Raw genomic sequence first — 72,089 nt, forward strand, 5'->3', positions numbered from 1 at the left:
ATACCATTCATCAACCATACAAATGCAGTGATGGTACAGATGCGGCGAATTAGAAATTATTTCGTACGTAACGTTTGCTTAGGGCTTTCATAACGGATCTTGTAGCTGCAACTGAAAGTCCCTATATTCTCCTCCAACATTAAACCTCAGATAATTGTTATTGCTATGTATGTACTGTCGATCAACAAAGCGACATGCAATTGGCGTAGTAGTTATGCTGAGCGCTCAATTTAACCCAGCGAAACTCGTGTGTGTGTGTGTGTGGTGGGGGGGTATGTGGGTGTGGGGGTGTGGGTGTGGGTGTGGGTGTGTGGGGGTGTTTCTCAAATCTGTTTCTGCTATCCTGATTTAGGTTTCATGCATTTCCTACAAAAAGGCTTAAAGGGAACTCGGGCAGATCTGTAATGCTCCAACATTATTGTTTACTTTGTTTTATGGTTTTTTCGCCCAAATATAAAGCAATACTTGATTCTCTGTCTATGCGTATTTTATGGAAATTTATTTAAAAATATTTTTTGTTAATATTATGTTTTTATGTTTAACATTAAACGTCAAGAGAATAATTTTATGAATGAAGCAATCTGTAAACCATTTAAGTACAATTAAAATTAATCTTAAAAACGTTTTAGTTTGCAGAAGGGACAGGATTTCAGTCTACTATACCATTACATATAACCTATTAAAGATCATTTTAACCCCAAAGCAAACACCTGGCTCTATTCTCTTGTAAATATTTTATGTCTTTTTATTTTGCTTTGTAATTTTATCTCTTTCTCGCATGATATGCTTAATATCAGCGTTGGTTCATTATTTTTGTCTTGACATGTGTTTTCAAAGAATAACCTGAAAGAGCAAACTAATAACAACATCAAAAGCTCTAATTGTTTAAGGAAACATTAAATAAGTGAAGACGTATTCCAACATCGCGCGCAAACTCTTTAAAAGTTCAGTAATTACGGTATGCATTCTTGTACAATTGATTTACAAATTATTAGGCAACTTTATTCATTTTTTTTTTGGTCATCAGTCTACTGACTGGTTTGATGCGGCCCGCCACGAATTCCTTTCCTGTGCTAACCTCTTCATCTCAGAGTAGCACTTGCAACCTACGTCCTCAATTATTTGCTTGACGTATTCCAATCTCTGTCTTCCTCTACAATTTTTGCCCTCTACAGGTCCCTCTAGTACCATGGAAGTCATTCCCTCATGTCTTAGATGTCCTATCATCCTGTCACTTCTCCTTATCAGTGTTTTCCACATATTCCTTTCCTCTCCGATTCTGCATGGAACCTCCTCATTCCTAACCTTATCAGTCCACCTAATTTTCAACATTCGTCTGTAGCACCACATCTCAAATGCTTCGATTATCTTCTGTTCCGGTTTTCCCACAGTACATGTTTCACTACCATACAATGCTGTACTCCAGACGTACATCCTCAGAAATTTCTTCCTCAAATTAAGGCCGCTATTTGATATTAGTATACTTCCCTTGGCCAGAAATGCCTTTTTTGCCATAGCGAGTCTGCTTTTGATGTCCTCCTTGCTCCGTCCGTCATTGGTTATTTTACTGCCTAGGTAGCAGAATTCCTTAACTTCATTGACTTCGTGACCATCAATCCTGATGTCAAGTTTCTCGCTGTTCTCATTTCTACTACTTCTCATTACCTTCGTCTTTCTCCGATTGACTCTCAAACCATACTGTGTACTCATTAGACTGTTCATTCCGTTCAGCAGATCATTTAATTCTTCTTCACTTTCACTCAGGATAGCAATGTCATCAGCGAATCGTATCATTGATATCCTTTCACCTTGTATTTTAATTCCACTCCTGAACCTTTCTTTTATTTCCATCATTGCTTCCTCGATGTATAGATTGAAGAGTAGGGGCGAAAGGCAACAGCCTTGTCTTACACCCTTCTTATTACGAGCACTTCGTTCTTGATCGTCCACTCTTATTATTCCTTCTTGGTTGTTGTACATATTGTATATGACCCGTCTCTCCCTATAGCTTACCCCTACGTTTTTCAGAATCTCGAACAGCTTGCACCATTTTATATTGTCGAACGCTTTTTCCAGGTCGACAAATCCTATGAAAGTGTCTTGATTTTTCTTTAGCCTTGCTTCCATTATTAGCCGTAACGTCAGAATTGCCTCTCTCGTCCCTTTACTTTTCCTAAAGCCAAACTGATCGTCACCTAGCGCATTCTCAATTTTCTTTTCCATTCTTCTGTATATTATTCTTGTAAGCAGCTTCGATGCATGAGCTCTTAAGCTGATTGTGCGATAATTGTCGCACTTGTCAGCTCATGCCGTCTTCGAAATTGTGTGGATGATGCTTTTCCGAAAGTCAGATGGTATGTCGCCAGACTCATATATTCTACACACCAACGTGAATAGTCGTTTTGTTGCCACTTCCCCCATTGATTTTAGAAATTCTGATGGAATGTTATCTATCCCTTCTGCCTTATTTGACCGTAAGTCCTCCAAAGCTCTTTTAAATTCCGATTGTAATACTTGATCCCCTATCTCTTCTAAATCGACTCCTGTTTCTTCTTCTATCACATCAGACAAATCTTCACCCTCATAGAGGCTTTCAATGTATTCTTTCCACCTATCTGCTCTCTCCTCTGCATTTGACCGTGGAATTCCCGTTGCACTCTTAATGTTACCACCGTTGCTTTTAATGTCACCAAAGGTTGTTTTGACTTTCCTGTATGCTGAGTCTGTCCTTCCGACAATCATATCTTTTTCGATGTCTTCACATTTTTCCTGCAGCCATTTTGTCTTAGCTTCCCTGCACTTCCTATTTATTTCATTCCTCAGCGACTTGTATTTCTGTATTCCTGATTTTCCCGGAACATGTTTGTACTTCCTCCTTTCATCAATCAACTTAAGTATTTCTTCTGTTACCCATGGTTTCTTCGAAGCTCCCTTCTTTGTACCTATGTTTTCCTTCCCAACTTCTGTGATGGCCCTATTTAGAGATATCCATTCCTCTTCAACTGTACTGCCTACTGCGCTATTCCTTATTGCTGTATCTATAGCGTTAGAGAACTTCAAACGTATCTCGTCATTCCTTAGTACTTCCGTATCCCACTTCTCTGCGTATTGATTCTTCCTGACTAATGTCTTGAACTTCAGCCTACTCTTCATCACTACTATATTGTGATCTGAGTGTATATCTGCTCCTGGGTACGCCTTACAATCCAGTATCTGATTTCGGAATCTCTGTCTGACCATGATGTAATCTAATTGAAATCTTCCCGTGTCTCCCGGCTTTTTCCAAGTATACCTCCTCCTCTTGTGATTCTTGAACAGGGTATTCGCTATTACTAGCTGAAACTTGTTACAGAACTCGATTAGTCTTTCTCCTCTTTCATTCCTTGTCCCAAGCCCATATTCTCCTGTAACCTTTTCTTCTACTCCTTCCCCTACAATTGCATTCCAGTCGCCCATGACTATTAGATTTTCGTCCCCCTTTACATACTGCATTACCCTTTCAATATCCTCATACACTTTCTCTATCTGTTCATCTTTAGCTTGCGACGTCGGCATGTATACCTGAACTATCGTTGTCAGTGTCGGTCTGCTGTCGACTCTGATTAGAACAACCCGGTCACTGAACTGTTCACAGTAACACACCCTCTGCCCTACCTTCCTATTCATAACGAATCCTACACCTGTTATACCATTTTCTGCTGCTGTTGATATTACCCGATACTCATCTGACCAGAAATCCTTGTCTTCCTTCCACTTCACTTCACTGACCCCTACTATATCTAGATTGAGCCTTTGCATTTCCCTTTTCAGATTTTCTAGTTTCCCTACCACGTTCAAGCTTCTGACATTCCACGCCCCGACTCGGAGAACGTTATCCTTTCGTTGATTATTCAATCTTTTTCTCATTGTAACCTCCCCCTTGGCAGTCCCCTCCCGGAGATCCGAATCGGGGACTATTCCGGAATGTTTTGCCAATGGAGAGCTCATCATGACACTTCTTCAATTATAGGCCACATGTCCTGTGGATACACGTTACGTGTCTTTAATGCAGTGGTTTTCATTGCCTTCTGCATCCTCATGTCGTTGATCATTGCTGATTCTTCCACCTTTAGGGGAATTTCCACCACTAGGACAAGAGAGTGCCCTGAACCTCTATCCGGTCCTCCGCCCTCTTTGACAAGTCCGTTGGCAGAATGAGGCTGACTTCTTATGCCGGAAGTCTTCGGCCACCAATGCTGATTATTTATCAAAATTTAGGCAGTGGCGGGGATCGAACCCGGAATCGTTAGCAGTAAAATTGCAGTGTTTTTAGGGACTTGCGGAGTTATGTAATCACGGAGCACCTGTAATGATAGAATATGTATGCCATCACTATACCTACAAGTAATCTATTTTTAACTGAGACTTGTCCAGTTGGATTGGTTGCTGTTTTGTTTGAAAACTAGTAGTAATATTTGGAGCAAACAATCTTCTTTGTTAGCACTTTAATTCGCTATTTATTTCCAGCAGTATAAGTAACCAATGAAAACTTAATCTACTGGATAAGTTTTTAAAATTTCTGTATGTGAGTGTGCAGCTACAGTCATTCTTGGTAGTGGAGTCCACATGTTCCCCACTTCCATTCAGCTGTGCTCTGAACTGTTCACCTTATTCTTCAACTCCGTAGGCGCATGATCAGATGGTGAAGTGATCAAGCGATCACATTGTGCGGGCTTTATAATGCCTTTAAACCAGCGATTACTGATTTCCATTCTTGTACATGCTCACCGACTGGGTGAATTCTATATCGACTCGGAGTTCTACGAGGGGCGTTCAGTAAGCAGTGCAACACATTTTTTTTATCTGAAAGCAGTCTGATTTGATTCCATGTTATTCCCCACTCTTTTGGCTTCTAAACGCCATTTTTCAACATGATCTCCTTCCAGTACGATGGCCCTAGGGTAGCACACGTCTCTGAGTACCAGACTATTGGACGAGTGTGTCAGCGCTATCAACAGACGTTCTCTTGAGGAGCGAGGTGTCCGATTGTCATTCATCGATCACTTCGAATGAGAGTGTCCGCACGTTCCAACGCTGCAGGAGTCACAACTGTATGCTGGCGGCCGGCACGCGGGAGGTCGGACCTTATTGCGATGATGACAGACACCTCGCCCAACGACTCACTGCGCTTTTGTTCACTTCCAGATCTCCATAGGCATTCTGCAAGTACCTTTGAATATCTGAATATCTGGGATGCTCTGGTTTTCTACCAAAAGAAACTAAATGACTGCTCTCTGCCTGGAACGCCTCTCCATTACAGACGCCATTTTGAAGGCTACGTATAGTGCCGCCACCTATCGGAACATCGTGAAATTATGGAAGCTGAAGCAGGAGTATTCCACGATGATCCACGACAAATTCCGAATTTTTTCATCCGAAACTGGTTGATAAAAATATGTGTTGCATTACTTATTGAATGCCACTCGTACATCTTGTGAACAACTTCTTCAGTCTAGACGACTAAAGGCAACTCTAAGATTTACGGGTAATACAAGTTGTATGATGCTGTTCGAGTAGAGGTAACAGGCTGTTCGACTGTCACCCATTATGAATACGTAGTGCAAGAAGGAATTACTCATATTCGTATATGAAGATGGTATCTGTTCTTTCGGACATGTCGGAAAGAATAGATACCATCGGTGACCATGTAGCTCTCTTAGAATGAGGTTCTGGGCGCTTCAGTCTGGAACCGTGCGACCGCTACGGTCGCAGGTTCGAATCCTGCCTCGGGCATGGATGTGTGTGATGTCCTTAGTTTAGTTAGGTTTAAGTAGTTCTAAGTTCTAGTGGACTGATGACCTCAGATGTTGAGTCCCATAGTGCTCAGAGCCATTTGAACCATTTCTCTTAGAATGAAATGATAATTAAATCAAGACCCTAAGCTGTCGACAGTCGTTGATACACATCAACGGGGACAGTTGAAAATGTGTGCCCGACCGGGACTCGAACCCGGGATCTCCTACTTACATGGCAGACGCTCTATCCATCTGAGCTACCGAGGGCACAGAGGATAGTGCGAGTGCAGGGATTTATTCCTTTCACGCTCCCCGTGAGACCCACATTCCCAACTTAATGTCCACACACTACATTCGAAGTGCCCCTGACCATTACACTCATTACTCACGGCAGACAATCTTATCGGGTCCCATAAGAGTTCGGGCAATGCGTGTGCATACAGCACAAAAGAAGAAGGTCAATGGCCGGTTAGCCTTAACTATATGAAGATGGTATCTGTTCTTTCGGACACTGCCGAACTCCTATGGGACTCTGTAAGATTGTCTGCCGCGAGTAATGGGTGTAATGGGCAGGGGCACTACGAATGTAGTATGTGGACATTATGTTGGGAATGTAGGTCTCACGGGAGGCGTGCAAGTGATAAATCCTTGCAGTCGCATTATCCTCTGTTCCCTCGGTGGCTCAGATAGATGTAAGCAGGAGGTCCCGGGACACACACATTTTCAACCGTCCCCGTTGATATATATCAACGCCTGTTGACAGCTTAGGGTTTTGATTTAATTATCATTTGATTCACATTCGAGTGGTCTGCCTTTAACACGCTGACGCCACGCGGCCGGCGGCGGCCACTCGCTCCATTATGTTTAGCGCAATCAGGCCGCAGTGCTGTGTATTCATTCGTATTTCTTGATCGAGTTGACAACAGTGTACAGAAGATCAGGTACAATATCTAGATCAATGCTAGAAATTTTACTTTTTGCGACTTTACGTACTATCGAAATACATACTGTACTAAACAGAGTGGAGCGTCGGCCACCCGGCGTCATGCATGAAACTCTAACGCGTCCTGTGGCGGCATGTTGATACGAGGTGCGTTCATTGAAAAAAGCAAACGTTTTTTCTCTGCCAATTTCGGTTGAAAAAAGTGCGGAATATTTTGTGGATCATCTCTGAATATTCAAGCTTCAGTACCTATAGTTCCATGAAGTTCCGATAGTTGGCGGCTCTATTCGTAGCCTTCAAAATGGCGTCTGTAACGGAGGTGCGTTCCAAGCAGAGAGCTGTTACTGAGTTTCTTTTGGCGGAAAACCACAGCATCGTAGATATACCTCATAGATTTTCATAGGAGCTTGACGAATGTCTACGGACACTTGGCAGTGAACAAAAGCACGGTGAGTCGCTGGGCGAGGCGCCTGTCATCATCGCAGCTCAAACCTTCCGATCTCCCAATTTTCCTGACACTCATCCGATTTAATCGACGGATCACAGTCAAACAGATGCGCTGATTTAGAATTTCGTGGGAGATTCAAATTGTGTGTGTGGCCGAGACCCGAACCTCAGACCTTTGGAAGATGGAGATGAGTTGGGGTACTGGCAGAGATAAATCTGTGTGGGCGGGTTGTGAGTCGTGCTTGAATAGCTCAACAGGTAGAGCACTTGCGGATGAAAAGCATAGGTCCCTGGTTCGGGTCATGATCCGGCACATAGGTTTGGTCTGCTAGAAGTCTCCGTTTCTCGGTTCTTTGTCAACATTCCTACCTTTTGCGAAACTTGTCCGAGAAGTGGTGCGGGAAGATACACGTAGATTTTGGACAATTTCAGATTCCGCCTGTTGCGCACAGAAAAAAAGGTGTACACGCAGTTTCGAACTTTGCCGTTGTCTTTAGTATACTATGAAAGTACCGACAGCGGAAAAAGCTAGAAAAAGCAGCGACTGTGTTGCGCACAGACAGGCTAGAGCAGAGGACAGGCGGAAAAACGTGACATGCAATATAGTACTGTCATAAGATTTGGACTTCAGTGCTCGTCCATATGACTTAACTAGGTTCCAGTTTCAACTCATTTTCTTGAAAATATGACTAGTGTGTAAGCCCTTCAAAATGGTGCTATCTGCATGCCTACAGACGAAAATAAATGATACGACATATTGGTTGTTGACTAAACCCTTGTTACTTTAAAAAAAAAAAAGAAAAAGAAAAAAAAGAGCAACGGTACTCATAAAAAATTTGGCTGAAATTTTAAGGTACTATAAATGTCAATAGGTAATTCAACCAGAATTATCATAATAATTACGCTCAGTACAAACGAAAAATTACATGGGCTACAGCTGCTGTAGTAAAGAATATAGAATGTAGAAATCGTTCAACAGATTCATGTAAGATTCTTTCTCTGTGAAGCACGTGTCTTGTCGAAGAGACAGGTCAGCTTATTTCACATTACCTACCAAAATATATCTCTCTTTCTATCGAGGAAATTTCTGCCGATGTGAGTGACACAATGAAAGGAAATAATCGTATGGCATTGTTGGCGGGGAGGCCCCATCTGGGGAAGTTCGGCTGCCAAATGCAATTCTTATTTCAGCCGACGCCACATTGGACGACTTGCGTGCCGGTGATGAGGTTGAAATGATGATGGGGTCAACACAACACTCATTGCACGAGCAGAGAAAATCTCCAACACGGCCGGGAATCGAACCCGGGGCCGCTGCATGGGAGGCAAACACGTTACCACTGAGCTAAGCAGGCGGACACTGACACAGTATGTGTGCTATAATGAACAATTTGTTGTTAGAAGATTTATGATGTAGTAGTTTTCAGTGTTGACTGTAAGAAATGTTAATGATAGATACGAAAACTAAATCTGATATTCAACTATAGTATTAAGTTTCCTTACGAGTAGTATTCCGCAACAGCCCGTCGAATATTGTTGAAATCATTTTTATTGGTGGCGTTTAACTGCAGCTTTCTGTATTAATTTGTGTATGAGAACAGATAAGGAACTTCGCTGTCACTGATTAAGTGTGGTTAGGTGTAGTGGCAATAAGCGCACAGCGCACGAATCTAGCGCGCAGGTGACGGCAGCGCAGGAAACACTGGCAGAACGCGACAAGACGAGGAGAACGCACTTGCTCCTTCTCACTCAGTCCTTAACAACAAATCCTGACCTCTCATTCAAACAGCAGCCGAAGTGAATAAAACAATATTTCGATTACCATACCTGTCGTTTTCCTCAGGGGAAATTAATCGACGTAAACGTCATGAGTTATGTGATCTGTTCAGTTATATCATCACGCCATCGATGACAACGTTCCACATGCGGAAATAATGTCGAAAATTAGTATTTACACGAAATGAACTGCGCTACATAACGATGAGCCGGCTGGGGTGGCCGAGCGGTTCTAGGCGCTACAGCCTGGAACCGCGCGACCGCTACGTTCGCAGGTTCGAATCCTGCCTCGGACATGGATGTGTGTGATGTCCTTAGGTTAGTTAGGTTTCAGTACTTCTAAGTTCTAGAGGACTGATGGCCTCAGAAGTTAAGTCCCATAGTGCTCAGAGCCATTTGAACATAACGAGGAAGAGATTGAGCGTTGATTTGTAGATGAAGTGGGGATTTTTGGCAGTAACTTCTCATGAGAATGGAACACCTCTCTGCACGGAATGCGTATGGTTGTTCTAGAATCACGCGTGGCTTGGTATGAATAACTTAAGGCCAGGTTCTCATTCAAATGAGCAAGAAATAGGCAGAGTTTGGAAATTTTTTTGAGACAATGAAATGACATACAAAGAATCTGTTTGGGGATTTTGACAGGTCATACTTCGATCTTTTAGATTTTCAATACAATTCTGGTTTGCTGAAGGGCCTGCGAGATTGATGTAGTCCCTCAGGAGGTATCTGAAATAAAAAATGGATAATATCAGTCAATAGTACATTAAATTTAATGATATGATGCTAACTCGCACTTTTGAGTTCGATTTTTGACTGTTTTGGTCACTCTTTAGGGCATTACAAAAAACAGTTAATATCGTATATCACAAGTATAAGCTCCTAAGAAAAATGTTTATTTTTCGGGGACCAAAGGTAGAAGTTAATAGGTCGAACCGTTTTTATTTTATATTGTACGCAGTTCTGAAAAATCGTTTCTCGAGAAGTATCTGTTTATAGTTTAGGGAAGACCTTTGTATGTATTATTCAATTTGCATAAAAACTACATGTTGTTATATATTTTTGGTTTCACTGAAAACAAATCTAAAGTTAGCTTTTGAAAATAGAAAATGGCTACCCAATATGCGGACCAAAAATTATGTTTCGACCAATTTTGACCAGAAAATTACCAAAAAAGTGTTTTTGTATCTTACTCTGCAATTCCAGGGCCGTATATCAACTCCTTCTCCAACTGGAATTGTTGCTGGAGAGCAATTCCTTCGTTCTTCTTGCCAAAAAAAGCCGAGCTGGTTATGCTGCGTTCGGCAGCCTACACACGTTGTCCGTCAGCTTTTTTCGGCGAATATGTTTGCATGCATACTGCAACAGAAATCATTGCGTCACGGCGGGACAAGCCTTCTACCTGAGCCAGGCGTCTCCGGCTGAGAGCATACCACGGCGACCGTGGCATTGCTTCGAACAATGGGCTTTAGAAGCTCCTGTAACACATGGATTACAAAACCTTTTCGTCCCCATATTCTAAACACACATACCTTTCAAAAATACGATGAAAATCGTATTTTCAATAGTTTTGAATGAAAACCTGGTCTTAACTGTCGAATTACACAGTGTGTCCTTGTTCCGTTTGGACTATGGTTATGAAAAATAAAAATCGTGAATAGTTTTCACAAAATTACTGTGTTTATTCAATATAGTCTACCCCTGAATCAAAACAAATGTGAAATCATTTTAAAAGTGTTTTGAAACAGTCCTTTTTTGGAATCGTATTTAGTACTGCAGTACAGTCGTCTTGGATGTCCTTAACTGCGTCGTAACGGTGTCCTTTCATTGGCAGCCTCAACTCGGAGAACAACCAGAAGTCGACTAGGGCCAAATACGGCGGGTGATCCATTTGCTGGCCAAAAACTCGCGCACGGTTTACACTCTGTGGGTTGGGGCGTTGTTGTGGAGGAGCGGCCAGAAACCTGCCTCTCGGTATTCGGGTCGAACTCGACGAATTCTCGCCCACAAACACGAAACGTCACAAAAACTTACGTTGCCTCGCTGTTCCACGGCCATTTTTGGACAAGTGACAGACATGTACTATTACATTCGCAGCCATGACGCCTCCTGCAGCGATGCTAGCGCTTTGGCCTTCTACAAGGCTGTTGTTGAAACTTCAAGGATCGTAATGTTGGAACTCACCACGAGCTAACACTGCAGTTTGGATTTTCAGTCCAGCAGACCTAACGGAAGAACTGACATACACTGTGTTAACATAAAACTTATTCTTTAATGAACGTGTATACGCATTACCAGAGTTTTTTTTTAGTATAGGGTAGGGGGTGTGAGGTGCCTAACAGAAAAATACTTCGAACCGTAGTTCACGATATTTCGGGGCCAGGTCTCTTCGATTCCCTTCATGTGTACTCAGTTCTTCTCCACACTGTCTCTTCTCTCAACGATGCTTGTCACATAATTCTATTTTACCGTTTTTGTATGGTGCAGTGTAAAATGACGACAGAAGCTCCACCTTTTTAACACAACTGTAAAACTTACATGGCGTGGGACTACCTTATGAACAGATTTTATGAAACCATGGGAACGAAAATATAATTCACAAAGTCAGTTGAAATATTCACCGAAGAAAAATAGATAAAGGATTGTAATTTTTTACAGCAAATGGGTGGTACTAGATCAGATCTGCTGAAAAGTGACAAGTTCATACGAAACAGAATGGTCCAGGAAGAAAGGAAGATTAGGGTTTAACTTGCCTTCGACGATGAGGAGATTGCAGTGCGAGAAGCAGTTGAAATTGAGGAAGAATACTGTGATTTGCCTTAAGTATTTCACTGAAACCACAAAAAAATCTAAATCTGAGTAGCCCAACGGGGATTACAAACACGGATTTCCCCAGTGCAGTGTCGTATTCACTACGTTCCCATGCACTGTCGCAGAACGTCGAGACACAAACATCGATCCGAGATTAGCTCTAACACTCTTCCAGATCATGCAATAAGAAATGAAGCAAAGTGATATAGCGGGTGAAAACTAGTGATCCTGAACGAGAGAAAGTGTCGTCCATTTTATACTGTAAAAGACGTGGCCAGTATTTTCTGGAACGTAAAGGGATCCTACCTGCCCACTGCCTTCCAAAGAATAAAGTAGTCATTCGGTACTAGTCTCCACTCAAAGAAATTTAAGAATTAGGCGAGGAAAGGTCTGTATTCACACCATTTGGCACTCTCGGATTTCTAATTATTGCCATATCTAATGGAATTTGTAGCTGGGAAACTTTTGACTTCAGTGAGGTTACTGCAACTGTAGATGGACATTTTGCAGCTATATCACAACAGCACTGGAAGGGTGGGATCTTGTAACAGGGAAAGAGATGGACAAAATACAGCGACATATGGATTACGTTGAAAAATAAGTACCTACATTTAAAATCTACAAAACAATCATTCACTGCCAATACGACAGAAATTTCTCTCACCTGACAGAAGAGCCACTGAAAAAAAGTTATTACATTCAGAACATTACATTTTGTAATGTATTCCACAATGAAGGAACTCTCGGATGCAGACCAGTAAAGGACGGACATTTTTTTGAAACACAAACTTAGTTAAATTTGTGAAATATTATTGTATTACAGCACACTATTAATCACAAAGTAATCAGAAAAGTTTTTTAATATAGTCATGAATTCACCGTTTACCTACAATACATTTAACACGGTCTGACAGCCCCCCCCCCACCTCCTAGTGCCGCCTTGAGTAGAAAAGCTGCATTCCGCCTGCAGTCAGACCGATGGTCCAGTCATGGCCTTGCGTCGCAGACTTTACCTTTTGTAGTTGCGCGACCAACATGGAAATGAGACACTCATTCTCCTATGAAGACAGTAACTGTTCCCAAAGAACAGATACCATGATGACCGTGCAGCTTGCCTATAATAAATGATAATTAATTGAAACCTTTAGCTGCGGACAGGTGTTGTTGATATACCTCGACGGAGACAGCTGAAAACGTGTGCCCCGACCGGCACTCGAACCCGGGATCTCCTGCTTACATGGCAGACGCTCAATCCATCTGAGCCACCGATGGCACAGATGAATAACACGCCTGCTGGTAGTCGGCAGCTGAGGGTTTCAATTAATTACCATTTATTCTAGACAAGCTGCACGGTCATCAATGGTATCTGTTCTTTGGAAACAGCTACTATCTTCATATGTGATTAAAAAGGCTACCCGGCCATTGACCTTCGTCTGTGCGAATGCGCACAGGTTGCCCGAACTCATACGGGAATCGTCACCTTAGTTGGCGTGAGTAATGAGTGAATGGGCAAATATCTATTAGGAACATTTCGTATGTAGATTGTGGACATTTGGGAATGTGGGTCTCACTGGAAGCGTGCAAGGGATAAGTCCCTACATTCGCGCTATTCATTTGTGTCCTCGGTGGCTCAGATGTATGGAGCGTCTGCCATGTTAGCAGAAGATCCCGTGTCCGAGTCCCGGTCGGGGCACACGTTTTAATCTCTCCCCATCGAGGTATGTCACAACACCTGTCGGCAGCTGAAGTTTTCAGTGAGGTTACTGCAACTGTAGATGGACATTTTGCAGCTATATCACAACAGCTTGCCAGTAAGACAGAATCTACAGACGTTCTGTGACCTTTGTCCCTAAATTTGTTACTTTTGCATTAGTAGACCACATTATGTTTTAAATAATCAAAAGTCGTAGCCAAATCATAAAATATTTCCAACGGTGATAAATAGTGATTTATTGATTCTAGCATACCATCTGTTTTTAAAATCCAAACTGTTTGATACTTAGTGTTCATGAATTCTATTGTACATGGCCGCCACCAAAACATTGGAAAATCGCAGTAATAATAAAATAAATCGGTCGTTCTTTTCTAATGTCTATCTCCTGTTTTGTGAAATGGCTTTACAACGATATATTGAAATTTGTCTGGTAAAATTGCACTATTAATAGATTAAGTAACCAGTTTTATGTGTTTCGAAGTACCTCTCAACAACATTTAGTTATTATACTAATTATTTCATCATTACCAAATCAGCCTTTATTTTGAAGACAGGTGGTAACACAAAAAAATGTTTTGAACATGTGGAATAATGTAACTGAATTTTGTCCATCTTCTTTTCAAACGCTCTGCTTAAAACTTATATATATAACCCTCCTTGTGAACAAGCATGTATGAGGTATCAAATGTAGTCCTGTTCAGTAACACACAGATCCTTTATCCTTCAGAGAAATTACACAGAATCTTAATCACGATGCGGACGGAAATTTTATTTCCGCTCCTACTGAATAGACCTCTTAGCGATTCAATCAATGTGTCGCTTAGTTTGGTATTCGGTAAAAAGCCACGTAAAATACGTCTGTTGTTGTTGTTGTGGTCTTCAGTCCTGAGACTGGTTTGATGCAGCTCTCCATGCTACTCTATCCTGTGCAAGCTTTTTCATCTCCCAGTACCTACTGCAACCTATATCCTTCTGAATCTGCTTAGTGTATTCACCTCTTGGTCTCCATCTACGATTTTTACCCTCCATGCTGCCCTCCAATACTAAATTGGTGATCCCTTGATGCCTCAGAACATGCCCTATGAACCGATCCCTTCTTCTGGTCAAGTTGTGCCACAAACTTCTCTTCTCCCCAATGCTATTCAATACTTCCTCATTAGTTATGTGATCTACCCATCTAATCTTCAGCATTCTACTGTAGCATCACATTTCGAAAGCTTCTATTCGCTTCTTGTCCAAACTATTTATCGTCCATGTTTCACTCCCATACATAGCTACACTCCATACAAATACTTTCAGAAATGACTTCCTGACACTTAAATCTATACTCGATGTTAACAAATTTCTCTTCTTCAGAAATGCTTTCCTTGTCATTGCCAGTCTACATTTTATATCCTCTCTACTTCGACCATTATTTTGCTCCCCAAATAGCAAAACTCCTTTACTACTTTAAGTGTCTCATTTCCTAATCTAATTCCCTCAGCGTCACCCGACTTAATTAGACTACATTCCATTATCCTTGTTTTGCTTTTGTTGATGTTCATCTTATATCCTCCTTTCAAGACACTGTCCATTCCATTCAACTGCTCTTCCAAGTCCTTTGCTGTCTCTGACAGAATTACAATGTCATCGGCGAACCTCAAAGTTTTTATTTCTTCTCCATGAATTTTAATACCTACTCCGAATTTTTCTTTTGTTTCCTTTACTGCTTGCTCAATATACAGATTGAACAACATCGGGGACAGGCTACAACCCTGTCTTACTCCGTTCCCAACCACTGCTTCCCTTTCATGTACCTCGACTCTTATAACTGCCATCTGGTTTCTGTACAAATTGTAAATAGCCTTTCGCTCCCTGTATTTTACCCCTGCAACCTTTAGAATTTGAAAGAGATTATTCCAGTCAACATTGTCAAAAGCTTTCTCTAAGTCTACAAATGCTAGAAACGTAGGTTTGCCTTTCCTTAATCTTTCTTCTAAGATAAGTCGTAAGGTCAGTATTGCCTCACGTGTTCCAGTGTTTCTACGGAATCCAAACTGATCTTCCCCGAGGTTGGCTTCTACTAGTTTTTCCATTCGTCTGTAAAGAATTCGTGTTAGTATTTTGCAGCTGTGACTTATTAAACTGATAGTTCGGTAATTTTCACATCTCTCAACATCTGCTTTCTTTGGGATTGGAATTATTATATTCTTCTTGAAGTCTGAGGGTATTTCACCTGTTTCATACATCTTGCTCACCAGATGGTAGAGTTTTGTCAGGAATGGCTCTCCCAAGGCCGTCAGTAGTTCCAATGGAATGTTGTCTACTCCGGGGGCCTTGTTTCGACTCAGGTCTTTCAGTGCTCTGTCAAACTCTTCACGCAGTATCTTATCTCCCATTTCATCTTCATCTACATCCTCTTCCATTTCCATAATATTGTCCTCAAGTACATCGCCCTTGTATAGACCCTCTATATACTCCTTCCACCTTTCTGCTTTCCCTTCTTTGGTTAGAACTGGGTTTCCATCTGAGCTCTTGATATTCATACAAGTCGTTCTCTTATCTCCAAAGGTCTCTTTAATTTTTCTGTAGCAGTATCTATCTTACCCCTAGTCAGATAGGCCTCTACATCCTTACATTTGTCCTCTAGCCATCCCTGCTTAGCCATTTTGCACTTCCTGTCGATCTCATTTTTGAGACGTCTGTTTTTACATAAATATCCCAAACGTAATATAAGTACATCGAAAACGCCATTTCCAATTATCGTGGGGTATATTTCATTCTACTGAACTGACGCTGTCCGCTGGGATTCATCACTCAAAAATTCTTTGAGCAAGTCACATATCTGAGATGAATCTTCGAATTATAGCATCTTCGTGATTAGTCTGCGTCGTGTGTGGCGATTTCTGAGCAGGGAGTGTTCGCAACGGCTTTTCCTAGAAGCTAAGGGAGTTAAAGCTATTCGCACAGAGAAGGTGCTTTTCTCGAAGGTGCTATTCAGCGGGAGGAATTGATCCCCAATAGCAGATACACGATTGAATTTTCTCCACGGAATGTACATTAGTGTAATCTCTCAAACGAACACCTCGAGATGGTAGCAAACAGAAGAAAAAACTGGACGAGCGAGTTAATCAGTATTACAACCAGAGAGGACGTTCTGGAGGAGGGGAAGGTACTCCTCCTGGAGAACAGTGTACCTAGTAACAAACGATGTCTCCTGATCGATGTTTTATGATAGTGATTGATTTGAGAATCTCACTAGATCCCGCCATAAGCAGTTTGCGGCATTTCCTAGTGTTTTTGGTGTTGGGACACTTAAGGTTGTGTTTTGAACAGCGTTTGTAAATATTACGATTTCTACATATGTAAGTGCTGTGTAACACGAGTATATTGAAACTATTTTGAGAATATTGTTAATTCTTCAGTTGCAGAGTTTAATGGTGCGTAAAATTCTGTATGTTTTTAAAACTGGTAACGCAACGTGTGGACGGTTAAACCGTACTTCGTCAGTCTTGGACCATCTTATAAGTTGAAATGGGAGAAGCTCTACGATGCAACACGTGTCATTTGCAAATGAACTTGATTTTTTAACGCCTTAAAAATTTTCCATTTCTTGAAACTGGAAATTAATGTCAGTTGCCAATAGCTTCTATTTCAAGATATTTTACTTGTGACTGGTTTTTGGTAATGCTTCTTCTTGATTTGATTTCACTTACTGATTATTGGTGCCCAGAGGAGTAATAATGTAACACATGGACTATTAAATACTGTACTCAAAAGATTTTCTCGATTTTTGAATTTTAAATTTGAGTAGTAAATTCCTAGGCATTGTTCCTAGATACGACCATGTTTTATCTCGGAACGATTTTTCACGTTTAAAAAAACCTTAATGTTCTGGAGAAATTTTTCTAATTAAAAAAAAAAGATTGCAGTACGCATAAAGTGAGAAAATTTATTAAAAACTTCTATTACAGGGCTGGCTAGGGACAAAAGTTTAAAAAGTGTTTCAACGTACAAGGCTCTTCCTTACATGTGGATAGAAAATCTTCGCGCATATATTTACTGTATCTAGTGCATGGTGGTATAACACTCTTTAGTGAGAATGTTTTAAACAACGTCCTGAAAGGACTTCAGAGTAAACCGAAAACCTGTTGTTCAAGAAGTATGTCGCGAAAGATCTTCGCCATCAACCGGAAATTCCTTTGAAGCTAACAGTCAAGCACAGCTATAGGTGGTAGGCGACACTCAGTCGCTGAGTCACGTTGTAAGTAGGCTGTTTAGGTTTTCTTATTGGTAACGCCACGTAGCGCTCTGTGTGAGAATCACTGGCTGTGCTGTGTGCAGTCTGCGTCTAGTTTGCATTGTTGTCTGCCATTGTAGTGTTGGGCAGTGGCAGCTGGATGTGAACAGCGCGTAGCGTTGCGCAGTTGGAGGTGAGCCGGCAGCAGTGATGGATGTGGGGAGAGAGATGGCGGAGTTTTGAAATTTGTAAGACTGTCATGAACTGCTATATATATTATGACTATTAAGTTTGAATCTTTTATTTAGCTGGCAGTAGTGGCGCTCGCTTTACTGCAGTAGCTCGAGTAACCAAGATTTTTGTGAGGTAAGTGATTTGTGAAACGTATAGGTTAATGTTAGTCAGGGCCATTCTTTTGTAGCGATTTTTGAAAGTCAGATTGCGTTGCGCTAAAAATATTGGGTGTCAGTTTAAGCACAGTCATGTATAAATTGTTCAAAGGGGACGTTTCATATGTCGACCCTTAGCCAAGGATACCTCACTGGAATCTTCTGATTTATTTCTTGTAGTGGGAATTAGTGAAGTTCGGTGGCAGGAGGAACAAGACTTCTGGTCAGGTGACTACAGGGTTATAAACACAAAATCAAATAGGGCTAATGCAGGAGTAGGTTTAATAATGAATAGGAAAATAGGAATGCGAGTAAGCTACTACAAACAGCATAGTGAACGCATTATTGTGGCCAAGATAGATACGAAGCCCACACCTACTACAGTAGTACAAGTTTATATGCCAACTAGCTCTGCAGATGACGAAGAAATTGAAGAAATGTATGATGAAATAAAAGAAATTATTCAGATTGTGAAGGGAGACGAAAATTTAATAGTCATGGGTGACTGGAATTCGAGTGTAGGAAAAGGGAGAGAAGGAAACATAGTAGGTGAATATGGATTGGGGGACAGAAATGAAAGAGGAAGCCGCCTGGTAGAATTTTGCACAGAGCACAACATAATCATAACTAACACTTGGTTTAAGAATCATGAAAGAAGGTTGTATACATGGAAGAACCCTGGAGATACTAAAAGGTATCAGATAGATTATATAATGGTAAGACAGAGATTTAGGAACCAGGTTTTAAATTGTAAGACATTTCCAGGGGCAGATGTGGACTCTGACCACAATCTATTGGTTATGACCTGTAGATTAAAACTGAACAAACTGCAAAAAGATGGGAATTTAAGGAGATGGGACCTGGATAAACTAAAAGAACCAGAGGTTTTACAGAGATTCAGGGAGAGCATAAGGGAGCAATTGACAGGAATGGGGGAAATAAATACAGTAGAAGAAGAATGGGTAGCTTTGAGGGATGAAGTAGTGAAGGCAGCAGAGGATCAAGTAGGTAAAAAGACGAGGGCTAGTAGAAATCCTTGGGTAACAGAAGAAATATTGAATTTAATTGATGAAAGGAGAACATATAAAAATGCAGTAAGTGAAACAGGCAAAAAGGAATACAAACGTCTCAAAAATGAGATCGACAGGAAGTGCAAAATGGCTAAGCAGGGATGGCTAGAGGACAAATGTAAGGATGTAGAGGCCTATCTCACTAGGGGTAAGATAGATACAGCCTACAGGAAAATTAAAGAGACCTTTGGAGATAAGAGAACCACTTGCATGAATATCAAGAGCTCAGATGGAAACCCAGTTCTAACCAAAGAAGGGAAAGCAGAAAGGTGGAAGGAGTATATAGAGGGTCTATACAAGGGCGATGTACTTGAGTACAATATTATGGAAATGGAAGAGGATGTAGATGAAGATGAAATGGGAGATACGATACTGCGTGAAGAGTTTGACAGAGCACTGAAAGACCTGAGTCGAAACAAGGCCCCCGGAGTAGACAATATTCCATTGGAACTACTGACGGCCTTGGGAGAGCCAGTCCTGACAAAACTCTACCATCTGGTGAGCAAGGTGTATGAAACAGGTGAAATACCCTCCGACTTCAAGAAGAATATAATAATTCCAATCCCAAAGAAAGCAGGTGTTGAGAGATGTGAAAATTACCGAACTATCAGCTTAATAAGTCACAGCTGCAAAATACTAACACGAATTCTTTACAGACGAATGGAAAAACTAGTAGAAGCCAACCTCAGGGAAGATCAGTTTGGATTCCGTAGAAACACTGGAACACGTGAGGCAATACTGACCTTACGACTTATCTTAGAAGAAAGACTAAGGAAAGGCAAACCTACGTTTCTAGCATTTGTAGACTTAGAGAAAGCTTTTGACAATGTTGACTGGAATACTCTCTTTCAAATTCTAAAGGTGGCCGGGGTAAAATACAGGGAGCGAAAGGCTATTTACAATTTGTACAGAAACCAGATGGCAGTTATAAGAGTCGAGGGACATGAAAGGGAAGCAGTGGTTGGGAACGGAGTAAGACAGGGTTGTAGCCTGTCCCCGATGTTGTTCAATCTGTATATTGAGCAAGCAGTAAAGGAAACAAAAGAAAAATTCGGAGTAGGTATTAAAATTCATGGAGAGGAAATAAAAACTTTGAGGTTCGCCGATGACATTGTAATTCTGTCAGAGACAGAAAAGGACTTGGAAGAGCAGCTGAATGAAATGGACAGTGTCTTGAAAGGAGGATATAAGATGAACATCAACAAAAGCAAAACAAGGATAATGGAATGTAGTCTAATTAAGTCAGGTGACGCTGAGGGAATTAGATTAGGAAATGAGGCACTTAAAGTAGTAAAGGAGTTTTGCTATTTGGGGAGCAAAATAATGGTCGAAGTAGAGAGGATATAAAATGTAGACTGGCAATGGCAAGGAAAGCGTTTCTGAAGAAGAGAAATTTGTTAACATCCAGTATTGATTTAAGTGTCAGGAAGTCATTTCTGAAAGTATTCGTATGGAGTGTAGCCATGTATGGAAGTGAAACATGGACGATAAATAGTTTGGACAAGAAGAGAATAGAAGCTTTCGAAATGTGGTGCTAGAGAAGAATGCTGAAGATTAGATGGGTAGATCACATAACTAATGAGGAAGTATTGAATAGGATTGGGGAGAAGAGAAGTTTGTGGCACAACTTGACCAGAAGAAGGGATCGGTTGGTAGGACATGTTCTGAGGCATCAAGGGATCACCAATTTAGTATTGGAGGGCAGCGTGGAGGGTAAAAATCGTAGGGGGAGACCAAGAGATGAATACACTAAGCAGATTCAGAAGGATGTAGGTCGCAGTAGGTACTGGGAGATGAAAAAGCTTGCACAGGATAGATTAGCATGGAGAGCTGCATCAAACCAGTCTCAGGACTGAAGACCACAACAACAACAACAGTCTGTCTAATTAGTGTAGCTATTGTTTATTGCTAGCGCGTAATTGCAGAGAAAATCTCCTTTATAGTTGCAGCCTTTCATTGTTGTAAAGTAAAACAGTTGTGGCATGCATGTAGATTTGCACCAAGTATTTCGCTGCTGCGATTGCAGTTAACGAGATATTATTTTCAGTGCTATGTTAATGTGTTCTCTTATTTTTGCTCTTCCAATTGTGCTTTTCTGTGTTATCGTGTGAAATATTGTGACAATAATGGCGTGTGAAAAACGTAACACTAGGCTCCAAAGTAAACTGAGAAATAATAGTGACGGCGAGCGTAGCTTGCCAGCACCACTGTGTAATGAATTAACAGACGTTCAAAGTAGTAATCTGGTAACTGTGCATAGGGAAATGGAGCGGGCTGCAAACAATGGCGTAGACAGTGAAACAGGTAGTGAACAGGGAAGCATTATCGATCGATCGCTCGGCAACAGCTCGCCTCAGGAATCGGGAATGACAGAACACAATATTGAAATTACTGTAGACTCAGGTTTTGGGTTCTCACCGTTTTCTCAAATGAGTCAAGAAACATTTTCTGCATGTCAAAATGTGAATGTTGCCGGTGCAACTTCACTGCCGAAAAGCACTGAGGAACATGTTTCAGACACCAGTGCATTGTTATTACAGTTAATGCAACAAATGGGACGAAGACTACAAAAATTAGACACAATGGAACAAAATAAGAGACAAACACAGCAACAGTTAGACACAATGGAACAAAATCAGAGACAAACACAGCAAAAGCTTCAAAAGTTAGACACAGTGGAACAAAATCTTAAAAAGTTAGACTCATTCGAACAAACTCTTGAACAAAGACGTGAAGATTTAACTACTGAGTTACATAACATTGAATCGAAATGTCAAAAGGTCTGTAATGACGTAAAAACTCAAATTTGTGAGCATTTTCAACCTATTTTTCCGCGGCATGAAAATGCATTACAGAATCATGAAGCAGCCATAAAAGAACTGCAAACTATTGTTCATGAAAATCATGAGACCTTGCAAGCTAAATTTGACTCAGTTGCATCTACCGATTCGGTTACGCAACTTGCAAAAACTCAGGAAAACTTAAAGGACACAGTAGATACTCTGAAACTTGGTTCAGAAAAACACACTGAGGAAATAAGTACACTATCGGAGAAAGCAGCCGAACTTTCGGATCAGTTCACTAATTTATCTACGAAGGTAGATGATAATCTGAATGACACAAAACCGGTAGTCTTTAATGACACAGAAGAGTGCGAACAAATTAGGAAATTGAATCAAAATCAAATCAGTATACAGTACAAAAGAGAAATCCGGGAAGTACAAGATCAGTTGGCACAAGTAATACAAAAATTACAAATTTCAGAGGACACTTGCGCTCCAACACGGGAAGAGGGACTTAGAAATACGGAAAAGACGCAAAATAATAACACAGGGCATTTCGGAATTTATGAAAGAAACTGGCAATGTGCACCGAATTTTGAGATGGAACCGCCGACACGACCTAATAATGACCGATATGCGACTCGCCGACACGATGATTTTGACTATAAGCTGTTCATTACTACACGTAAATTCAAAACATTTAAGAATTCTGTCAACGACATTCATCCACAAGCGTGGCTTCATCAATTCTCTCATTGTTTTCCTCCCAACTGGTCATTGGAGCACAGGTTAGAATTTATGTGTGGCTACTTGGAGAATGAACCAGCTGTAAGAATGCGATCGGTCATTCACGATTGTCACAGTGAAGGAGAATTTTATCATGCCTTCCTCTCAGCGAATTGGTCTCAAGCTACACAAGACCGAGTAAAACATAGCATCATAATGATGAAACGTTTCGAACAATCTGAATTTTCAAGTCTTATGAAATATTTTGAAGACATGTTGCATAAGAATCAGTATCTTTCAAACCCATACAGCTCCTCAGAACTCATCCGCATTTGCTTAATCAAATTACCTGAACATTTACGGCATATTATTTTAGCAGGACGTTCCAAAGACGACATTGAAGCTTTTCAGGGACTGTTACAAGAACTGGAAATTGACACTGACAGTCGCGGAACCCGAAAACAGGAGCACAACAATTACAGATCACACTCGTCACAATTCCGCGATGACAGAAATAATACACGACAAGGCTATTCTTTCAACGTAAATCGTGACCAAAACAGACACCACCCGTATGACAAACGTTGGCAGAGTAGTAATAATTACAGGGAAAAGATCACCTCTCCGCGGTAATGACTATCACAGAGACAATCAGAGAAACAGACAATATGGGAACCAAAACAATTATTATTACGGGACACAGAATAACTTTAGACGCAACGGTCCAGCGCGCAGTTACGATTCAGGGAGAAATTCTCCACCACTTAACCGACAAGAAAGAAACTACAGGAACTACCGACATGACGACAGACCTGAATTGCATCAGAACTGGCGGGATTCAAACAGGGCAGGGCCCTCTCGTCACGGTGAATTTGTAGAAGTTAGGTCTCCAAATCCCAATAACGACACGCGCCAACAAAGGAACAGACAATGACTCGCACCGCAGGCAGCCACCTGCGCCGGCTGGCTCAGAGAAAAATAACACAGACGCTAACCTTGAGAAAAGATTTAGCATTCCTTACCGACGTATAAAACATGACAATTGCTTTTCAGTTGAAAGTCTGCGTACTAGGAAGAGTAAAGGTTTACACCACATTTCACATGTAAAACCGGTTATTGAATGATAATCTGCTGTTTAACTTAGTCTTTGCCATAAAACTTTTCACTTCACATTTCTAGTATGCTTTGTCAGACTTAAGAAACTGTTAACATGCAACAATGTTTGAAGTTAAATATCCAGTCTAGAACCTAGGGAACATTTTTAAACAGAAATTACGAATGCATTGTTATTGTGAACTGACGACACAGTGTTATTGTGTGTGTACATTCTTGCTTGTTAGTTGCTCGATTATGTAACGACTATAAGGCTTACATACTTAGAACATTTACCAGTACTGCTAATGAGATTTTAATGCAACATTTTGGTTTACTTGAAAATACATTCTGGATTTAAAGTACTTTCAGTGAGATACCAGATGACACAGTGGTTAGTTTATGTGACAGCTACACGTTTTTATCATGACGCTACTAATGAGTGACAATTTACAATGTTGCTTTTGCAGTGTTTCTGTTTTATATCTGCACAGTTTTCTGTTTTATTCTGGAAAGTAAAACATGTTTTAGTAGTAACTTTTGTGGTATAGCTACAATGAGACTGCCTTTTCCATAGCACAACAATACGTTACAGCACAGTACTTTCTTCATCATGGCAATAAGCGTAATAACCAAGATATCTATACGCAAAGCATTTCACTTTTGTTTATCATGAGGTAAGTACGTTGACTTCTGCAGAACTTAGCTTTCGGAGGACGACAACTACGACACTTCCACAGAGATTATCTTACAACAAGACGCACAGTTTAGCGCTACAGTACATGTATTTGAGTGATTAATTTTATAGTTAAAACATTTATTTTTAAAGGTTTTTGAATTACAAAGAAAGTTTTCTGTGATACATTTTATTCCATTGCAATAATCTTTAACACCTGAGGGTATAATTACATTAATCCTCAGGGGGGTACACGCTTACTTTGTGTACCATGTGTTTGGCAAGCACAAGGAGCCCTAGCTAATATGGTATTTGCTTATATAAATTTACACATTGGTACCATATTTCTCTAACACACAAATTACACAGCTATCTGATCATTTAACTGAGAGATAAACATTTTTTTTTACTACATCAGTGACACATGTTTACGCAATTACACAGTTGGGTAACTTCACACTTACGAAATTGTATTTTGTGTGTACTTTGTGAACTGTTCATATTTTTTCGGAACCATTGTGATACTATGAGAGCTTTGAATGTCGTATTTCTTATGGGATCATGATTTTTAAAGTACGTTTGAGGTAGATGACACTATTGAAATAAGCAGAGAATTTTTTTTAGGTTTTGAAACTATTGGAGGAAGCTACAACGATTTTGAGATTTGGCTGAGGTTTTATGATGTTATTATTACGATGATGATGTGTATTATGCTGTTGCCCTATGTTTATGATCAATAAGCTGATGCTATATGAGGAATTTGATTATACTACATATTTATTATGATGAAATATTGAAAAAGTGTCTACAAATATGTATATGTGTAATAAGGTAAGGAATAATGAATAGTGGTTAGGGACTCTGGTTTGTGAAAAAGGATGTTGGAAACCAAGAATCGTACTTTAAGAGTTATGAAATGTGTGTAAATGCGTGAATGTATCACAATGCAGGCGAAAATTTTTTGCACACTGTTATATTCATAGGATTTTGTTTCTACACATTTGTAACGTAAATTTTCGACCTGTGAAATTTTCATATGAGACTGTCACTGTAGCAGAAACTGGTGTCGTAAATATTTCGGTAAGAAAGTTAAGTGACCACCTGCACATAATGCGTCGTGGGCACCCAGCTGGGCGACAGTCGCCTGGAAAAAAGCTATTAGCGTGTGCCCCTTTCAGAGGCACAGGTAGAAAAAAAAGGGAGGCCATTATCCTCGCTATTGACATTCCTTTGTAGAAAGCATCACAAATACAACACGCTCAACTTGAAAACATATGATTATGCTGTGGAGCTTTTAATTTATGATATTTACTGAAATGCCTAATGAAATGACGAGAAATATTTTTATGTCTATACACCTGATTATGACTACTGTCTCTCCAGTTGAGAGATTTTTCAACTACCTAATGAAATGCCATATGGCTAATGAATGATGTTTCATGCCTTCCTTTGTACATATTTGCTCATTTTCTTTAATATCTAGTTTCTAGCTGCACTGCAGCATTGGTTAAAATAGAATTTTATAGATGTACTAATATAAATATTTTCTGTCTACAGATCCAGTAAATACTAATTTTGTAATACACTTCCCAAAGAATGAGGGAGCGCAAAGACATTTCCCTTCACAGGAACTGCATACATAATTTACTTTTCAAGTACTTGGTAATTTTTATGGTAGAATAAGTTGTGATGCACCACTTTAATGACATAGATATTAAGATGTGAATATACATTTCCCTTATCTGCGTTGTTGTCTTTAGTGTACTATTTTTTCTGCTTGAGCTTTGTCATGTTTAGGTATAAGTTATTTCATTTTATGCTGCTGCTTGCCAGGCATAGTGTTACTGAATTTGACTTTATATTACTCTGTTAAGCCAGTTTTACTACTGATTTATTTTTATTGTTTGCTGCACATTGCCTTATATTAATTGCAATATTGCAATTGCTTTGCCAATTTGAATTTTTTGTCATTGATGTTTGTGTTAAATGTTTTATGCTGCTGCATTGCCTCGTCCCTTAGTTTCGCATCTGAGCTCAGTAGATTTAAGTTAGCTTAAGAGGGGGTAGACTATATAAGAAACTAACTATGATGAATTGGAAGAAATGCATTGAGAAGATATAAGAAAATGGTTTGGCCAAAAAAAAAGGTAGTGTACAGTGGAGAAAAACTATTTTGAAAGAGGATGTGAACAGAATACAGAAAGCAGGCTTAGATAGTACTTTTGGGAATAATGATGAACAAAGGGAGATCTCCATGCAAAATACTGCAGTAAAACAAACCCTGTCCTTTCCTTTTGTGTCATCCCTCTATATGTTTGTGTACCCTTGTGTATTTGTGTTTTTCCTGTCTTTATGTGTTTAGCTGATGAGAGCTATGTTGTAGAATTTTTCTAATACTATGTTATTTACTTTGTAAAGATGTTGAGACATTATTTATTCTGTTTTGTTGCTCATATGTGAAGGTGATGTTTCAAAAGTTATTCTGATCTTTATGTATGTACTTAAGTCATTATTTTTGTAACACTGAAGTATATGTTTATTTCTATTCTTTTGTAAAGCCTGTGTTGCTACAAATGTTATCTGTATTGTTATGTTCTTTAATCATGTATTTTGTACCTTTGTAATTGTATTCTTATGTTATAAAATTGTAATTGACACCAGTTCATCATATTATTAACTTGTAAGTTACATTTCACTGCACACGTTTCTGTTGGTCATAGTATATGGACAATATGTGAGAAGTAGGGACTGTTAGTGTTTGCACGTGTGTTAATAATTCAGCAAGGGACTGGATAACAGCATTGCTGGTTCTAAGGACAATTCCAAAAACTTTGTTAGAGCACAAGTGGTGGTTATGGACTTGCTATATTATCCGCAAGACTCTTCAATGGTGATTGTGCACCTGCACAGTCACAACAGATGGCTGCTGGCCATCTCTACAAGGACTACAGTGGGTCTGCATCTTTGATGATCCATCATGACCATTATCTCTACAAGGACTACAGTGGGTCTACATCTTTGATGATCCATCAATACCATTATCTCTACATGGACTACAGTGGGTCTACATCTTTGATGATCCATCAATACCATTACTTCTACAAGGACTGCAGTGGGTCTGCACCTCTGGTGGCCCATCAATACTGTAATCTCTACCAGGACTACAGTGGGTCTACTCTGTGATGACCTACCTACCAATATTCTTCAAAACTTCGACTGACTCTGCGGTGGGTTTGCTCTGTTGTGGCCCATTACCTGTCTGCATGTCAAGAGTCAGCACTGTCTTTCCGTTGGAAGGACAACACTACTTCTTCAAGACTGCATGGAAATCCACTACTTCCGTGTGAATTTTCTTTTACTGCTCAGACTTTGAGAAAAACACTGCTATTTTACTGTGATGAACGATTAGGACTGTCTTTATGGACTGTGAAAAAGTTTAGCTTTTGACCAACATTGTATCAATAAGTGTGTGCAATTGATATCTTTGTTACTGTAATTATAAAAAAAATTTTTTTTATCAAATCATTATTGGCCACTGTCCAAAACAATTTGTAAAATTTTTTGTGGGGAGAATGGGGGCTATGTAAGTAGGCTGTTTAGGTTTTCTTATTGGTAACGCCACGTAGCGCTCTGTGTGAGAATCACTGGCTGTGCTGTGTGCAGTCTGTGTCTAGTTTGCATTGTTGTCTGCCATTGTAGTGTTGGGCAGTGGCAGCTGGATGTGAACAGCGTGTAGCGTTGTGCAGTTGGAGGTGAGCCGCCAGCAGTGATGGATGTGGGGAGAGAGATGGCGGAGTTTTGAAATTTGTAAGACTGGCATGAACTGCTATATATATTATGACTATTAAGTTTGAATCTTTTATTTAGCTGGCAGTAGTGGCGCTCGCTTTACTGCAGTAGCTCGAGTAACCAAGATTTTTGTTAGGTAAGTGATTTGTGAAACGTATAGGTTAATGTTAGTCAGGGCCATTCTTTTGTAGGGATTTTTGAAAGTCAGATTGCGTTGCGCTAAAAATATTGGGTGTCGGTTTAAGCACAGTCATGTATAAATTGTTCAAAGGGGACGTTTCAACCTGACATCACACGCGTGGCCTCTACACACTCAGCTTGGGGGTTCCCCGGGCTTTATGCGCCTACGATCGTAGTACGCTGCCACTAGGCAGCCTGGTGCAAACTTGTGCAACTAGTTTCACAATTGGAAACGAAACTAAGTTTCCTTTTGCGATATCACGTGTTAGAAGAGGATGCGATCGTTAGAAATACGAAGATTCTTGGTCGTTAAAATAGTTTGGCCTCGACGAGGTACTTTACGTTTCTTCCAGAGGCTCTCGAAGTAACAGTTTACAGATGTAATAATTTGCAAGTAACTGTCGGGTCAACAGAAAATTCCGTCCTGAAACTAAATTTCAGGTGCCATTTATGTTTAAAACATAACTCAAGTTTACTGATTTTTCTTATTTTTCAAGTATACGTTCTTGACGAAGTACTAGAAGGATTGTTTCAGTATAAGATAATGGAAGTAATTTAACTGCGCTGTGTCAAAGAAGAGCTTAATAAAGAACAGACTCAAGGAACAGAGAAGTTCTTTCAATTTGCCTAGAGCATCCATGGAGGGAGAAAACGTGTTTGTAACTGTTACAGGTACAGTTTTTTATTTGGGACGTTAAACTTTCTCCAGCGCCATTGTAAGAGTAATAACTTCTTCAGGAAAAATTGTCATCTTTCGACAGGTGCACACCGTATGGCAAGGAGAAGTCTTTTTCTCACGTCCGGCCTGTCGAAAGAGCACCGAGTCGCCTAGACTGAAGCTGATAATCAAGTAGAGTGCCGAGTGGAACTGAGTCGTCTCTTAAACTGTGAAGCTCATTGTCAGTAACGTTCATATACCCTGAAGCTGTAAAAAGATTCCGGCCACCGGAGACCAGCAAGCAGTGACGCACTGTCTCCGAGCAGGACTTAACTATGCACTCAGCGAATGCTGTAGTAATGTGGGACACAACGATTTCTACGATAACTGCTTTAGAATTTTTTTCTTCCGTCTAAGACTCTAAATTTTACGGTTATGAAGGCAGACTTGCACTTTGAAATTTTAGTAGCAATCTGATTTATTGATGCCTCCAGATCAACAGTTACGGCTTTCTTGCTTGCCACCGGCAAGGATAGGCATGTAAGTGAAATATTGTTCTCGATGAATTAATGTCATTATAATTTTCAACAAAAGTTATCACTTTTAAGGAGAACAGAACATTATATCGAAATAAGCGTTTTACTCTCCGTGGAGTAACCCTGAATTTACGATGAGCTGGCTGAACTGTGCGTAGTTTATCAAAGAAGCTTGTAAACAGCTTGTTATTAGAGCGTGTGTTTGATACAACAGAACAGAGCAATTTATATGCACTTCAGTTACTCAGCAGTAGTTATTGCACCTCCAAACTATTAACTGCATTAGACCAGTAGTGGAACAAAGTTTATATGGTCTCATTCTTCATTGTTGCCAAATCTATTTAAGTTGGCGGATCCAAGATGGCGGCGATAGATATGGCAACATCTCAATGACGTCATGGCAGGAAGTTCAAATTTTGGCGGGAAAAGAGGTCAGTTGGGCTTTCACTAATCTAACACCCTCCCCTCCCCACTCCCCTCGTCACCCCCAGAAAATGGTGGGAAGTTCAAATTCCATCAGGATAATGCAACACACCACGGCTACCCATACTAAACTAAGAAAATAGTGGGATAAAAGGGCACTTTGGCTACCTCCACTAACCTAAGTCATCCGACCGCACCTCTTCCTAGGAATTGGTGGAAAAGGACTCAGCCTATGCTGGACAGGATGGACGTAAGTCTTTATTTAATCAGTCTTTATTTAAACAATTTGAGACAGTAGCTCCATCCAGTGTGTTCAACAAGGGGTCTGGAGTCCAACTGACCTAGTACACACTACTGCCCCAGAGGGCACCGTCGTCCCTCCTCTGACGTAATCCACGATGTCGGTCTGGTGGGGGAAAATTGTGGGAAAACGACTCAGCCTATTCTGGGCTGTTGGAGAGAGGAAGTAGTGTACTTTATTTTGGAGCAATTTATTTAGGAACGGATTTGACATAGTACATTATTCACACTGATACAAAACACTTGCTGCGACATGCTTGGGGTCAAACTACACAGCACACAGACATCCAAACTACTAGTAAATAATGCAGTACACTGATGTATAGACACGCAAACAACTCGTATATTATAGAGAATGTAGCAACCAGTCACATAAACATAACTTATTTATCTTGTTTCAACTGATATCAGTCATCATCAGTGCATTTTTCTAACTTATTGGCAGATTTATATCATAAAGATATAAAGATAGAAATGACTGATATCCGTCGAAATCGATTTGCAACAAGGTAAATAAATTATGTTTCCATGACTGGTTGCTACGTTCTTTATAATTTTATATTCCACGGTCGCTGCAGAAAATGGAATCTTATGGAGCCCAACATTCAAAACTCGTAAATTACCGAAATAATGCAGTGCACAGCATACAGACCTACAAACTACTCGTAAATCACCGAAATAATGCAGTACGCTCATGTACAGACAAGCAGACAACACGTAAATTACCGAAATAATGCAGCGCACAGCATAGAGACAAGCAAGGAACTCTTAAATTGCCAAAAAATAATGCATGTGTAATCCTATTCGAACATGCTCACAATACTTAAACAGCCAAAAATAATGCAGTGCACAAACACTCATTGCACATAAAAAACGCTTTCGAGCTGTCATCAACCGTGACTTATCAGAGGCTCCAACGTGCGCACGCATCAATGCTGATGCGAGCCAGAACCGCTGCCAATGACAGCTAGCAGGTGAAAGTCATGTCTACAGTTAGAGTGCTTTAAGTGTTATACTGATGTCACAGAACTCCAACGCGCGAACGCACCACCTGCCATCCTCTGTCTACTGGAACGCTCACGCTGCCAGGAGGCTGGATGCACCGGCGGCCCCATGCTAATTCGGGTCTACATGGGTCCTGGGAACTGTCCGCGACACATGCACATACACAGACATACAGGAAACAGAGCAAATGCACTGCAAATGTGGAATTGTGGGTGGAGGCGACTGGGTACAATAGAGTTTAGTGCTATACTACACCTGTACTGGCAGCTGTACTACATTTACAAGCAGTTTTAGAACACAGAAAGAGAGGTTATGTCAGGATCGCATTGGTCGAAGTGGAATAAAAAATCGATAGAAATGCGAGAAATAATGGAAGATTGTATAAATTGAGGGAAAATGAGCTGAAATGCAGGGAAATTGAGGAAGTAATTACCGCCCGGGATTAGCCGAGCGGTCCAGGGCGCTGCAGTCATGGACTGTGCGGCTGGTCCCGACGGAGGTTCGAGTTCTCTCTCGGGCATGGGTGGGTGTGTTTGTCCTTAGGATAATTTAGGTTAAGTAGTGTGTAAGCTTAGGGACTGATGACCTTAGCAGTTAAGTCCCATAAGATTTCACACACATTTGAACATTTTTGAGGAAGTAATTGCGTGTCCTCTGGTTGGCGCAGAACAATTCTAGTACATGGGGACATGTAACAGCAAGAGGAATGTGAGAAAACATCGACATGGAAGCGAAGAGAACCTGGAAAACCGTTACTTTCTCCTGTTGAGGCAGCATCCTCTGTATGTCTTATGGGGCCTCTCAGCCAACAATGCCATACTATCATTTCATTTCTATTGAGGTAACAGTGATACACGCTTGTTGACTACTGTATTTGGAGCTTTTAAGGAAAACAGAGAACCATCTGCCTCTAAACTTACATGTATCTGCGTTAAAGGATAACAGAGAGTGGACGGGGTGATCGATTGAGATGGAGCTGTAACGAGGTACGATTTAATGGCAGACAGATGATGCATTCTAGAGAGGGAGGGAGATGTTGGTACAGGTCATCTGACCATTTTTTCCACTATTCTGTCAGGATGCATGAGTCACATGATATAGCCAGCGTTCGACTCGTATACAACCACGTGTTCTGTATTTGACTTCGAGCACTATCTATTTGCGATCGTTAACAGCAAACTCCTCCGTCTTCAGAGGACTTCCAGCTCGTGTGTGATGAAATGTGACCGTCCTGTTTCGACACATTCCTCTAAATGAACGAAGATTTATGCGATGTACTCCATTTCCTTGTTGCGTCTTGGGTATAAAATCGAGACTTCATTTTAGTAACTAAGATGATTCTAAGTTAGCGATGGGTGTTTTTAGGATACTGCAATCCCCTTTTACACATCTGCTTGACAGATGTCCTGTTTACAGAGTTGGTGGCAGCTTGATGTATAATTTCACATGCCGGTCGCCGCTGCTATGCGTTTATCTGTTTCCTTGTAAGAGGTATTCTCTGTTACTAACGATCATTTTATATAGGACTGATGCGAGCATAGTATAATTTCCGTACCGTGAAGAGATGTGAACAGTGGATGCTATACATCTCTGGAAAGCTACATTGTGCATGTATCACTCAGAATCGATATTTTAAGGAAGTAGTTTTTTTCATTTTACAGTTTGTTACCATAGTTTATCGTAGAGAAAGCTGCAGCAAGGATGTATGTCATGCGCTGGATATATTTCTTACATTGGAATGTTAACAGCGCTGCATTCCACATGACTGGTAGGTTGGAAAGTGAAGCGATCTAACATTACAGCCTGTTTTAAGTGCAGAACCATGTAGCCTTAGGAATGCGTATATTCTCTCTTACCAATACCCTCCTGGTACTGATCCCAGACACTAGAACAATACTTTAAAATTGATAGGGAAGTTGATTTACGTACAATGCTTCAAATTCCATCCATCTGGAGCTCCATCATGCATAAAAACTACTCGTTTCTTGTGCTTCTTAACCGTCTGCTATTACATCACAGCACTTTCAGATGAACTACTACACACCGCTAAGGGGTGCTAACCTCCTCAACATGGGCGCGTCTGGAGAAATCTTGGGCATTTTATGGGCGAGGACTCGGCAAGCTCCATTCATTCACGAGACGCGGAATGTAGCGATCTACTTCTGGTCAGCTGCAGATTAAATCGGTAACTGTGCTGCAGTGCGAGAGGGTCTTTCAGTCTCTAATTTTCTCCTAAGACTGCGAGAATGCTCTGTGACTCCCATCTGCATAGAGACAGATCGTAAATTATGCACTATGCTCGAGGTGCTACAAATATGCAGAGCGCTGTCTGGTACACTTTGATGATGTATATGTTCGAGAATTAACAATGAATGGACATACTACACAATCATCTGTCTACATTCGCAATGATACTCGCAAAGTAGAGAAGGGATGGTTTAGAGATTATACGGAAATTGGGAAACATGCTGTCGCATCATTGGTCGGTGTTGAAATTACCGTAAAATTGCTAAAATTGTTTGTGCTATGAACTGTGATGCTTATTATTATTATTACAGTACATCGGCAGTGTCTTTTCCACCTCATCCGTCCACTGTTACGCTGTTGGTTACCACATAATGATTGACTGACACTGCTTGTTTGAGATGGAGAAAGTGTTTTGGTGGAGGGGCAACAAGTTCTGGGTTGTGGCTAACACCGAAACTGTGATCATGTGCGTGATTGCAACATCAGGAATCCTATTCCGTCACTGTGACAGATGAGTTTAAATGTAGAGGTCGTCAATCACCTTCGGACAGCAGTTTGTAAACGCTCCACAACACTGCCAAACACTTCTAACTCCCTTATGTTGTAACTGTCTTTTATTTAAAATCACGCAGTGTGTGTGGTGTGTTGTAGCAGCACCAGTAACAACGTGGTCCACACCGTACAAAAAAAATTTCAAATGTGTGTGAAATCTTATGGGACTAAACTGCTAAGGTAATCAGTCCCTAAGCGTACACACTACTTAACCTAAATTATCCTAAGGACAAACACACACACATCCCCGAGGGAGGACTCGAACCTCCGCCGGGACCAGCCGCACAGTCCGACTGCAGCGCCTTGGACCGCTTGGCTAATCCTGCGCGGCTACACCGCGCAATGTCTATTTTTCTGTGAGAAGCAATGGATCAGAACATGTTAATGTTAGTTTAGAACCTGACATGGGCCTCCAAGTAGTGGCGGAAAAACAAAATGTATGGCACTGTACAAAGCGTGTTACAGCAGAAAAAGCAATGTTTCAGACTACGAGACAGGGTCATAGGGAGCGTCTCTTGTGACTTATTGTATAGTTTGTGGGATACGGTCATCCTCCTTCAGTACAGGCGAAGCAACTTTACACTGGACTGTGCAATGGATCAATACCTATATACTTAGTAGGATCGTTACATGTGCTCGATGCCGGCTCACAGACGGTATTTATTTTCGATATATGGGAGGAGAGACAAGCAGTAAAAATCTTGTGGAGTTCTCTATTGGATGAAGTTAGTGTAGCTTTTATAGTTATTAATTTTTCTCTGTTGGATGGTACAGAATAACGATGATAGCATGTTGGGGTGATAGATATGAATGGGTCCTGAGGGACGATGATCTGCTTCAAACTGCAGTATCTGTATGAAGTTTGGGAGCACATGACAATGCAGTAGCACTATCCTTCTCCCAGTTCCCATACTGAATTTTAAACTACCCTGTGTTGCAGGAGCAGGCTTCATGTGGCGCTGACCTTACACATCGTACACTGTAGGCTGAGCTATGACAGCTTGTGTCAGTTTCCACCAAATGGTCAAAATACAGTCCTGTCGCACAAACTCAGGTCACTCTGTTTCTACACGGGTTGCAGAAGGTGGTGGACATAGCTCTCTCTGACTTCTGCTCATCTCCGACTTAAATTGGAGTGATCACATGTGTAAAGCTGCAGAAATGGCAGCAGTTGCAAGATGCATGGGGACTATCTGAAATTTTACTGTAGCAGATAGGTTCGAGAAAGGTGACTTGTTTTGAGATATGAGAGTGCCAGACATATGATTCACATGTGGCTGTCATCATTAAAGGACTTCTCCATAGGACCCATGGCAGGCATGTAGTTGAATGGAAAGACTTCATTCAAAATCCCAGATAGCATTTCTAGTGGATAGCGTAACACTCGAGATCTGAAAAGCTAGTAAACATTTCTTACGACCTCAATCAGCACACCATCTACTACTGTTTGTTATCCTTCTCAATCAACCTTCACCTATAACTCAGTGGATATATCGCAGAATCTCTGATATGGCATCGAGACAGAATGCATTACGGACACTGGAGAAATATCTAGTGGTAGCATGAGGGAGTTGCAAATACTAGTTTCATACCACGTTCCTTAGCGGAATCACTTTCTAAATTCGGTAATTTTATTATGAGGTTGCACCGTAGGCGACTTGTAACTGCACACTTAGCCTGATAATATACACTCTGGCGATCACCGTCTACATTCAGTGTCACAGTATTTGTCTGGAAAAACATCATCATTCGTAGGTAATGCCATACCTCGATTAATAAAGCCAGTATAGCTTTTAACGTGGATACTTATGTGCACCTGTAGACCCAAGACCGCTTGTGACAGTAATATGGTCGTGTTCTTTAACATCTGGCGGTTTGTAAGGCGATTACGTCTCTCTTTCTAAGACAATGGTACCGCTCACAAGAAAAACGTATGAGGTATGTCCATCCATCGCTCATTTTCTCTCAGTATTATTTTGTATCGTCAGCAATCATTTATTGGCGAAGTATTATATTAGTAGTAGGGGATGCATGATAGGTTCGCCATGAAAATCTGGCTTATAAAGTATGTATGTGTTCGGACATGTGCAAAAGGAAGTGACTATGTCCAGTCGTAAGGAGAGTCTGGATTTGACTTGGAATACTGTGACAGCAAAGGGAAGAGTATGTCAAGGCATAAGAATGGTACAGATATTTCTATTTCCAGACCCACTGCCATCAGGAGGGTGTATTTCCAATACTTCGCTCATTGTCAAATGTCATCCAATTGAGACCTGTGATTAAACATATATGTGGCCAGTTTTCTAGGATGATTCTGTCTATGTGTGCTTGGCATGCAGCTCTGGTGACCTGTGGCGGGAATGATTCACGTTTCTGGCTAACGGTAGGAGGTGTCCCAATGGAGAGGCCTGTTGGAGTGCAGGAATGTAGACGACTTAATCGTGTCGTCCTCTAGACGGCCGAATAGCGAACTAATATTTAGTATGTGTTGGGCAGCTTTCGTAATCGCGTGGGAATTAGAGAAGATTCAATATGGATGTGTGCTAGCGCTGGTTCATTATTCCCTCCCATGCAAATTGTCCAGCTGACTGCTTCTGCACATTTCGCATCTTTATTTAGTTGAGGGAACATCGATTGTGGTGTGTGCATCTAGCAGGTGAAAGACACATTTGCTGGCTCTCTAGACATGAGAAACACCTTAGTTGACTTTCTAAATTATAAGCATGATTTGGAATCTGTTATATCACCGACATTGGTAATCGCGAGTGGAAATATAAATTTCCTCTATTTTTTTCGAGTTTTTACATAAAGGTATTCACAGACGGGACAAGTTTCTAGTTACTCAAGGGCTCACAATGAATTTTTAGTCAGGGGAAAATTGTATGGTGACAAGTATGAAAGGGATGCCACAGCCTCATCCTTGTGGGACCCGAACAGACACTTATGTGTGACTTGGCAGCTGATGGCTGCATCGTCACTTCACAGGGGCCACTAGCGCATCCTGACTCCTCGCAGTGAGTGCGATCTAGTGGACAGGGGACGGCGGGTGGTGCGCACACGCATTGGAGTTCTGTGACGTCAGTATAACACTCGAAGAACTCTTAACAGTAGATGTGACGTTCAGCTGCTGGCTGCCGTTGGCAGTGACGGTGGCTCGTGGCAACGTCGACGTGTGTGCGCATTGGAGCCAGTCATACGTTGTGAATGACGATAGTTCGACAGCGCTTTTTACGTGCCATGAGTATTTGTGCACTGCATTATTTTCGGCTTTTTAAGCATTGTGAGCATGTTTGCATAATGTTACACATGCATAATTTTTTGACTATTTACGAGTTGATTGCATTATTTCGGTAATTTACGAGTTGTTAGCTTGTCTGTACATGAGTGTACTGCATTATTTCGGTGATTTACGAGTAGTTTGTAGGTCTGTATGCTGTGTACTGCATTATTTCGGTAATTTACGAGTTGTTTGCATGTCTGTACATCAGTGTATTGCATTATTTCCAGCCGGCCGAAGTGGCCGTGCGGTTAAAGGCGCTGCAGTCTGGAACCGTAAGACCGCTACGGTCGCAGGTTCGAATCCTGCCTCGGGCATGGATGTTTGTGATGTCCTTAGGTTAGTTAGGTTTAACTAGTTCTAAGTTCTAGGGGACTAATGACCTCAGCAGTTGAGTCCCATAGTGCTCAGAGCCATTTGAACCATTTTTGCATTATTTACGAGTAGTTTACATGTCTGTGTGCTGTGTAGTTTGATCCCAAGCATGTCACAGCACTGTAATAAATATACTATATCAAATGCGTCCCTAAATAAATCGCTCCAAAATAAAGAAAGTACACTCCTTCCTCTCTCCAGCAGCCCAGAACAGGCTGAGTCCTTTTCCCACCATTTTCCCCTCCAGACCGCCATCTTGGATTACGTCATGGGAGGGATGATGGCGCCCTCTGGTGGAGGTACTGTGTACTAGGTCAGCTGGACTCCAGACCCCATGGTGAACACACTGGATGGAGCTATTGCCCGAAATTGTTTAAATAAAGACTGTTTAAATAAAGACTTATGTCCATCCTATCCTGCACAGGCTGAGTCCTTTTCCACGAATTCTTAGGAAGAGGTGGCGGTCGGATGATTTATGTTAGTGCAGGTAGCCCAAGTGCCATTTTATCTCGCCATTTCCTCAGAAAAGTAGAGGTAGCTGCAGTGTGTTGCATTGTTCTGATGTAATTTTTAACTTCCCACCATTTTCAGGGGGTGGGCAGGGGAGGGTGTTAGGTTAGTGGAGGTAGCCCAATTGGCCTGTTTTTTCCGCCAAAATTTGAACTTCCCGCCATGACGTCATTGTGATATTGTCATATCTATCGCCGCCAACTTGGATCCGCCAACTTGAATAAATTGTGCAACAATGGAGAGTAGGGCCATATGAACTTTCTTCCACTGCTTAGAGCATCTGCATCGAGACGTTTTCAGCAAAGCAGGCTGAAAGGCCAACTGGAATGACAAGTAGTTTTGATGGAGTTTTAATAGGTCGCCAAGAAAATTTGCTAAAATATTCTTACTGAGCGTGAGAGGTCTGAGCAAGAACAATAATGATGGCAGTGATATTATAATTATTATTACGAATTTTCAACGTTCACTGTTAGAGCCACTAAAATATATTTAGGAAAAGATGACGAAAATTAAAATGTTAAGGTAGGCAAGTAGACATGATAACTTTTCACGGTGAGATTTGAAGTGGTAATGAAACTACAGGTCACAAGAAAGGGTTTTTATGTTAATTCTACTGTCTTGCTTTGGTTTTCAAAATCTTTATATGTGAAATGACGTCATTACGTTCCTCAGCTTAAAAAAATTGGGTGTTCACAGGATACCTGCTCTTGATTACCTTTTTGCCCCAGTCCACGTGCGCCTGGATCTGGAAAATGTGGTTCCGGGCGTCATAGCTTCTTCGTGCGGGTTTCGTCCACGCCCTGCGCTTGCGAGAGTGCCTTTGTCGCCAGAGGGCGTTACGCCATCGTGAAGTTCTTCCTGCATCTGCGCTCAGTGTCGTGATGTCTGAAATAACGTCAGCGCATGCTGTCACGCTTTGGCTGTGTTTTATCTGTTGTCACTACCCGTGAGCTTATTGGGCAAATCGTTTTCTACAGCTTCTTTGTCTGCTCTAAAAGAGTGTAGGAATTTCACTTAACGATTTGTGTTTTAACGAAACTAGAGTGAAAGTCTCTTGCTGGGAAAGTAAGTAATAAAGGAAATAAGCGTGTTTGGAAACAGATAACTTCCATTCAGCAAAAACGAAGTGAGCTGAAAAACTGCTAACAACATTTTTGAGAAAATAAAAATTCCAATTGCCAGGAGATGTCAGTTCTCGCAAAATTAGCGTATTAGACATTTTTCAGGTACTTTTTGACACAATGGATGTAGTAAACAATTTTGATTGGATGAACGTCGATAAGCGTAAGGTATCGAGAATCACAAATAATTACTTCCTGACTGACAACAGCGTGTAGACAGCAGCGGAAGAAACTTGTGCGATAATATTCATTAGATATTATCAAGCAAAAATGGAGACGTCTAGACTCTTCTCGTTAACGGACCTGAGTCAAAGATTTGCAGTTGAATTACCCGAACATGAATTCATCCTCCTATGACACTCATATAAGTATAATGATATTGACTTTTTTTAATTTGTTCAATCCTCCTTGACGCGTCTCTCCTTTACGAAATTTTTCATATCAGGGTCCTTCTTGCGTTTTTTCACTCTACGTTCTCAAATATTTATTGGATGTATTCCAGTCTCTGTCTTACTTGCAGTCTTTACCTCTGCAGCTCGCTCTAGTACATTGGAAGTTATTCCATGACATTCTAACACATGCTCTATCATCCTGTCCTTTCTTCTTGTCAGTGTTTTCCATATGTTCCTTTCTCCGGCGGTTTTGCCGATAAGTTCCACATCCCTTTTCAGTTCACCTTGTTTTCAACATCCTTCCGTCGCACCACATCCCAAGCTCTTCGATTCTCTTCTTTTCCGATGTTTCCACCGTCAATGTTTGATACCCAGACAATGATGTGCTGCGAAACATACATTCTTCGAAACGTGTTCCTAAACTGACGTGGTGTCGACAGTTAACCGAGAGACAAAATGTAATTTATATTTCTGAACGCTAATGTACAAGGCGTATTTTTTAAGTACGGTTTTGAAATAAAAATAAAACAAAACTGTACTTTAATCTACTTTTGTACATAATTAACACCAGTATTCGGCTTGTTTACGTGTTTCTGCGAGTGTTTCAAATGCCTCCTCCGATTGAGAATACTATTTTGAAATACGCGGTGTGATTCGTTTTATTAGTGCTGAAGGTGTGAAAGCGGCTGAGATTCATCGTCACAGCACTGAAGTGCGTGGAAAAAGCGTTATGGGCAATGGGATGGTATGGAAATTTGTGAGAGTTTTTGAAGATGGCCTTGCGTATGTGCATGATGACCTTCAGTCATTATCGACGATTTGGTGCAGAAAGGTGATGAAAAGATGAGGGAGAAGAGATGCTTGACGATTTCGGCGTTATTAGTTTTTTGTGTTTTATGGAATTGTTGCCTAATCAGGCGTCAGATTTCTACGAGTATGGTATTTTAACTGCTTGTACGATCCGATAAGTGCCTTAATATCGATGGCAATTATGTAGAAAGGTAGATTAAAGTTCAGGCTTTCGTGAAAAAAGAAGTGTGATAATGAAATTTCTGAGAGAAGTCTACTTGTTTTGTTTTTGTTTCAAATCGGTACTTAGTTAAAAGTTACGCCTCGCAAAATTTACACTATAGAAGACAATCATCGTTGCTGTTTCGTTGAGTGCAACCGCGGTTTAAGTGTATAAACACGAGACAAGTTTACTTTGTTACAAGGAACGTACATACTATAATAGGTAATGGTACTCTACACAGACTTTTTTTATAAGGGATAAGACAAGAGAGTAGTCAAGTGTTGGGTCATGGTTGAGGTGCCAGCCCGCCATACTCGCAACCACTGATTATAAGAAGGCCGGCCGGAATGGCCGAGCGGTTCTAGGCGCTACAGTCTGGAACCGCGCGACCGCTACGGTCGCAGGTTCGAATCCTGCCTCGGGCATGGATGTGTGTGAGGTCCTTAGGTTAGTTAGGTTTAAGTAGTTCTAAGTTCTAGGGGACTGATGACCACAGCAGTTAAGTCCCATAGTGCTCAGAGCCATTTGATTATAAGAGGAAGCTGTGTTTGCTGCCGCTGCTTGTGGTTACACCAGCTGCGCGACTGTGACTTTCGAGCCGAAAGTGGAAACTGGAATAATCCTCAGCAGTTCTTATAAGCAAAGATGGTATCATTCCTAATAAATTACAAAAGCACATAAATGAAGACTTAGGTTCGAATAGAGTTAGTTTCAGGCTAAACAGGTATTATAAAATGAAATATTTGGAATGACACCAATAATTAGAAACTCTGTAATTATGCTGAACCCTATTTTCAAGCACATACGTAAGTTTTCCCGTAATTGAAAGGACTGCGAATCTCTAACTGCCAGCACGCAAGATCCCTTGAGGAGAGTGACTATGCGACTTTCCAGAAACACCAAAAATTGTAGAATGTGTGGACAAGAAATAAGTTCAGTGCAGGTAAGGGCGAGGAGTGTTATCATTGTTCGAGTTCAGTGCTTCTTTCTGGTGCTAATGTGAATTTCACTTATGACATTGTTTCATATAGTTGAAAAACTGCTCAGTAGTGGATGTCCTACAAGCATTGTAGTCTTTTCTAGTTGATAAGCTTAACTGGTTTCCTGATCAGCAGAAGGCAACAGCTTATCACCTCCAGTAAAATTATGTAAAAGCCGTGTGGCTAGGGCCTCCCGTCGGGTAGACCGTTCGCATGGTGCAAGTATCTCAAGTTGACGCCACTTCGGCGACTTGCGTGTCAATGGGGATCAAATGATGACGATTAGGACAACACAACACCCAGTCCCTGAGCGGAGAAAATCTCCGACCCGGCCGAGAACCGAACCCGGGCCGTTAGGTATGACATTCCGGCGCGCTGACCACTCAGCTACCAGGGGGCGGACACCTCCAGTAAGGCAGGCCAACCTTCAGATTGATGATTGCTTTTCCCTTAGTTAACAGTCAGTATTGTCTTTACGATAAACGTAAACGTTTCTTCTAGCACAATGGCTGACGGAAACACCAAAAACCAAATTTTAACACTTACTTAAAATGGTATTCAATAACCAAACCAAACATAACAACATCTGTTTCTTATTATCAATATCATTATCACCACACTCGTATACGTTATCAATGTAAGTTAAATAACATGTTACCTGCGGTGGGTAGAGCCTACATTCCAATCGTTACTATGCTCTATAACTGCACAAATATCTATCAGTGCTTTAATTACTAAAATTCTCTAACCTCCTTTTCATTTTGTAAATTACTTCTTCGAATTCCACACTTAATTCAAATGTGTAGATTAAAGGAGAAAGTTGCTGGTGTGCTATTCTGAAACACTCACTAGTTGAAAATGCGTTAGCAGTGTAGTAAATCTGACTATATAATTACGATACAGCAAAAAACGTACTGATACTTCCTGGGATGCTAATCATTTTATTGCGTTGAGTGCTGAAAAGGCACGAGTAGCTTTGAAGTGAGACTAGCTCATCACCAGTACATATTAAAATCAACAGAATAAACGCAAATAAAAGGTGGTATCGTGATCCGCTTAATTTGCGTTGGTGTAGGGAAAAGACAGATATAAAATATTTCCAAGAAAAAATATTTCACTTTACTTTCTTTGAAGTAATCATTTGATATTGTACTTCATAATACTACTACAGAATTCCGGCCTCACTCAGGAACATGCGTGGAAATGGGTAACAAAATTTGGGTCTGAAGCAATGGCTAAGTATTTTTCGTACATTCCATTCTTTACATGAGACTAAATATGGTGGGCCACTCCCGTCAAATACCGCTACGTGATATTGATTCATTTTTCTCGTTGTGAAGGTGTTCTCCCATTGTGGTCCGTGGGTCCTCTTTGTTAGCAGGACGCTACGGTCGCAGGTTCGAATCCTGCCTCGGGCATGGATGTGTGTGATGTCCTTAGGTTAGTTAGGTTTAAGTAGTTCTAAGTTCTAGGGGACTTATGACCACAGCAGTTGAGTCCCATAGTGCTCAGAGCCATTTGAACCATTTGTTAGCAGGAGGCAGTCAGTGAATCTCATTAGAAAGGATTAAGGTCCTGGGAAGCTGGGCAGTTTTCGCAGAAGTAAGTCTGTGGCCCGCTTTCTGCTTTTTTCGGCGGACCCCCGTGCCTCTTCTTCCCCCGAGTGGAAGGTGCCGTGCCGTCACTACCATCTTGAGAGATTAAATGAGTGCGGCATTTTCGAGTATTCTGTTTGAACATCATAGGACCAGACACAGAAAATGCCGCCCGATTGTTGTGGGAAAGTCAGCTGCTTTTGTTCCAAAATTTATTGTGTCTAGTCAGATTGGCTCTTTTAGCCACTGAGCTTGGTGCGAAGAAGCCGTTCATAGATGGGTCACACAACCCAGTATCGACCTCTTATTTATGGAGATACTTTTTGTGCGCCAAGAGCGAGCAGTATCTGCAGCGTTCCCTGTTTTTCATGAAATAAGCGATATTCTCGTATGTCACATTGGCAACAGCATTCATTCGTCCCCTCGTCATAGTATTTTCAAAAGTTAGGCTGTTGAGGGCCGAGAACTGAGATTCTAGGTTATTCTGCTCCTGGCCAACATGCTGTGGTCATTCGATCGCCGCTTGCTGTAAGGGTCACTAGGATACTGTTTGGACTGACGCAGGCAAGTTTTGCTGATTCTGGGGAAACGTAAGCGTCGCAGTTGAAGCAGAATGATCCATACTCTGAGCACCTCGATACATGTTTACTTTTGCCATGCAACTTGTGTTGCTTGGTTTGGTTGTATTCTGTGGCATCTTGTTGTATCGTTGACTTTAATTTCGCGAACTGTGAGCATCAGCTTTTCTCCATACAGTCTTCTACAATTTGTGGCCTCCCCACAAAACAGTGTTAGCTCCATTTTATAATTTGATCTGAGAATTAGAGGACTTTGTTCTCTGTTAATTTTTATTGTGATTTGTGTCAGTCACCAGGGCGAATACACATCTTTTAACATCACCCTTTGCTCAGATTCCACGATCCATCACAATGTCCTACAACTTTTCCATGGTTACGCCAACCACTAAAAACGAATATAATCTGGTACACACCTAAGCTTGTTGTTCTCACAGTGACGCCACTACCGTTGGGCACAGTGGTCAAACTCAACGATCAGTTATATTGAGAATCCAGAGAAAAAACGAGCATTGCACTGGCTCGTCTTGCATGATCAAATATTTGTTTTGTAACGAGTACTGCACATACGCTCCACGACTCTGATACAGAACGCGGACTAAACTTTTTATATGTATGATGCACATTTCGATGTCGCGACGAGCAGTAATCATGAAAGCATGTATGTTCTTAAAAGTTAAAACACAACAGCTTTCAAGCCGACAAGTTCATTGAGTTCTGAACTTCAAAAACTGCTCATTAATTAAACCGTCACCTACTCAGCTATTCACAATCCGAAATTCGGTACCCATCCCATTATGAAAAGATGGTGCGCCTGCTTAGCCGAGTGGTAATGTGCTTGCCTACCACGCAGCGGGCCCGGATTCGATTCCCGGCCGGGTTGGAGATTTTCTCAGCTCGTGGACTGGGTGTTGTGCTGTCATCGTCATCATCATCATCATCATCGTTCATCATTACCGACGCGTAAGTCGCCCTATGTGCCGTCACGTGGAATAAGACTTGCCCGCGGCGGCCGAATTTCCCCGGGTGCGGCCTCTCGGCCATCAATGCCACACAATCATTTCATTTCATTTCTGGAAAGATTCAAAGCAGTACATCAGAAGTTTCTTGTCGGTAACACTACTACTGCCCGTCTCGCTTTAAGAGTGTCTTCATTGTCCACTGCATTTGAATGCAAGTGGTCTGTTTTGCCTTTAGCTTCGCGGATACTATACATGAAGTAACTTCATTTACGTAGTCTGGTTTTGACACACACACACACACACACACACACACACACACACACACACACATACACACACACACACAGGGGCGCCCATACAAGGGGGCAAGGGGGCGCCGCTTCACTCGCCCCCCCCCCCCCCTTAATTTAAAAAAAATGGTTCAAATGGCTCTGAGCACTATGGGACTTAACATCTCAGGTCATCAGTCCCCTAGAACTTAGAACTACTTAAACCTAACTAACCTAAGGACATCACACACATCCATGCCCCATGCCCAGACCTGCGACCGTAGCGGTCGCGCGGTTCCTGACTGAAGCGCCTAGAACCGCTTAATTCTCAGGGAAAAGAAAAAAATGTAGTGTAGTCAGGTGGATTTCTTTCAAGAAAATGATTTAGAAATCGGTATTACGCATGTATTTGACAGAGTCAGACCTGAAACTTTTTTATGGCTATTTACATGTCACCATTCGCCTTCGAAAATATTAAAAATACTCCATATCCCCAGGTCGCCCTTGCTCACACACGGACACACACAGGACATCAGTAGAGACTTACCGCTTCTAAAGTGCAGTCTGTCACATAAAAACCAACGTATGACCGATGCAGTTTTTAAAAATGGATACTTGAAATGAGGAAATCTCGGCAATACATAAACAGCTTCAAATTCGGCACATAACTGCTTTCTTTCCATTGCTAGAAAACCTACTGCGATGGTTAAGAGTTATCAGCTCAATGTGGTACGCTGCTGCAGTGCATCACGTACAGTCAAAATAGAACGCAACACACAGTTTAAACATTGCTGACCGCATACACTACAGCATTCTTAATGCATCTCAGTCACGCTTATCAGCTGTTAATGCTTCTTTTCGATTGAGAGTGGCATGCGAGATTACCATTCTGTACACCACGGATCTCAACAAATGGTATTCTAACCGGGGATGTGTCCAGTTTACGATGGCGAACGTGCTTCATAGCCGGAGCCAACAAGCACTCCTTTACAAACGTCTACATATACGTATACATTCTGCAAGCCACAGCGCAGTGGGTGGCGGAGGGTACTTCATACCAATGTCGGCGATTTTCGCCCTGTTCTATTTACACACACACACACACACACACACACACACACACACACACACACACACACACACAGAGAGAGAGAGAGAGAGAGAGAGAGAGAGAGAGAGAGAGAGAGAGAGAGAAACGACTGTCTATTCGCAAGGATACGCTCCCTCGCCTCATATTCTCAAGAACCCCACGCACGATATATTACAAAGGCAGCGGAATGGTCACACAGCCGCCTTCAAGTCTTCCTTTCTTCCAGTGATTCCCTTTTACGATCCCTCACCATCTCTGTAACAGTTTTGTGTACGCTACGAGTACAGCAGGAAGAGCAGAAAAATCCCTGAGAGGAATGAGGCGTGATGTGGGCCGGTGGTACTGGCCGTCTGAAAAGTATTGATCTACTAGTAAACTACTTTGTTAGCCTTGCTGTATCGTGTTTCGTTATTCAGTGTCATTTGGTATACGCAATAATGGCAGTGCATAGTGCATACTCATATTAATACTTTTTTTGTAGTAACAACTGCGTCTGAAACTACAAAAATGTGTTTTTTTCTCACTATACACGTCGCATCTTATTGACTTAAAACTTGTCAGAAGAAGAGTTCCTTCTTCAGTTGCTCGCTTGCAAAGGAATGTGTTGCCTAGGTGCACATTTCTCACGAGCTCTGCTTTAACCACCGGTTTATCAGAGCCAGATGTAAAAATTCTTGCGAAACACACATGCCGGAATCAGCTACTGGTTGTAAGCAAGAAATAAAAAAAGACGGAAATGCCCCACCGTTTACGATGTATTAATGAAATAAGACGAAACGTGTGTGACAAAAAATAAGTTTCAGCTGTAGTATGTGCATTACTAGCATTAACAAACTATTTATCTAGCAGCTTGCGACACCGTCGCCACAGTAACAAATTTGACCGTTAATACTGCGGAAGTATCAGTGCACTGACATGCGTGATGATTTAATGTACTTACGCTCCTATGAAACAACAATTCTTCAGAAAATGTTCAAATGTGTGTGATTCCTTAGGGACCAAACTGCTGAGGTCATCGGTTCCTAGACTTAGACACTTAATATAACGTATGCTAAGAACAACACACACACCCATTTCCGACGGAGGACTCGAACCTCCGGTGGGAGGGTCCCCGCAATCAGTGACATGACGCCTCTAAACGTCCGGCCACTCCGCACGGCAATTCTGCAGAGCAGCAGACAGTATGCGTACCTATTAAACCGTAGTAGCGCGTACGAGGATTCGCTTGATGTCTGCTGTCACTCCTACTTGATAAGGGGGTCTAAAACCTGGAATAATACTCTCATTTTTGAACAAACTAGCATATTGAATGCATATCGACATATTCCTTCTTAGTATTTCACCTTAATATTTAAGCTTTGCGGTGTGCATCAGATGTTCACAACTAGTATTATAGCTGGACACCGTTGGTTTCTTTCTTACTTTACATTTATTCTCATTTACAGAGAGTTGATACTCCTAGAAAGTGGAAAATTTTATCCAAATCTGTATCCGACGACAGTACTTTCCTACTATTGTATCCCATGTCACTACCCCTACCAGGTAGTCCACCCTTCTGACGTAGTGGCATGTTAGCGTGCCTACATCAAGGCGGCGTCAAAGAGCGGCAAGGGTTGGGCAGTTGTCCCCAGATGCCGCCAGGGGCGACCGTACTGTTTCGCCATGCCTCGTCACGTCCACAAATCGTGAAAATGATTGCATCACCTCGCTTGTGTGCCAAAGAGCACGTCGCACATCATCACTTCACCAGCCAGTCACGCAGATTCAGTATAGTATCTCACAGGTCCTTATAATTCAGGACCCAGCGAATCGCAGTTCATCAGTGGAGTTCATCGGGAAATTTCATTGGGATTTCGGCAGGTTTCATTATGAGCATAACCAATGCTGGGGATTCCTTGACAACAAGCAAATTATGATCAGTAGCCTGGGGTCTGTTCCAACCAGTTCTCGATTAGAGCACATCAGCTACGTGTGCCAGAGGTCTCGTTAACGGCAGTCGGAAGAGGGCTGCCATCAGTCTGCATAAAGACTACCACAGCCTTATCTGCGACGTGGTAACTGACTTTGTCTCCGGGTGGGTAATTGCTTATGGAAGTGACAGATCGTTTATCGGGCTTAGTTCTCAATCTGGAGAGATTTATAAGAGTTTAATCCGAATTGGATTTACGTTTGTGATAGTGTTGCAATGTTCATATACTTCTACTAATTATTTGTATATGGCAGTGTTGAAGAACGTATACACCTTTAGACAAAAGCACCGCCAGTGAGCGATATGATGGTGCTGCGTACCTTGTCTGAGTGGAAAACAGTGCAGAAATTTTCGAAGGAAAAAGTGGAATACTGTTCTTTTATGCAATCGCTACATCTTCATTCGACTGGGCAGCTCTAAAAATCTATAAACCGTGCTGTGACATCTTTTGAGTGAAATGTATAAATTGATTGCATGAAGTTACAAGAGCGTTTTGTTAATTTTTGGCCAATGATACCAATCTTTATCAGGCACCGCTACGGTTGCAGGTTCGAATCCTGCCTCGGGCATGGATGTGTGTGATGTCCTTAGGTTAGTTATGTTTAAATAGTTCTAAGTCCTAGGGGACTCATGACCTCAGATGTTAAGTCCCATAGCGCTCAGAGCCATTTGAACCATTTTTGAGAAGTTTCTTGCCTTTTGCAAAGAGGCGTCTTACAAGAATGTGTATAATAATTTTAGCATCATCCTCTGTTGCTATACTTACACCGAACAGTTTCCTATCAGGGAAAATGTCTGCTTCTGACAGGGTTACTTTAGCGCCGCCGACCTTGTGAAGTCCGTTGTCGTCAGCTCACTACGAAGTCGCTGAAGATACTTCCGCTATCGGCATCAAAGTGCACCGGGGCGTTTGGTTCACCACGTGATTACGGTTAATTATGCTACATTTGGTGACAGTAACATTAATCGTCACACTTGAGTCAACTTCCTGCTGTCGTTAGAAATAACTTAACGAAGGTCGTAAGATTAGGTTGAACAGTCAGAAATTTCACATCTATATCATTATACATCGAGCTTCTTTACAGTGTGTAACGGAGGTACATCACATACTTGTTTCATTTCCCTCTGTAATGTTGTGTGTGCCTCACTGCTTTTTTTTTAAACTAATTTGTGCCTGATTTTATTCTGAGAAGCTCAGTAATGTATGTAAATACCGTAAATATAAATGTGATTCAAAAAGTACTTGAAGTGAAGTGAAGCGCAGCTGGACAGAAAGAAACTCTTTAGCGCGCAATCCCCGCAACGATAGTAGTGTGAAACTTTGAGTATGGACCCTAAAAAAATTGATTTATTAAAGAAAGAGGACTGTTAATCTGTATCTTGTGGAAAGAGGACGTGTTGCTAGGCCGTCGCTCAGAACGCATTGTTACATTTAATGAAAAGTGATATTTTAGTGATAAAACCGAATAAACGAGGTGTAAAAGTTGCCAAACATTTATGTAAACAAATTTTCTGGAATGAAGAATGGAAATGTCTTGTTTTTCGAAAAGGAGGTGAACTTCATTGTCGTTCACTAAAATACGGGAAAAGAAATGCATTCTCTACAGTTTTCATTCAATAAGTAAAAACCTCTCATAATTTCTTAATTACAGTAATTGGATTATGTTCTTGTACAATAGTATGTTGCTGAACTCCACTGACCAATTTTGGTGTAACAGGACGTGTAGTTTGAAGGAAGTTTACGTTCCAAGCAATCTCCTTTTCTCACGAAAGGCAGATTGCTGTTTGATCTGATTTACTTACAACAGTGGTCCCTTGGGTATGAAAAGCTGCGAAAACTTGGGCTCAAAGCTATCCGCAATATGGCCAAGTAACTAAGAGAGTCGTATTTTAAACCTTAAAGAACAATAACTTCCTCCAAATTATAATACGTCACCAACTGGTGCAGATGATGATCATTCAAGGAGGCAGCAACCAAAATTCGGGTACCAGTTACGACTTAAAGTAAAAAATCTCAATCAAAAATCCATCTTTCTCTCTCTCCAAACACATATATAAATATCCATATTATTAAGATAAAAGTCATTTTATATTGGCGCCCGAAAGCATGACAGTTTCTTTTATGAACAGTCAGGTTTCATCTCCTTTCCTATTCCAATTGCGAACGGTGCGCGGTAAGAACTGTAACATATGAACACCACTGCCGGAAACATTGGTAACGGACAATTTTGTTGTTTTGAGAAATGTCTCAGTAAGGTTTCAATAAAACCTCATAAATAAGATACTTCAAGTACATACATTGTGATTTTTTTATTCATGCGGAAAAAAACCACCGTGGTTTAGCAACGAAATTCGGAAAATGCACAGGATGCAAAGGCGGCTGCACGCGCGGTTCAAAAGACAACGCGAAAATGACGACACGCAAAGGTTAGTAGAGATGCGTGCGTCTGTGAAAAGATCTATACGCGAAGCAAACAACTACCACCATCATGCCATTGGAAATGGTATGGCCGAGAACCCTAGAAAATTATGGTCGTGTGTAAAATCGCTATGCAGATCTAAGGCTTCGATCCGGTCACTCGTTCACCAGTCTAGTGTGGCAGTTGAAGATAACAAAACGAAAGTGGAAGTTTTAAATTTCACGTTTAAGAAATGATTCACGCAGGAGAGTCGTATACACACCTTCGTTTGACCATCGAACGGACGCCCGTATCGAGGACATAGTAATAAGCATCGTTAGCGTAGAGAAACAAGTGAAAGAGCCGAAAACAAGTACGCCGCCAGTTCAGGGTGGAAATCCAATTCGGCTTTACAAAGAGTGCACTACTGTATTGGCTCCTTACTCAGCTTGTATTTATTGCAAATTCCTCGCCAAGTTCAAAGTGCCAAGAGACTTGAAAAAAGCGCAGGTGAAGGGTAAAAGAACGACTCACAAAATTACTGACCAGTATCCTTGCCATCGGTTTGCTGCAGAGTTCTAGAACATATTCTCAGTTCGAAGGTAATGAATTTTCTGGAGACTGAAAAGCTAATGTCCAAGGATCTGCACGGTTTTACAAAGCATCGCTCGTATGAAACTCAGCTTGTCCTTTTCTCACATGATATACTACGAAGTATGGATGAAGGTCAACAGGCAGATTCCATGTTTTTTCATTTCGAAAAAACATTTGATACGGTAGGCTACAGCAGAGTGTTAACGAAGGCACGAGCATAAGGAATATATTCCCAGATATGAGTGGCTCGAAGACTTTTTAAGTAACAGAACCCAGTATGTTGCCGGCCGGTGTGGCCGAGTGGTTCTAGACGCTTCAGTCTGGAACCGCGCGACCACTACGGTCGCAGGTTCGAATCCTGCTTCGGGCATGGATGTGTGTGACGTCCTTAGCTTAGTTAGGTTTAAGTAGTTCTAAGTTCTAGGGGGCTTATGACCTCAGATGTTAAGTCCCATAGCGATCAGAGCTATTTTGAGCCCAGTATGTTCCCCTCGAGGGCGAGTGTTTATCAGAGACAAGGGTAAAGTCAGGAGTGCCCCAGGAAAATGTGGTAGGAGCATTATTATTTTCTGTATACATAAGTGGTCTGGTGGGCAAGGTGGGTAGCAATCTGCGGTTGTTTGCTGATGTTGCTGTTGTCTGCGGGAAGGTGTCGAAGGTGAGAGACGTAGGACGATATAAGATGACTCAGACTAAATTTCTGTTTGGTGTTATGAACGGGACTGCTAGCTCTAAATGTAGAAAAATGTAAATTAATGTGGATGTTTAGGGATACAACATTGGTAGTGTCCTGCTGGACAGGCAGTTCTGGACTACCGTTGCAGAGCGATGTGAAATGGAACGAACATGTGAGGATTGTGGTAGGGAAGGCGAATGGTCGACTTCGGTTTATTGGGAGAATTTTGGGAAAGTGTGGTCCGTCAGCGACCGGTGAGTGCCAGCCAGTGGGCTTCGCCCCACACGGTTCTGTCGAAGAGATTGGGTAGGTTGAGACTTTGTGCGGATTTTAAAGCGACTATTAATCCACATACAGTAACACATTCCTTTCCTCTACCACGCCCAGAAGAGTTAATGACCATGAACGGTCAAGACCATTTCTTCTCGAAGATTGACTTACAGGAGGCATACTAGCAAACAACCTATTGATGAGGACTCAAAAAGAATTTTTTGATCAATGCACGGAAGGATATTTTCCAGTTCCAGCGTTTACCATTCGGTGGCTCACCGGCCCCGGCTATTTGGCAGCGGTACCTTCAGCAACTTCGGCGCAAATTCCCTCATGCGCCAATTACCTAGATGACACAGTTGTTTCTGGCCATACGCCGGCACAACGTTTAAAGAACCTGGAGGCGTTGTTTAAGCAGTGTCAGAGGCAGGGTTGAAGTGGCAACAGTTCTAAGTCCTCATTTTCCAATACTGGAATTGAGTATCTCGGGCATGTGACCAATGTACACAGTCTTTCATCCGTCCCAATTGCATTTAGCTGCTATTCGCAACTTGTCTGCCACAACGAATGTGTCAGAACTGCCAGCGATCATGCGAAATTTGACGTACTACATTCGCTTCATGCCAAACGACTCTTAGATCTTGGCTCCCTCGCATCGTTTACGCCGCAAAGGCGTTCGTTTTATTTGATTGGCCGAGTGTCAGACCGCTTTTCAGCGGCTCAAAGACGCATTTTTGAGTTACCGATGTTTGGTCCGTTTCGACCCCACAAAGCTTGTCATCCTCGCAGTGATTGGTTCTTTTTATGGTATCGAAGCGGTGTTGTGTCACTGTGTAGGCTCCACTGACAGGACAATTGCTTTTGCATCCCAAACTTTGACCGAGCGAGGTGGCACAGTGGTTAGCACACTGGACTCGCATTCGGAAGGACGACAGTTCAAAACCGCGTCCAACCATCCTGATTTAGGTTTTCCGTGATTTCCCTGAATCACTTCAATCAAATTCCGGGATGGTTTCTTTGAAAGAGCACGACCGATTTCCCTTCTCATCCTTTCCTAGTCCGAGCTAGTGCTCCGTTTCTAATGACCTCGTTGTCGAAGGGACGTTAGACACTAATCTCCTCCTCCTTCTCCAAACTTTGACCAAAGCCCAGCGCAACTACGTTAATTGGAAAAAGGGACGTTGACTGTCGTTAACGGGTTTACGCACATCCGATGATACTTGTATGGACCCCGTTTCGATCGGGTTACGAATCATTGGAGGTTGACGGCCCTCTTCGGGTCCTCTGTTTCTCCCAGCCTGTAGAGCGAAGTAGTTGCAGTGGTGGACCTTATTATTGTCCAATCATCTTTACGACTCATCATATCGTCCCACTACCAAGCGTTCCAATGCAGACCCCTTGTCGCAGCTCCTGTGGGCTCCGATACCGCGTTTGATTCGTCAGAGACATTGTTATTTTAGAAGACTTGGCCTTGACCTCTCTGCGGGTGGTGCAGGAGGCGGCATCGGATCCGGTGTAGAGTGTGGCGCTAGAATTTATTCGCTGGGGGGCGGCCTCTAGTCTTAAAGAGATTCGCCACCCTGTGGTACGCCGCTATTTGTGCACCAACGTGCCATCTCAGCGTAGATGGGCGCCCTCCTCATGGTTTCCGAAAGTGGGTGATGGTACCACAGTCTCTCCAGTGACAGGTCCTTCGGTTGTTGCACCAGGGACGTTGGGGTATCGTCAGGACCGAACAGTAGGCTATACACCTTTGTACGTGGCCGGGGATGGACGTACAACGCGAGGAAATGACGCCGCAGTGTGGTATGGTAAGGAACACCAGTCTGTGCCCCAACAATGTTACTTCGATTGGGTGCGTCCTGCTAACCATGGAGAGGCTGCTGATCGATTTCGCCGGTCCTTACTGGAATACATGTTGGTTATTAGTGGTGGAAAATGGTTCAAATGTCTCTGAGCACTATGGGACTTAACATCTGAGGTCACCAGTCTCCTAGAACTTAGAACTACTCAAACCTAACTAACCTAAGGACATCACAGACATCCATGCCCGAGGCAGGATTCGAACCTGCGACCGTAACAGTCGCGCGGTTCCGGACTGAAACGCCTAGAACCGCTCGGCCACCGCGGCGGCTATTGGTGGTGGACACCTATAGACGTTTCCTCTTCGTCGTCCACACGATCTCCACTAAATGAGTCAGCACGGTGTCGGCCCGGACTTCCATTTTGTGCATAGTAGGTTTGTCAAAAGACACAGTGTCAGATAATGTCACAGGAATTTGAACTGTTTTGCAGAGACGATGGTATCAGCGATATCCTCACAGCGCTCTTTCATCCACAGTCCGACGGGGAGGCCGAACGGATTTTTAGGGCATTAGAAACAGAGACGGACAATTTGCGAGCCACCTACACACGGGAATAGGCCCTCAAGGTGTTTCTGTCGTCGTACCGCTCCTTGCCCAGATAGCATGTCGCCAGTGGAGCTACTGCAATTCTGTCGTCACAGGACTGCTTCATTTCTTGCGTCCAACTCGGAGGTTGCAAGTCCCTTCCTCCACATGCAAGTTTTGGCCTCAGCAACCCATCCGGTTTCGCGTCTACGGCAAGCTTTGGAGATGGGAACATGGTGTAGTGTCAGAGGTGTTGTCCGTTGCACCTACACCATACAGGTTTCAATGGGGCTGTATCATCGGCATCAGAAGCAACTTCGTCTTGCCAGTTCTCGAGATTCCGCCGCCCCTTCTTTGTTTTCAGGCCCAGGGCCTGCCGGAGCCTCCATCTCGATCGTACTCGTTCCCTGCTGCAGCGCGGTCGCCTCTGCAGCAGCAGACGCCCTCAGCCTCACGGCCGTGCTGGAAGCCTGCGCCGCAGCCAGCGGAACAGTCACGTCCGGTCATCCGGCCGGGCGCTTCAGGGGTCGCCATCTCCGTCTCCAGCCAACCGTCAGCATCAACGCCATCTACGCCTCTGTGTGCCGGCGCGCACCATGTGGTAGGTTATCGGTCGGCTTTCCCGGCCACGATCAGGGTGAATACGAGGGGACAGGTGTGTGCTCGGCGTTGATTGCAGTTTCGGCACCTACACCCGCTACGACGTCGCCATTCCGTCCTCCTTCCCATCGTCGTGTTCCTTTCCCATACCTGACGCCAGGGCGGATTTCTTTTTTGGTGAGGAGGAGGGATTTTGGGGGGGGGGGATGATGCGGTGTCGTCGGTAAATGACCACCACAAAGATAACGTATCTTGAAGCAGCATCACCATGCGCCAGTGAGGAAGATGGATCAAAACACGCCTACTGCAGTTACCACTACGCCAGGCTCTTCAAATCCCGCCGCACATGGAAGAAGGGTCAAGTTCTGCTGGAGTACAGTCAGAGCCTACGAGAGTATCAACTGTTTCGTCAGGATTACAGACAAGCTACGTAGTTCCGCATCAGCATACAGAGGGCAGTGTCGGCATACGTCGCTCACGAGAAGAACACGGCAAGTGCCGTCATCCGATTTCCCAGGAACTTCGCTCAGTGTAAGAGTAGACAAAATAAGCGAACACGTGTCTCGGCTGTTATTAGATACTCGACCATTTCTGAAAAAATCTATGGTCAAAGTCTCGAGGTATTTTTGTCCCTTTTACCGTACGATATTCTCAGGCAAAATGATGGCTCAGTAGTTAGCGTCGCCACTTATTAATTTTGCGCCCCATGTCCTAAACCCCGTTATTGTTTTTATTTTATTTTATGTTCATTGTTTTCATTAATCTTTCGATGTCCGTAGGAGGCTATTACGCTAGTGTTATTTTTCAATTGTAAAATTGCAACTGGATTCCACGATAAGTGTCACAGATTTATTTTGTAATATATGTGTGCATGTTATGTTGAGATGTCACTGTCTTTTTAAATGGTTCAAATGGTTCAAATGGCTCTGAGCACTATAGGACTTAACATCTGAGGTCATCAGTCCCCTAGAACTTATAACTACTTAAACCCAACTAACCTAAGGACATCACACACATCCATGCCCGAGGCAGGATTCGAACCTGCGACCGTAGCTGTCTGGCGGTTCCAGACTGAAGCGCCTAGAACCGCTCGCCCACACCGGCCAGCTCTTTTTAAATTCTCATATTCTGATATTTAATTCTGATATCAATTATAGTATTAATTCTTATACTTTATTCGTATGTTTATTCTTCAGAAAGATTTGGTGGATTCCCTTGGATGATACCGAAAGCAGAAAACATAGGAAACACAGACATTCTGAACACTATGAGCATTGTGCGAAGCAAGGTTTATCACATTATCTCACTCGGGAAAGAAACATCATTAAAATTTGTGAATATTAGCGCGTTGAGACGACAGTTAACAAAATTTGAATGCGGAATGGCAGTTGGAGCTAGAAGCATGAGACATTCCATTTCGGAACTCGTTAGGGAATTCAGTATTCCAAGATCCACAGTATCAAGAGTGTGCGGAAAATACGTTTCAGGCATTTCCTCTCACCACGAACAACGCAGCAGCCGACTACCTTCAATTAACAACCGAGAGCAGCGCCGTTAGCGTAGAGTCGTCAGTGCTAACAGACAAGCAATACTGCGTGAAATAACCGCACAAATCAATGTGGGACGTAGGACGAACGTATCCGTTAGGACTGTGCAGCGAAATTTGGCGTTAATGAGCGACGACAGCAGTCAACCGACGCGAGTGCCTTTGTTAACAGCACAGCATCGCTTGCAGAACCTCTCTTGGGTCAGTGACCATATCGGTTGGACCCAAGACGGCTGGTAAAATTTAGCGTGGTCAGGTGAGTCCCGATATTAATTGGTAAGAACTGATCATAGGGTTCGAGTCTGGCGCAGCCTCTTCGAAGCCATGGACCCAAATTGTCATCAAGACACTGTGGAAACTGGCTCAGTAATAGCGTGGGCTGTACTTACATGGAATGGACCAGGTTCTCTGGTTCAACTGAACTGATCATTGACTGGAAATAGTTATGTTTGGCTACTTGCAGAACATTGATAGTTGGAATTTTTATGGATGACAATGCTTCATGTCACCGGGCCGCAACTGTTCGCATTGGTTTGAAGTACATTCTGTATAATTCGAGCGAATAATTTGGCCATCCACATCGCCCAATATTATCAAACATTTATGGGACATACCCAAGAGGTCACTTCGTGCACAAAACTGGCAACACTTTCACAGTTATGGACGGCTATAGAGCTAGAATGGCTCAATATTTCTGCACGGGACTTCCAACGTCTTGTTGAGTCCATGTCACTTCGAGTTGCAGCACTATGCCGGCAAACGAGGTTCCGGCGCGGTACTAGGAGGTATCCCATGACTTTGTTACCTCAAGGTAGGTATATTTAATTATAGTTTCCTTCAAGATTTAGTTCTCTGGTTGGGCATATGTGTTTATAAAAAAGGACATGTTTTCTGAATCACGTATCTGCGATACCACGTTCTTGGATGTGGCGCTCTTTCTAGAACGGTTTTACAGTTTTTAATTATGCAATGCAAGTAGACAAGAACACGTGTTGGATCGAAGTGACATGGGAGCTATTTCTTTTACCTACTTTGAAATATTGTACATCTCGCATGTTGTTGTTGTGGTCTTCAGTCCTGAGAGTGGTTTGATGCAGCTCTCCATGCTACTCTATCCTGTGCAAGCTTCTTCATCTCCCAGTACCTACTGCAGCCTACATCCTTCTGAATCGGCTTAGTGTATTCATCTCTTGGTCTCCCGCTACGATTTTTACCCTCCACGCTGCCCTCCATTACTAAATTGGTGATCCCTTGATGCCTCAGAACATGTCCTACCAACCGATACCTTCTTGTAATCAAGTTGTGCCACAAACTCCTCTTCTTCCCAATTCTATTCAATTCCTCCTCATTAGTTATGTGATCTACCCATTTAATCTTCAGCATTCTTCTGTAGCACCACATTTCGAAAGCTTCCATTCTCTTCTTGTCTAAACTATTTATAGTCCATATTTCACTTCCATACATGGCTACACTCCATACAAATACTTTCAGAAACGACTTCCTGACACTTAAATCTATACTCGATGTTAACAAATTTCTCTTCTTTAGAAACGCTTTCCTTCCCGTTGCCAGTCTACATTTTATATCTTCTCTACTTCGGCCATCATCAGTTATTTTGCTCCGCAAATAGCAAAACTCCTTTACTTCTTTAAGTGTCTCATTTCCTAATCTAATTCCATCAGCGTCACCCGACTTAATTCGACTACATTCCATTATCCTCGTTTTGCTTTTGTTGATGTTCATTTTATACCCTCCTTTCAAGACACTGTCCATTTCGTTCAACCGCTGTTCCAAATCCTTTGCCGTCTCTGACAGAATTACAAGGTCATCAGCGAACCTCAAAGTTTTTATTTCTTCTCCATGGATTTTAATACCTACTCCGAACTCTTCTTTTGTTTCCTTTACTGCTTGCTCAATATACAGATTGAATAACATCGGGGAGAGGCTACAACCCTGATTCACTCCCTTCCCAACCACTGCTTCCCTTTCATGTCCCTTGACTCTTATAACTGCCATCTGCTTTCTGTACAAATTGTAAATAGCCTTTCGCTCCCTGCATTTTACCCCTGCCACCTTCAGAATTTGAAAGAGAGTATTCCAGTCAACATTGTCAAAAGCTTTCTCTAAGTCTACAAATGCTAGAAACGTAGGTTTGCCTTTCCTTAATCTTTCTTCTAAGATAAGTCGTAAGGTCAGTATTGCCTCGCGTGTTCCAACATTTCTACGGAATCCAAACTGATCTTCCCCGAGGTCGGCTTCTACAACTTTTCCATTCGTCTGTCAAGAATTCGCGTTAGTACACTCCTGGAAATTGAAATAAGAACACCGTGAATTCATTGTCCCAGGAAGGGGAAACTTTATTGACACATTCCTGGGGTCAGATACATCACATGATCACACTGACAGAGTCACAGGCACATAGACACAGGCAACAGAGCATGCACAATGTCGGCACTAGTACAGTGTATATCCACCTTTCGCAGCAATGCAGGCTGCTATTCTCCCATGGAGACGATCGTAGAGATGCTGGATGTAGTCCTGTGGAACGGCTTGCCATGCCATTTCCACCTGGCGCCTCAGTTGGACCAGCGTTCGTGCTGGACGTGCAGACCGCGTGAGACGACGCTTCATCCAGTCCCAAACATGCTCAATGGGGGCAGATCCGGAGATCTTGCTGCCCAGGGTAGTTGACTTACACCTTCTACAGCACGTTGGGTGGCACGGGATACATGCGGACGTGCATTGTCCTGTTGGAACAGCAAGTTCCCTTGCCGGTCTAGGAATGGTAGAACGATGGGTTCGATGACGGTTTGGATGTACCGTGCACTATTCAGTGTCCCCTCGACGATCACCAGTGGTGTACGGCCAGTGTAGGAGATCGCTCCCCACATCATGATGCCGGGTGTTGGCCCTGTGTGCCTCGGTCGTATGCAGTCCTGATTGTGGCGCTCACCTGCACGGCGCCAAACACGCATACGACCAAGGCAGAAGCGACTCTCATCGCTGAAGACGACACGTCTCCATTCGTCCCTCCATTCACGCCTGTCGCGACACCACTGGAGGCGGGCTGCACGATGTTGGGGCGTGAGCGGAAGACGGCCTAACGGTGTGCGGGACCGTAGCCCAGCTTCATGGAGACGGTTGCGAATGGTCCTCGCCGATACCCCAGGAGCAACAGTGTCCCTAATTTGCTGGGAAGTGGCGGTGCGGTCCCCTACGGCACTGCGTAGGATCCTACGGTCTTGGCGTGCATCCGTGCGTCGCTGCGGTCCGGTCCCAGGTCGACGGGCACGTGCACCTTCCGCCGACCACTGGCGACAACATCGATGTACTGTGGAGACCTCACGCCCCACGTATTGAGTAATTCGGCGGTACGTCCACCCGGCCTCCCGCATGCCCACTATACGCCCTCGCTCAAAGTCCGTCAACTGCACATACGGTTCACGTCCACGCTGTCGCGGCATGCTACCAGTGTTAAAGACTGCGATGGAGCTCCGTATGCCACGGCAAACTGGCTGACACTGACGGCGGCGGTGCACAAATGCTGCGCAGCTAGCGCCATTCGACGGCCAACACCGCGGTTCCTGGTGTGTCCGCTGTGCCGTGCGTGTGATCGTTGCTTGTACAGCCCTCTCGCAGTGTCCGGAGCAAGTATGGTGGGTCTGACACACCGGTGTCAATGTGTTCTTTTTTCCATTTCCAGGAGTGTATTTTGCAGCTGTGACTTATTAAACTTATAATTCGGTAATTTTCACATCTCTCAACACCTGCTTTCTTTGGGACTGAAATTATTATATTCTTCTTGAAGTCTGAGGGTATTTCGCCTGTCTCATATATCTTGCTCACCAGATGGTAGAGTTTTGTCAGGACTGGCTCTCCCAACGCTGTCAGTAGTTCTAATGGAATGTTGTCTACTCCCGGGGCCTTGTTTCGACTTAGGTCTTTCAGTGCTCTGTCAAACTCTTCACGCAGTATCATATCTCCCATTTCATCTTCATCTACCTCATCTTCCATTTCCATAACACTGTCCTCAAGAACATCGCCCGTGTATAGACTCTCCATATACTCCTTCCACCTTTCTGCTTTCCCTTCTTTGCTTAGAACTGGGTTTCCATCTGAACTCTTGATATTCATGCAAGTGGTTCTCTTTTCTCCAAAGGTCTCTTTAACTTTCCTGTAGGCAGTATCTATCTCACCCCTCGTGAGATAAGCCGCTACATCCTTACATTTGTCCTCTAGCCATCCCTGCTTAGCCATTTTGCACTTCCTGTCGATCTCATTTTTGAGACGTTTGTATTCCTTTTTGCCTGCTTCACTTACTGCATTTTTGCATTATCTCCTTTCATCAATTAAATTCAGTATCTCTTCTGTTACCCAAGGATTTCTACTAGCCCTTGTCTTTTTACCTACTTGATCCCCTGCTGCCTTCACTATTTCATTCCTCAAAGCTACCCATTCTTGTTCTACTGTATTTCTTTCCCCCATTTCTGTCAATTGTTCTCTTATGCTCTCCCTGAAACTCTGTACAATCTCTGGTTCTTTCAGTTTATCCAGGTCCCATCTCCTTAAATTCCCACCTTTTTGCAGTTTCTTCAGTTTTAATCTACAGTTCATAACCAATACATTGTGCTCAGAGTCCACATCTGCCCCTGGAAATGTCTTACAATTTAAAACCTGGTTCCTAAATCTCTGTCTTACCATTACATAGTCTATCTGAAACCTTCTAGTATCTCCAGGCTTCTTCCATTTATACATCTTTCTTTCATGATTCTTGAACCAAGTGTTAGTTATGATTAAGTTATGCTCTGTGCAAAATTCTACCAAGCGGCTTCCTCTTTCATTTCATAGCCCTAATCCATATTCGCCTACTACGTTTCCTTCTCTTCCTTTTCCTACTGTTGAATTCCAGTCATCCATGACTATTAAATTTTCGTCTCCCTTCAATACCTGAATAATTTCTTTTATCTCATCATACATTTCATCAATTTCTTCATCATCTACCGACCTAGTTGGCATATAAACTTGTACTACTGTAGTAGGCGTGGGCTTCGTGTCTATCTTGGCCACAATAATGCGTTCACTATCCTGTTTGTAGTAGCTTACCCGCACTCCTATTTTTTTACCATTATTAAACCCACTCCTGCATTACCCCTATTTGATTTTGTGTTTATAACCCTGTATTCACCTGACCAGAAGTCTTGTTCCTCCTGCCACCGAACTTCGCTAATTCCCACTATATCTAAATTTAACCTATCCATTTGCCTTTTTAAATGTTCTAACCTACCTGCCCGATTAAGGGATCTGACGTTCCACGCTCCGATCCGTAGAACGCCAGTTTTCATTCTCCTGATAACGACGTCCTCCTGAGGAGTCCCCGCCCAGAGATCCGAATGGGGGACTATTTTACCTCCGGAATATTTTACCCAAGAGGACGCCATCATCATTTAATCATACAGTAAAGGTGTATGCTCTCGGGAAAAATTACGGCTGTAGTTTCCCCTTGCTTTCAGCCGTTCGCAGTACCAGCACAGCAAGGCCGTTTTGGTTAGCGTTATAAGGCCAGATCAGTCAATCATCCAGACTGCAACTACTGAAAAGGCTGCTGCCCCTCTACAGCAACAACACGTTTGTCTGGCCTCTCAACAGATACCCCTCCGTTGTGGTTGCACCTACGGTACGGGTATCTGTATCGTTGAGGCACGCAAGCTTCCCCACCAACGGCAAGGTCCATGGTTCATGGGGGGACACCTCGCATATAGATAAAATTTATGAAACATTCTCATATTAAACAAAAAGTAGAAGTAATCGAGTCATTTCTACGTTACTTTCAGCAAACCGGGAAGATAGCCAGCAACATAAAGGAGAATGTTTTGTAGGTTTTTGAACAGTTTTGTCTGGATATAAAAATGTGCAGTGGACAAGGATACGACAATGCTGCTACAGCGGCTAGAGTGCTTTCAGGAGTTCAAGCAATAATTTGTGAACTTATTGCTAAGGCATTGTTTGTACGAGCCCTGTGCAAACCACTCTCTCAATCCGTGCGGATTACCTGCTTTTGAAACAGTTCCATTAGGTATAGGGCTGAGATACTTCCGGGTTTCCCCGGATTTGTCCCAGTTTTGAGAGCGTCCGGGAGTGCCGTGGGCGGGAGGTGTTATACAACTGTATGTGGTAAACTCAGATCTTTTTATCTCTGAAAAAAATAGATTTTTAACAAATCTTAGCTAAAATTCAGTAAATGAGGACTGGCACGTAGGTAGTTTCGTTCGTTTTATATCAATAAATTAGTCACAAAAAAGCTTAAGCTCTCTCGTATAATAGTTTCATATAAAAAAAAATTAGGTACAAATACGCTTAAGCGCTCTCGTGCACTAGTACAAATATTTTGCGCAGTTGTTTACTGAGAACAACGGGAAGTCACCGAGAGTCGACGGTCACATGCACTGCGACGCCGCCTCTCCCGCCAGACAGTTATCCGCGGAGAAGGCAAATGTGCGAGTGTATCCTTCGTTTTACACGTCCGCACCACAAACATCTCGAGACTGCAGTATATCATCTTACGTAAGCCTTTGTGATTCATACTCGTTAAAAATTTTAACTCGTCATGGTTTTATTATTTGTTTTCGGGCAACTTATCGTCGATTGACTGTAAATGCCCGGAAAAATAATCCGATTTGAGCCAGATGTCCAGGGTTCTCGAAATCTTTGTCCGGTTCTGCGTTGTAGGTAATGGCAGGTCTAATGATGAGTGTCATGTTGGGGTCCTTAGAAAGTTTCCACTTGTTTTACTCGGCTTCTATCCACAGATGGATGATCCTTCTGAAATATAGGGTGTATCAAAAAGAATCATCCGATTTGGCACTTCTATCTCTGTAACTAATGAACATATAGAATGAATTTTGTTTTTTGATGAATGACAAACTCAAAAAGTTTTTTTTCATACCTTTTCATAGGTGTTCGATGTGCTCCCTTGAGATGCACGGCATGTGTCAAAGCGGTATTCAAATTGCTCCCATACTGCAGCGATCGTGCCTTGAGTTACAGCTTCTGTGATGTACCTTTTGCATTTCTTGCTTTTATGTTTTTGTTTTCTTCTGAGGCAAAGAGAAAAGGTGAAGTAGTAGCCCAGCGTAGATCCTGCGACTACCCTCATGTAATTTTGACTTTCAGGAGTTAAAAAACATAAGATAGTTTTCCTGTTCCTAGGTAAGAGGGAGGACTCGCTCTCTGTTAACGAACGAAGGTAGATGCACGTTATTTTTTAGCGTAATCGGCCAGTTTGGTTATGAGAATGAATAATAAGTCAGTATGTTTGATGTGCATCGAAGGACGAATACCAATTCGATTCTACACAGAGTACGCGAAAGAACTTGCCCCCCTTCTAACAGCCGTGTACCGCAAGTCTCTAGAGGAACGGAGGGTTCCAAATGATTGGAAAAGAGCACAGATAGTCCCAGTCTTCAAGAAGGGTCGTCGAGCAGATGCGCAAAACTATAGACCTATATCTCTTACGTCGATCTCTTGTAGAATTTTAGAACATGTTTTTTCTCGCGTATCATGTTATTTCTGGAAACCCAGAATCTACTATGTAGGAATTAGCATGGATTCCGGAAACAGCGATCGTGTGAGACCCAACTCGCCTTATTTGTTCATGAGACCCAGAAAATATTAGATACAGGCTCCCAGGTAGATGCTATTTTTCTTGACTTCCGGAAGGCGTTCGATACAGTTCCGCACTGTCGCCTGATAAACAAAGTAAGAGCCTACGGAATATCAGACCAGCTGTGTGGCTGGATTGAAGAGTTTTTAGCAAACAGAACACAGCATGTTGTTATCAATGGAGAGACGTCTACAGACGTTAAAGTAACCTCTGGCGTGCCACAGGGGAGTGTTATGGGACCATTGCTTTTCACAATATATATAAATGACTTAGTAGATAGTGTCGGAAGTTCCATGCGGCTTTTCGCGGATGATGCTGTAGTATACAGAGAAGTTGCTGCATTAGAAAATTGTAGCGAAATACAGGAAGATCTGCAGCGGATAGGCACTTGGTGCAGGGAGTGGCAACTGACCCTTAACATAGACAAATGTAATGTATTGCGAATACATAGAAAGAAGGATCCTTTATTGTATGATTATATGATAGCGGAACAAACACTGGTAGCAGTTGCTTCTGTAAAATATCTGGGAGTATGCGTACGGAACGATTTGAAGTGGAATGATCATATAAAACTAATTGTTGGTAAGGCGGGTACCAGGTTGAGATTCATTGGGAGAGTGCTTAGAAAATGTAGTCCATCAACAAAGGAGGTGGCTTACAAAACACTCGTTCGACCTATACTTGAGTATTGCTCATCAGTGTGGGATCCGTACCAGGTCGGGTTGACGGAGGAGATAGAGAAGATCCAAAGAAGAGCGGCGCGTTTCGTCACTGGGTTATTTGGTAACCGTGATAGCGTTACGGAGATGTTTAATAAACTCAAGTGGCAGACTCTGCAAGAGAGGCGCTCTGCATCGCGGTGTAGCTTGCTCGCCAGGTTTCGAGAGGGTGCGTTTCTGGATGAGGTATCGAATATATTGCTTCCCCCTACTTATACTTCCCGAGGAGATCACGAATGTAAAATTAGAGAGATTAGAGCGCGCACGGAGGCTTTCAGACAGTCGTTCTTCCCGCGAACCATACGCGACTGGAACAGGAAAGGGAGGTAATGACAGTGGCACGTAAAGTGCCCTCCGCCACACACCGTTGGGTGGCTTGCGGAGTATCAATGTAGATGTAGATGTAGATGTAGATATTGTTTTACTAACTGAAACATTATATGAGTTATTATTTCAAGTGATACTGTAATACGTAAAAATCCAAGAAGCCCACCAGTATACTTCGGAGTTACAACGAAGATCCGATTACAATGACATGGACAGGTCAAGATTTTGTAGGTGGGTATGGCGATCGGACGGAAAGTATTGTCAATTGGTAAGCATAAATCTACAACAAGAAAAGGACTATTTCGTCCATGCAGAACTAATATGAACCCATTTTAGGCATAGCCCAGATTATTGTGCTTGTCCGAGCGCCAAAAAATTAATCTCATTACTTCCATATATCTTAACATTTGTTATTATATATTTTTATTATATTATACTTCCACAGCTGCTGTTATGCTATGTCTCAGTTCATTCATTGTTGTTGGTAACGGAGGCACATAATCAGAGTCTTTTATAAACCACGACAAGAAATAATCACATACAGTCAAGTCCGATGACCTTGGAGGACAGTAATGTAAGGCTGAATTATTTGGTCCAGTGCGACCTTCAGTAATCCTTTGATTTACAAATTCCCGCACTTCCAGATGCCAGAGGCAGTGCCCTATCCTGTTGGCAAATGAAATCTTTCGAATCAGTCTCCAACTGTGAGAAAAGAAACTTCTCAAGCATATCGACATACGTGCTTCCTGAAATACTGTTCTCGGTAAAAGAAAAATGGAACATACATCTTTTCCCGTAAAACTGCACAAACCACATTAAATTTTGGAGAGTTCCTTTCATGTTGTACAACTTCATGTGGTTATTCGTCCGCAGCTCGTGGTCTAGTGGCTAGCGTTGCTGCCTCTGGATCATGGGGTTCCGGGTTCGATTCCCGGAAGGGTTGGGGATTGCTCTGCCCCGGGACTGGGTGTTTGTGTTGTCCTCATCATTTCATTATCATCCTCATTCGTGACAGTGGTTATATTGGACTGTGTAAAAAAATTGGACTGTGTAAAAATTGGGACTTTGTACGAATGCTTATGACTGCGCAGTTGAGCGTCCCACAAACCAAACATCATCATGTGGTTATTCCGTATCCCACATTCTCACATTATGACGGTTCACCATTCAATTTAAATGGAATGTTGTCTCGTCACTAAACACTAAGCGTGGAAGAAAACTGTCATCCTCCGTGTTGCCAAGAACGAAATTATAGAACTCCACACGTTGTTGTTCGTCATCTGCACGAAGAGCTTGCAGTAACTGAATTTTGTATGGTTTCATGTGTAAACGTCGACGCAGCACACGCCAGACGGAAATCGGGGGCACGTTGGGCTGTCGAGCTGCACGGCGAACGGATTTCTGCGGACTCTTTGTGAAACTATGGCGTATGAGTTCGACATTTGTGTGAGACACTCGGGAACAGCCCGGCGATTTGCCTTTACACAAAACTACCTGCTTCTCGGAATTTTGCATGCCATCATCTAAAGCTCTATGTTGTGGGACTATCAACGCCTTACCTAGCACGACAGTGACACTGAACAGTTATTACTGACTCGCACTGCGCAAACCGTTGGTTGGTTAGTTGGTTGGTTGGTTGGTTGATTGATTGATTTGGGGGAGGGGACCAAACGGCTAGGTCATCGGTCCCATCGTATTAGGGAAGGATGGGGAAGGAAGTCGACCGTACCCTTTCAAAGGAACCATCCCGGCATTTGCGCAAACCGTAGAACAGAAAACGTTTTCTGTGTCCGGACACCATTTTTGCTAGAACAGAAATGGGGCACACTGCTGCTACCTAGCGGGAATCACGTAAAACTCGAAAGTTTGCTCTTTCCAACAGTATGTTGTTCACGTACGTATCTCAAAGAACATAATAGTTACGATTTTTTTATTCGGGTGATTTTTTTTATGCACCCATGTAGTGGAGTCACAATTAAGAGACTTTCAGATGTACGATCGAATGTTCTGTACGAAGCTGTTAAGCTTGTGTTTCAGTACTTTAAAAGATTTATCGATGCCAGTGAGGAAGTGTCTTATTGTTCGGTAGCTAGGAGCCAGAAAAGCTGCTCAAACCCTGTTGCTTGCATTGTGCAATTTCTAGTTTTTGTGTTCATGGTGTGCTGTCTAAGAAGAGTCAGCTTCGGAATATGTCTTACGAAACCAAGTCTAAAGCTCTTTTTGAAAGACAAGAGAAATTATCTTCTTGATGAAGCACTTTGATTTGCCAAGGACACACGGGAGGAGATGAGAATTACTGTGGGAAAAGAACTATCATAGAGAAGGCTCCGACAGACTGCTGCAACTAACACCTTAGAGCGATATGACATTCGCGATTTGCCGATGACATAGTAAATCTGTGATAGTCGATTAAGGACTAGTGTGGAGTGCAGGTGAAAGGAATGGACAGTACTTTGAAAAAAGATTATAAGATGAACATCAATAAAAGTAAAACTAAGGTAATAGAATGTAGTCGAATTAAACCAGGCCTTGCTGGTGTAATTAAATCTGTAAATAAGTTTTGCTATTTGGCCAGTGAAATAACTAATGATAGTCGAAGTAGAGAAGATCTAAAATACACCCTGGCTACAGCAAGAAAAGGATTTCTAATTAAGGTGAATTTATTGACATTGTGGTGTTGATAGCTACGATGCCACGGCGTAGGTACAATTTCTTAGGTTGGCATTACGACACCGATACCAACGACAGCACCCTCTAGCCGGCGTTGTGCAGCTCTAGGAGCGCCGCTGCAGATTCTCCCCATTTGATTCCGAGTAGACGACCAAGCAACATTGTTTCTATTTCCTAGTGGGCGAGATACTACAGATTTTGCTTTTGTAACTTCTAGCTATTTGGCCAGTGAAATAACTAATGATAGTCGAAGTAGAGAAGATCTAAAATACACCCTGGCTACAGCAAGAAAAGGATTTCTAATTAAGGTGAATTTATTGACATTGTGGTGTTGATAGCTACGATGCCACGGCGTAGGTACAATTTCTTAGGTTGGCATTACGACACCGATACCAACGACAGCACCCTCTAGCCGGCGTTGTGCAGCTCTAGGAGCGCCGCTGCAGATTCTCCCCATTTGATTCCGAGTAGACGACCAAGCAACATTGTTTCTATTTCCTAGTGGGCGAGATACTACAGATTTTGCTTTTGTAACTTCTAGCTATTTGGCCAGTGAAATAACTAATGATAGTCGAAGTAGAGAAGATCTAAAATACACCCTGGCTACAGCAAGAAAAGGATTTCTAATTAAGGTGAATTTATTGACATTGTGGTGTTGATAGCTACGATGCCACGGCGTAGGTACAATTTCTTAGGTTGGCATTACGACACCGATACCAACGACAGCACCCTCTAGCCGGCGTTGTGCAGCTCTAGGAGCGCCGCTGCAGATTCTCCCCATTTGATTCCGAGTAGACGACCAAGCAACATTGTTTCTATTTCCTAGTGGGCGAGATACTACAGATTTTGCTTTTGTAACTTCTAGCTATTTGGCCAGTGAAATAACTAATGATAGTCGAAGTAGAGAAGATCTAAAATACACCCTGGCTACAGCAAGAAAAGGATTTCTAATTAAGGTGAATTTATTGACATTGTGGTGTTGATAGCTACGATGCCACGGCGTAGGTACAATTTCTTAGGTTGGCATTACGACACCGATACCAACGACAGCACCCTCTAGCCGGCGTTGTGCAGCTCTACGAGCGCCGCTGCAGATTCTCCCCATTTGATTCCGAGTAGACGACCAAGCAACATTGTTTCTATTTCCTAGTGGGCGAGATACTACAGATTTTGCTTTTGTAACTTCTAGCCCATGTTAGATTTGATTGATGTACAGCTTCGCACCTACGTGCTCATCTCAGCCAAAGTTAAGTTATATACAATTTATGTATTCCAGTTATTGTGTTGTGATACAGTAAAACCATTTCTAATTGCAGTACCGAGAGTTCTACCTCACCTGCTCCTCCTAGCTCCCTACATTCGACCTACCCTTTAGTTACAGGAGTAGACCCACGCGCCGCCTTACAGGCGGGATACAGAAGACATCTAATATAAATGTATTTGGTGTTTTTCTTTTCCTTCACAGATTACGTGGTATGAATATAAACTGCTTGAAAGCATCAGCAAATTGGAGATTTCTCGTAAACGTGTCGTTTTAGCTAAAATGACAGGTAACTACGTAACGCTAAATAAAGGCCTCATGTAGTCGATGTTTTCAGTGTTATAACTCGTATGTTACGGAAGAATACCGTTTCAGTACTACGGCACAGTGATGATCTATCAAAAGTGATACAACTTGTATATTAGATGTCAAATTTTAACATTTGTAGATACTCTTCAGACAGTGTATGCCATATACGAGGTCCTCTTGCTCCATCGAATTTATAGCGCAGTTGACAGCAGTGTGAAGATGGTCCAAATGGCTCTAAGCACTATGAGACTTAACATCTGAGGTCATCAGTCCCCTAGACTTAAAACTACTCGAACCTAACTAACCTAAGGACATCACATACATCCATGCCCGAGGCAGGATTCGAGCCTGCGACCTTAGTAGCAGCACGGTTCCGGACTGAAGCGCCTAGAACCGCTCGGCCACAGTGGCCGGCCAGTGCGAAGAGAAAAGTAGCAGGTTTTCCCGTCCACGTCCTTTTGATTTCTGAAAGATTTAGGCTCTTTCTTATTCAATTAACAGTAGAATTATTATCTCAAAAATCGTTGCAATTGTTGTTGCAAAAGGCAACGACTGGAATGTTTCCGCAGTGGCCAGAAATCCTAACATGACTGTTAGTCAGTGTCTGAAAGCAAACCCAAGTTACACACAGGGAGCTATTGCTGTTATGAAACTTTCTGTGAAATAGATGTATATCCCCATCTCTGGTTTTATGGACTGGCTCTTGCTTGTATCCTGCCGGTAAATATCCTTTCAATGATGGTAAGCAGCTTTGGAAACATCCCCAATTACATTCGAATGAATATTACGAAATGATTCTCGATCTTGAAAGCTATGTGATGAAATACGTTATTTCAGAGTAGTAGTAGTAGTAGTTGTTGTTGTTGATGCTGTTGCGGTCTTCAGTCCAAAGACTGCTTTGATGCAGCTCTCTATGCTACTCTATCCTGTGCAAGCCTCTTCATCTCCGAGTAACTACTGCAGCCTACATCCTTCTGAATCTGCTTACTGTATTCATCTCTTGGTCTCCCTCTACGATTTTTACCCTCCGCGCTTCCCTCCAGTACTAAATTGGTGATCTCTTGATGCCTCAGAACGTTTCCTACCAACCGATCCCTTCTTCTTGTCAAGTTGTGCCACAAATTCCTCTTCTCCCCATTTCCAATCAGTACCTCCTCATTAGTTACGTGATCCACCCATCTAATCTTCAGCATTCTTCTGTAGCACCACATTTCAAAAGTTTCTATTCTCTTCTTGTCTAAACTGTTTATCGTCAATGTTTCACATCCATACATGGCTACACACCATACAATTACTCTCAGAAAGGACTTCTTGAGACTTAAATCTATACTCGATGTTAACAAATTTCTCTTCCTCGTTTCCATCGCAAGTCTACATTTTATACCCTCTCTACTTCGATCATCATTTAACTCGTCTAGTAATTTAAGTGTCTCATTTCCCATCTAATTTCCTCAGCATCACCTGATTTAATTCGACAACATTCTATTGTTCTCGTTTTGCTTTTACTTTTGCTCAGAGTGTTGATAGTCAATGAAATATCGAGAATATGAATACTACGCATAAGCAAACTGACATTAGACACTGTACTTTAACTGTATTCAATTTAAAACCGAAAATGGGATGAAAATTCAGTTCAGTTAACGAGTAACTTCTACTTGTGTGTACCTCTACTAGCTCCGCTACTAGCAATTCGCTGTTCAAGCCATCGGCGAGTCAAAAGTCTTCTTCGCGACTTCCTCTGCTCTTCTCCGAAAATCGCTAGCAGAGTTAATGCAGCTACTTTACGCGCGTCCATTTACGTAAGGAATCTGTGTGGGCTGCGTGCCAAATACGAGGGGCGTTTGAAAAGTCCGTGCAAGTCCGAGAGATGGCACCACCGGCGCGTATCGAGGTCATGTTTAGTTAGTAGCATCGTTGGAAACAACGCACACCAAGTTTTAGCCATATTGGTCTATTTCTTTGTGTTTGGCATTCGTGTCAATCAAGGAAGTCGACTGATTGTCAAAAAATGGACGAAGGAGAATTTCGTGTGGTGATTAAACCTTACTTTATGAAAGGCAAAACGCCTAAGGAGACTAAAGAGAAGCTTGATAAACATTACGGTGACTCTGTACCTTCGATTAGAACTCTTTATAACTAGTTTCAAAATTTTCGGAGTGGCCACATGGGCACAGTTGATGCTGAACGTTCTGGACTCCAGAAATCATTGATAAAATCCGTGATATGGTGACAGATGACGGAAGAGTTAAGGTGTGTGAGATTGTTAGTGCTGTGGGCATCTCGAATGAACGGGTATATAATATTTTGCATAAGCATTTGGACATGAGAAATCTATCCGCAAGATGGGTTCCGCGATTGCTCACACTTGACCAAAAACGGAACCGTGTGAAGTATTGCAAGGGAGGTTTGCAGCTCTTCAGGAAGAATCTGC

This window comes from Schistocerca piceifrons, chromosome 4 (assembly GCF_021461385.2).
Source record: "Schistocerca piceifrons isolate TAMUIC-IGC-003096 chromosome 4, iqSchPice1.1, whole genome shotgun sequence".
In the NCBI taxonomy this organism is placed as follows: domain Eukaryota; kingdom Metazoa; phylum Arthropoda; class Insecta; order Orthoptera; family Acrididae; genus Schistocerca; species Schistocerca piceifrons.